Source organism: Moschus berezovskii, chromosome 27 (assembly GCF_049115385.1).
Source record: "Moschus berezovskii isolate FMDL1 chromosome 27, NW_MosBer_1.0, whole genome shotgun sequence".
In the NCBI taxonomy this organism is placed as follows: domain Eukaryota; kingdom Metazoa; phylum Chordata; class Mammalia; order Artiodactyla; family Moschidae; genus Moschus; species Moschus berezovskii.
This window is the reverse complement of record NC_142486.1, coordinates 5,493,067-5,556,702: the sequence shown is the minus strand read 5'-3', so window position 1 is coordinate 5,556,702 and position 63,636 is coordinate 5,493,067. Positions and strand designations below refer to the sequence as shown.

The window sequence follows — 63,636 nt, the reverse complement described above, 5'->3', positions numbered from 1 at the left end:
TGGTCTTTTGTGTGTGAATTCTTTCATTTATGCATTTTTAAAGTTAATCTCTTTTGTACCATGTATTAGTATTTCACATCTTTGGTGACTGAAGAAACAACTATTCTATGGATACATTATGATCTGTTTATCAATTCAACCACAGTTTGCCTTGTTTCTACCCCTTAGTTATTGTGAATAGTGGTGTTATGAGCACGCAGGTAAATGTCTTTGCTTGAGAAATTGTGCTCAGTTCTCTTAGGCATCTACCCAGGAGTGCAATTGCTGGTAATTCTATGCTCAATGACCTGAGGAGCTGCCAAACTGTTCCACACAGTGGCTGCTTCATTACCTCCTCACCAGCAACAGCTGTGGTTTCCACATTTCCTATACATTCTCACCAACACTTTTGTTTTCCTTTTTTAAAAAATAAGCATCCCGGTGGCTGTGATGTAGTAAAATTTCTGGGATTTTGACTTTGTGCTAACACTGTTAGTTAATAATCTGTGAGAATTTGCCAGAAGCAGAGAGGGCAAGCAAAGGGTGTGGTGGGGAACCTGGCCCACTAGGTCCCAGAGGCTTCTCTGGGCTCTGGGACACCTATTCTCTCCACTGTGTACACAACTGCCTAGAAGGCATCCATAATATGTGACTGGTGTGTGGGCCCTAGGTGGATTGTTTAAGCCTGCTCAGCCTCAGTTGCCTGATATGTAGAATGAGGGTTAATGATTATGTCTTTCCAACTTGGAAGAAATGGTCAAATTCTTAGAAAATACAACTTTCCAAAACTGAACCAGGAAGAAATAGAAAATTTTAACAGACCCACCACAAGCACGGAAATCAAAACTGTAATCAGAAATCTTCCAACATACAAAAGTCCAGGACCAGATGGCTTCACAGCTGAATTCTACCAAAAACTGAGAGAAGAGCTAACACCTATCCTACTCAAACTCTTCCAGAAAATTGCAGAGGGAGACAAACTTCCAAACTCATTCTGTGAGGATATCATCAACCTAGTACCAAAACCAAAGATGCCACAAAAAAAGAAAACTGCAGGCCAATATCACTGACGAACATAGATGCAAAAATCCTTAACAAAATTCTAGTAAACAGAATCCAACAACATATTTAAAAGATCACACATCATGACCAAGTGGGCTTTATCCTGGGATGCAAGGATTCTTCAACATTCACAAATCAATCAATGTAATACACTACATTAACAAATTGAAAGATAAAAACTGTGATTTTCTCAATAGATGCAGAGAAAGCTTTGGACAAAATTCAACATCTATTTATGATAAAAACCCTCCAGAAAGCAGGCATAGAAGGAAGATACCTCAACATAATAAAAGTCATATATGATAAACCAACAGCAAACATTATCCTCAATGGTGAAAAATTGAAAGTATTTCCCCTAAAATCAGGAACAAGACAAGTGTGCCCACTCTCACCACTACTATTCAACATAGTTCTGGAAGTTTTGGCTACAGCAATCAGAACAGAAAAAGACATAAAAGGAATACAAATTGGAAAAGAAGAAATAAAACTCTCACTGTTCGCTGATGACATGATCCTCTACACAGAAAACCCTAAAGACTCTACCAGAAAACTACTAGAGCTAATCAATGAATACAGTAAAGTTGCAGGATATAAAATCAACACACAGAAATCCCTTGCATTCCTATACACTAATAATGAGAAAATAGAAAGAGAAATTAAGGAAACTATTCCATTCACTGTTGCAACGAAAAGAATTAAATACTTAGGAATATATCTACCTAAGGAAACAAAAGACTTGTACATAGAAAACTATAAAACACTAGTGAAAGTAATCAAAGAGGACACTAATAGATGGAGAAATATACCGTGTTCGTGGATTGGAAGAATAAATATTGTGAAAATGAGTATACTACCCAAAGTAATTTATACATTCAATGCAATCCCTATCAAGCTACCAACGATATTTTTCACAGAACTAGAACAAATAATCTCACAATTTGTATGGAAATACAAAAAACCTCAAATAGCCAAAGCAATCTTGAAGAAAAATGGAACTGGAGGAATTAACCTGCCAGACTTCAGGCTCTACTACAAAGCCACAGTCATCAAGACAGTATGGTCCTGGCATAAAGACAGAAATATAGATCAATGGAACAAAATAGAAAGCCCAGAGATAAACCCACGCACCTATGGACACCTTATCTTTGACAAAGGAGGCAAGAATATAAAATGGAGAAAAGACAGTCTCTTTAACAAGTGGTGCTGGGAAAACTGGTCAGCCACTTGTAAAAGAATGAAATTAGAACACTTCCTAACACCATACACCAAAATAAACTCAAAATGGATTAGAGAGCTAAATGTAAGACCAGATACTATAAAACTCCTAGAGGAGAATGTAGGCAAAACACTCTCTGACATAAATCACAGCAGGATCCTCCAAGACCCACCTCCCAGAATATTGGAAATAAAAGCAAAAATAAACAAATGGGACCTAATTAAAATCAAAAGCTTCTGCACAGCAAAAGAAACTCTGCTGCTGCTGCTGCTGCTAAGTCACTTCAGTCGTGTCCGACTCTGTGTGACTCCATAGACGGAAGCCCACCAGGCTCCCCCATTCCTGGGATTCTCCAGGCAAGAACACTGGAGTGGGTTGCCATTTCCTTCTCCAATGTGTGAAAGTGAAAAGTGAAAGTGAAGTCGCTCAGTCGTGTCCGACCCTTAGCGACCCCACGGACTGCAGCCTACCAGGCTGCTCCATCCATAGGATTTTCTAGGCAAGAGTACTGGAGTGGCTTGCCATTGCCTGCTCCAAAGAAACTCTAAGTAAGGTGAAAAGACAGCCTGCAGAATGGGAGAAAATAATAGCAAATGAAGCAACTGATAAAGGATTAATCTCCAAAATATACAAGCAGCTCCTGCAGCTCAATTCCAGAAAACTAAGTGACCCAATCAAAAAATGGGCCAAAGAACTAAACAGACATTTCTCCAAAGAAGACATAAAGATGGCTAACAAACATGAAAAAATGCTCAACATCACTCATAATCAGAGAAATGCAAATCAAAACCACAATGAGATACCATTTCACACCAGTCAGAATGGCTGCTATCCAAAAGTCTACAAGCAATAAATGCTGGAGAGGGTGTGGAGAAAAGGGAACCCTCTTACACTGTTGGTGGGAATGCAAACTAGTACAGCCACTATGGAGAACAGTGTGGAGATTCCTCAAAAAACTGGAAATAGAACTGCCATATGATCCAGCAATCGCACTCCTGGGCATACACACCGAGGAAACCAGAATTGAAAGAGACACATGTACTCCAATGTTCATTGCAGCACTGTTTATAATAGCCAGGACATGGAAGCAACCTAGATGTCCATCTGCAGATGAATGGATAAGAAAGCTTTGGTACATATACACAATGGAGTATTACTCAGCCATCAATAAGAATGCATTTGAATCAGTTTTAATGAGGTGGATGAAATTGGAGCCAATTATACAGAGTGAAGTAAGCCAGAAAGAAAAACATCAATACAGTATACTAACACATATATATGGAATTTAGAAAGATGGTAACCTGAACCCTGTACACGAGACTGCAAAAGAGACATAGGTATATAGAACAGTCTTTGGGACTCTGTGGGAGAGGGTGAAGGTGGGATGACTGGGGAGAACGGCATTGTAGCATGTATATTATCATAAGTGACCAGTCCAGGATCGACGCATGATACAGGATGCTTGGGGCTGGTGAACGGGGATGACATGGAGGGAGGATATGGGGAAGAGGGAGGTGGGAGGGGGGTTCAAGAAAGAGAACATATGTACACCCGGGGCGGATTCATGTCAATGTATGGCAAAACCAACCAATATATTAATGTAAGGTAATTTGCCTCCAATAAAATAAATGTTAAAAAAATAAATAAATAAAATCATATATGATAAACCAACAGCAAACATTATCCTCAATGGTGAAAAATTGAAAGTATTTCCCCTAAAATCAGGAACAAGACAAGTGTGCCCACTCTCACCACTACTATTCAACGTAGTTTTGGAAGTTTCAGCCACAGCAATCAGAGAAGAAAAAGAAATAAAAGGAATCCAGACTGGAAAAGAAGAAGTAAAACTCTCACTATTTGCAGATGACATGATCCTCTACATAGAAAACCCTAAAGACTCCACCAGAAAATTACTAGAGCTAATCAATGAATATAGCAAAGTTGCAGGATATAAAATTAAAACACAGAAATCCCTTGCATTCCTATACACTAACAATGAGAGAACAGAAAGAGAAATTATGGAAACAATTCCATTCACCATTGCAATGAAAAGAATAAAATACTTAGGAATAAATCTACCAAAATAAACAAAAGACCTATATATAGAAAACTATAAAACACTGATGAAAGAAATCAAAGATGACATAAATAGATGGAGAAATACTCCATGTTCATGGATCAGAAGAATCAATATAGTGAAATGAGTATACTACCCAAAGCAATCTATAGATTCAAAGTAATCCCTATCAAGCTACCAACAGTATTTTTCAGAGAACTAGAACAAATAGTTTCACAATTTGTATGGAAATACAGAAAAGCTCTAATAGCCAAAACAATCTTGAGAAAGAAGAATGGAACTGGACGAATCAACCTGCCTGACTTCAAACTATCCTACAAAGCTACAGTAATCAAGACAGTATGCTACTGGCACAAAGACAGAAAAATAGATCAATGGAACAAAATAGAAAGCCTGGAGATAAATCCACACACCTATGACACCTTATCTTTGACAAAGGAAGCAAGAACATACAATGGAAAGAAGACAATCTCTTTAACAAGTGGTGCTGGGAAAACTGGTCAACCACTTGTAAAAAAATGAAACTAGAACACTTGCTAACACCATACACAAAAATAAAGTCAAAATGGATTAAAGATATAAATGTGAGACCAGAAACTATAAAACTCCTAGAGGAAAACATAGGCAAAACACTCTCCAACATAAACCACAGCAGGATCATCTATGACCCACCTCCCAGAGTAATGGAAATAAAAGCAAAATTAAACAAACTGGACCTAATTAAACTTAAAATCTTTTGCACAATGAAGGAAACTATAAGCAGGGTGAAAAGATAGCCTTCACAATGGGAGGAAATAATAACAAATGAAGCAACTAACAAAGAATTAATCTCAAAAATATACAAGCAACTCCTGCAGCTCAATTCCAGAAAAATAAACGACCCAATCAAAAAATAGGCCAAAGACCTAAACAGACAGTTCTGCAAAGAAGACATACAGATGGCTAACAAACACATGAAAAGATGCTCAACATCACTCATTATCAGAGAAATGCAAATCAAAACCACAGTGAGGTACCAATTCACACCAGACAGAATGGCTGCTATCACAATGTCTACAAACAATAAATGCTGGAGAGGATGCAAAGAAAAGGGAACGCTCTTACACTGTTGGTGGGAATGCAAACTAGTACAGCCACTATGGAGAACAGTGTGGAGATTCCTCAAAAAACTGGAATAGAACTGCCATATGACCCAGCAATCCAACTGTTGGGCATACACACCGAGGAAACCCGACTCGAAAGAGACACATGTACCCCAATGTTCATCGCAGCACTGTTTACAATAGCCAGGACATGAAAGCAGCCTAGATGCCCACTGGCATACGAATGAATAAGAAAGCTGTTGTACATATACAGAATGGAATATTACTCAGCTGTTAAAAAGAATGCATTTGAATAAGTTCTAATGAGGTGGATGAAACTGGAGCCTCTAATGAGGTGGATGAAACTGGAGCCTATTATACAGATTGAAGTAAGCCAGAAAGAAAAACACCAATACAGTATATTAACGCATATATATGGAATTTAGAAGGATGGTAACGATAACCCTGTACACAAGACAGCAAAAGAGGCACAGATGTATAGAACAGACTTCTGGACTCTGTGGGAGAGGGCGAGGGTGGGATGATTTGGGAGAATGGCATTGAAACATGTATATTATCATATGTGAAACGAATCGCCAGTCCACGTTCAGTGCATGAGACAGGATGCTCCGGGCTGGTGTACTGGTATGAACCAGAGGGATGGGATGGGGAGGGAGGTGGGAGGGGAGTTCAAGATGGGGAACACATGTACACCCGGGGTGGATTCATGTCAATGTATGGCAAAACCAATACAATAATGTAAAGTAATTAGCCTCCAATTAAAATAAATAAATTAAAAGAAAGAAAAGAAAAACACCAATACAGTATATTAACGCATATATATGGTATTTAGAAAGATGTAATAATGACCCTATATGCAAGATAGCAAAAGAGACACAGATGTAAAGAACAGACTGTTGGACTCTGGGAGGAGGCAGGGTGGGATGATTTGAGAGAATAGCATTGAAACATGTATATTATCATATGTGAAATAGATCGCCAGTCCAGGTTCGATCCATAAGGCAGGGTGCTCAGGGCTGGTGCAATGGGATGATCCTGAGGGATGGGATGGAGAGGCAGGTGGGAGGGGGTTCAGGATGAGGAACACATGTACACCCATGGCTGATTCATGTCAATGTATTGCAAAAAACCACTACAATATTGTAAAGTAATTAACCTCCAATTAAATAAATTTAAAAAATAATTATGTCTCTCCCTTCCTATAGGAGTCTGGATCAGACCAGACCCTGATCCATGACCTGAGGGTCTTGGGGCCTAAACCTGCGATCAGAGAGTCCTGGTGTCACTGGGGAAAGAAAACATGTGACCTTGCCCATTACACACCTGACCCTCAGCAAACTCTCTAGAAATGTTCACTCACATGAGCTCATATGAGTTCAAGTAGTCACCAAAAAGGGCAAACATAACAGAAAAACTACAAGTTATGGACTGTGTTGTTTGTTACCAAGAGGAGGCATGAGTTCAAGTGGTTGTTGAAAAATAAATAAAAGCCTGGGAGACTGCTATCTCTGAATTTTTACCTTTTTCCTTCTAATTATGTTTAAATGCCTCCTTTTCCACTTATTATGTGAGGAGCCACTGAGTTTTAAATGTTCAAGACATTATTTCATGGATTCTAATTGGGGCAGGGGGTCTGTCCAGCTGTATGATCTCAGGGCCCCGAGTAGGACTCCAGCTGCAGATTCCCCACCCACCACACAGGCACACATCATGTACCTATATCTGTCATCTGTCTATCCATACCACCCATCTATCTGTAGTGCATCGTCCAACTAACCAGCTATCACCTGTCCACAAAGAAAAGCAAGGATGTTCACTGATACATGCAGCTCCAATCTCTGACTTCATGGGGTTTTTTCTGGTTTCCCCTTTCCTGGCCCAGCGACTCCCTTCTCTAACAGGGAAAAAAACGTGTCTTCCATTATCCATAAAATGTTTACTTGCTTAATCAGTCTCCCTTTCCACTCCTGACATCCCCCTCACCCTCTGTGGTTCTCCACACCCTATTTAGGCTCCGGATGCCCTGGCCAGGCCACCCTTCTGAGCACTCTTTGCTCCTTGCCTGGACACCCACATCCAGGCCGGGCTGCTGTTCCTGTGGACACCATCCCCCCTCAATCTCCAACTTGGAGCCACTGAGCCCCCCTTGTCTGCCCACACCCTGAAGGGTAAGGCTGTCCACCTTTGTGCTCCCCCAATGGCTTTAGGACTGGACTATCCAGGAAAATCCTAGCAAGGAAGGGGTTGTGGATAGAAAGAACAGAAAAGGGAAAGGAGGGGCTGTGTGTAGCTTCTAATATCAACTGAAACTGACCAGTGGTTGTAGCCTTTCTCCCCAGTCAACTGACCAGTCAACCATCTTTTATTCCACATTCATTATGTTAAGAGGATGGAATACAAAGACACTTCAAGAAAACCTGTTTCCTGTCTTCAAGAAATATCAGGGGAGATGAGATGAAAAATTTTAATCAAAACTAATAACATGACTCCAATACTTTGGCTACCTCATGTGACGAGTTGACTCACTGGAAGAGAGTCTGATGCTAGGAGGGATTGGGGGTGGGAGGAGACGGGGATGACAGAGAATGAGATGGCTGGATGGCATCACCAACTCGATGGACATGAGTTTGAGTGAACTCCGGGAGTTGGTGATGGATAGGGAGGCCTGGCGTGCTGTGATTCATGGGGTCGCAAAGAGTCAGACACAACTGAGCAACTGAACTGAACTGAATAACATAATTATACGTGTCTGTTGTTAAATAAAATATGTACTCCCCAAAATTAGATTTAAACCATGAAAGATAGTTCAGTTGGTAAAGAATCCACCTGCAATGCAGGAGGTGGTGGTTTAGTTGCTGAGTCGTGTACGAATCTTGCGATCCCATGGTCTGTAGACTGCCAGGCTCCTCTGTCCATGGGATTTTCCAGGTGAGAATAGTGGAGAGGGTTGCCATTTCCTTCTTCAGGGGATCTTCCTGACCCAGGAATCAAACCCAGGTCTCCTGCATTGCAGGCAGATTCTTTACCGACTGAGCTATGAGGGAAGCCCAGTTCAATTCCTGAATCCAGAAGACTGGCTGGAGAATGGATAGGCTACCCACTCCAGTATTCTTGGGCTTCCCTTGTGGCTCAGCTGGTTAAGATTCCACCTACAATGCAGGAGACCTGGGATTGATCCCTGGCTTGGGAAGATCCCCTAGAGAAGGGAAAGGCTACTCACTCCAGTGTTCTGGCCTGGAGAATTCCATGAACTGTATAGTAGATGGGGTTACAAAGAGTGGGATATGACTGAGCAACTTTCACTTTCATACTTTCTAAGAAATGGGCAAAACACTGTGGATTAATTCTTACCTACGTAATATAACAAATAGGAGTTTCGGAAAAGACCCCATCCACCAGGGATTGTGACAGCCAAGTGTTTAGTCACTAGTTATCCCTGATTCAGTTGTACAAATATTCCCTAAAGTGCAGGATGGTATCAGATAATACTTTTGTAAAGAGAGGTTTACAGACTTCCTCAATAGAATATTTAGTTTGAAACATATAAAATAAAACCTGTGGTTTATTAAAAAATGTCAGAACTTTAGTCACCACAATAATTCTTGTTTTTGTTAATTCGCTGATAAAACTGTTGAGACATTTTCTTTCTTGATCAGTGCTCTGGAGGAGCAGATGTTACTAACTGGGAGTGGGTGCGGATGGTCCTTTGAGAATCAGATAAGCTGAGTGTACGTATCTGGCCCTCATTAGTCACCTCTTTCATGTTACACAATATATAACACCACACAGACACTGAGAAAGCTAAACGAATGTGCAGATGCCCTAGTCATCCAGCAAGTGCAATAGGTGAAGCTCATCTTTATTTCTGAGTTTTATCACAAAGTACATCAAGTCCCCTGAAATTCTGGGACACAACTCTTTGAAGAACAAAGCCCAGGTCCTTAGGGGAAGTCAAGCTCCACTTATGGTCTCATCTCTGAGCACAATCTTCAGAAGAATGGGTTTTTCCGGTCTTATAAGTCCTTGACTGTTTATTTTCAATGGGATCTGCAACAGTTAAGAGAACCAATGAATGAAGCACCTCCAACAACAGAAGCAAAATAGGCAAGATACATTACAGACAGCAATGCTTTACAACAATGGACAAGCTACTTTTAGCATCATGTATCTTTGACTTTTTTAAACCACCAATTCAATGTGTTTAATAGCTTTAGGGACAGACAGGCTGTCAATGTTTCCTTGATTAAACTTTAACAGTTTATGACTTTCAGAAAATTGGTCTATTTAACTATTGCTATAACATATATGGGCATAAAGTCATTTCTAGTAGTCCCATACTATTCACCTTAAAAGATTGTTTTAATTCCTCTTTTACTGAGATATAAATGATCAACAGTATAAACATTTGACTTACATATGTGTGAAATTACTACAACAATAAGTTTGGTTAACATCCATCAACTCATAAGAGATAGAAAGTAAAAAATACTGCTTTCCTCTCATGAGAACGTTTAGGATCTACTCTCTTCTACTATATAAAAATGTCAACTATAATCATCATGTTTTACACAATAGTTCTAATATTTATCTATAACCAGAAGTTTGTACCTTTCGATCACTTTCATCCAGTTTCCCCTCTTTACCTTTGATTCTCTATATTTACTCTGTAAGCCATGTCAAGACTGGATAGTGAAAGCATTCATCCATCGTTGTTACACAAAATATCAATTGAGCACTAAGCCTATGAAGCATTATGCCTGTTTTTTTAAAACATCCCCTGGTTCCAAGTGCAGGGCAAATAGTGAATTTCTGATGACTGACAGTGGTTTGTCTGAGATTTTTAGCCCCCTTCTTACCCAGTCACTCCTTCTGGGTTGGGGAAACCAACAGAGTGACCTTCTAACCTCAGTGGACTGAAGGACAAGCAAGAGAAGCCCCAGCCCCTAGGGTACTGGGTGGAGCTTGCAGGGGCATCTGCCCTTCCCAGGTGTTCCCAAGGCCCCCTTTCTCTCAGGGCTGAGACCCCTATGTGTACACACTTACAGGAAGCCCACACAGATGCCTGCAAGTAAAATGGAAACATCTTTATCCTCTTCTTCCCTGAGAAAGCTACTCAAAGGGAGCAGTTGCTTATTAAATGTATGACTCCTAGAAATAAACCTTATTTTAGGGCCATGCTTGAGATGAATCACTGCTAACTGTCCTATATGCTCCTCAGAGAGAGTTTCAGGGTCTTTCTATAACTGCAACAAATTATTTTTTAAACTTTCAAATGATATGCATTTTCCCTGCAGATAGACACAGATACACATAAACCAAGCAAGCACACAAATGATATCTGTTAAATTTTTAAAGTTCAAACTTTTCCATATTTGTGTCTAAGAGCTCTAACCAACTACAAGTCACTCCTTAAACATTTGCCCGATGACATTAAGGCACCACTGGGTGTTTATGGAAGGAATAAAATGAGGGGACAGAGTTAAAGACCTTCTTAGGTATAAAGGAAACAAAGGATCAAAACTGGCTGGTTCAGGGTCAAAGTATTGTCAGGTGGTAGGACCCATGACGCCAGCCTGCGGTACCTGTAAACACAGCAGAGGGGAGAGTGGGCTCTGGCCTGGATGGGGAGGCTGCATGGAGGGGCTCGGGGCTGGGCTGGAACTCGAAGGGGGACAACGGACTGTAGGGTGGACAGGAAGGACACACAGTCATTCTGAGAATGCAAAGGGAGCCCAGCTGGATGGCAGCAGGATCCCTGGCAGGTGAGGGGCTGTGGGAGCCCTTCCCATCCGGCAGAAATGCTTTCACTCAGGGATCAGTGTGGCTGCACAGAGGATCAGTGGGCGTGCTCTCAACACCACACTCTGGGGGAATTATTTTAGAAGCCTGAGATGACATCGGCATCAGGATATTGCTCCCAGTTATTTCTTTATACAAATAGTGGCTGAGAGTCACTGTCAGGAGAGCTTCTGTAAGTTCCTATGGAGAAGGGCATCACTGAAAAGTCACGACATGGTCATCACTGCTCTCACGACTTTGTATGACATTTTCCTTCCTTCCAGTGGACATGAATGCAAATTTTTAAAGTTGCTCAAGTTCACTGACTTTGTATAGTCATGTCATGCTAACTGCCTTGACTCTAGATGACTTTACAGTTGGGTCTTTATGAAACCACAGACTTAGCCCTCCAGGGATAAGTCTTATAGATACAATCTTACAGACACAGAGAAATACATCTCGGTTAAAAAAAAATTCCCAATAAAGCATTATTTATGCAGATAGTTAACTGCTAACCTGCGTTTCTTTACAAGGTTTGAAGGAGAAGTTCTGCAGGACTCTGACGACAGCAAGTTTCATGTTCATGATGGCAAACCTCATGCCAATGCAATTTCGGGGTCCAGTTCCAAAAGGCAGGTAGACGTAAGGATTTATGCTGTCCTTGTTCTTCTTACTGAACCTGAATCCACAATGGTAGATGAAACAAGTGAATGAAACAGAAAAATCACAGGAGCTTCAGGTCTGAAGTTTTAACTTAAAGCCTCAACCAGTAGCATAAGGGAGACTCCTGTGGGTGGGTGACTGAATCCTGTTGTGATTTTACTGTGAGAAAAGTAAGCCCCAAAGCCTTCCCACTCCCTGGATCCTACAGGGGCTTTCAGTCTGGGTGAGAAAATAAGATGAAGGCTGTTTAAAGAAAATGTATCTTTCTTTTTTTTTTCTTTTTGAAAATGTATCTTTAAATATGAAATTTACATTCATGGTGGTGAGATGCTCACGCTCTGAAAGGCAGTTAGGAAATGAGACTGACTGAAGGAAGAGTTGGGTTCCTGCCTCCGTGCACACTTATATTGGTCATGTGCTCAGAGACGAAGGAAGCAGCAGAAACATCTTTGAATATTTAAATTGTTAGTTTTCTGTTGTTTTCCCTTTGCTTCCTCTTGTGTGGGTATGTCTTTTTCTCCCACACACAGAGGTTGCTGAGGTCAGTAGATTCATGAAGGCATATGACTCTACTCTACTCTGGTACAATAACTGATTTTTTTGTCTATCTGTTCCACAAACCGAGAAAGTCCATGATAGCTAGACCTCTGCTTTATTCAAATTTGACTCCTCAAATTTGGATTTGGAGAAGTGATAATGGCATTGCGGTTGTATATATTTTACACAGTCCTATTATGGAAAATATTCCAGAAGAATACAATGTGACTGTAGCTACATGGGAAATTAGTCAAAGGGCAGCATCTGAGTGCTGCAGACCTGGGTTGAAGGCTACTGAGCAGGGAATGGACACATACTGATACATTAAAAATGATTCATAGAAACTGTAACTATAATGTATGCTATGTATATGTCAAAAACTCTTTATAATTGGCTTTAATGTTTGGATTTCTCACTCTCTGGCCCAGACCCTGACACACACGGGTGATCACTAACTCTCTGCTTGATGGCCGAGTGAATCAAAGGGAAGTACAGTGAGTGGTCTCTTGTTTTATGTTCCTGATACTGCAGGAGGGGAAGCTGAAGTTGCTGAGCTTGAGGGAGACACAGAGGTTCCCTGGTCCAGAACAGAGGACTTGATGGACTCTGACTCTTCTTTCAACAATGCTAAGTGTACAGGTTATGCTAGTACTAGGGACAAAAGGGTGAACGAGACACAGTCCCTGCCACCAGGGAGCTTATAGTCAGGAGCTCATAAAAGTCTAGATCCCAGATAGTGTCCTAAAATGTTCAATCCAAATTTTGTTCACCATAAAATAAATGGGAGAGCATCAATTATTTCCAGAGTCCTCAGTTCAGTTCAGTTCAGTCGCTCAGTCGTGTCCGACTCTCCGCGACCCCATGAATCACAGCACGCCAGGCCTCCCTGTCCATCACCAACTCCCGGAGTACACTCAAACTCATGTCCACAGAGTCGGTGATGCCATCCAGCCATCTCATTCTCCGTCGTCCCCTTCTCCTCCCGCCCCCAACCTTTCCCAGCATCAGAGTCTTTTCCAGTGAGTCAACTCGTCGCATGAGGTGGCCAAAGTATTGGAGTTTCAGCTTCAGCATCAGTCCCTCCAATGAACATCCAGGATTGATCTCCTTTAGAATGGACTGGTTGGATCTCCTTGCAGTATAAGGGACTCTCAAGAGTCTTCTCCAACACCACAGTTCAAAAGCATCGATTCTTCGGCGATCAGCTTTCTTCACAGTCCAACTCTCACATCCATACATGACCACGGGAAAAACCATTGCCTTGACTAGACGGACCTTGGTCGGCAAAGTAATGTCTCTGCTTTTTAATATACTATCAAGGTTGGTCATAACTTTCCTTCCAAGGAGCAAGCGTCTTTTAATTTCATGGCTGCAATCAGCATCTGCAGTGATTTTGGAGCCCAAAAAAACAAAGTCTGACACTGTTTCCACTGTTTTTCCATCTATTTCCCATGAAGTGATGGGACCAGATGCCATGATCTTTGTTTTCTGAATGTTGAGCTTCAAGCCAACCTTTTCACTCTCCTCTTTCACTTTCATCAAGAGGCTTTTGAGTTCCTCTTCACTTTCTGCCATAAGGGTAGTGTCATCTGCATATCTGAGGTTATTGATATTTCTCCCAGCAATCTTGATTCCAGCTTGTGCTTCTTCCAGCCCAGCGTTCCTCATGATGTACTCTGCATATAAGTTAAATAAGCAAGGTGACAATATACAACCTTGACGCACTCCTTTTCCTATTTGGAACCAGTCTGTTGTTCCATGACCGGTTCTAACTGTTGCTTCCTGACCTGCATACAGGTTTCTCAAGAGGCAGGTCAGGTGGTCTGGGATTCCCATCTCTTTCAGAATGTTCCACAGTTTATTGTGATCCACACAGTCAAAGGCTTTGGCATAGTCAATGAAGCAGAAATAGATGTTTTTCTGAAACTCTCTTGCTTTCTCCATGATCCAGCGGATGTTGGCAATTTGATCTCTGGTGCCTCTGCCTTTTCTAAAACCTGCTTGAACATCTGGGAGTTCACGGTTTACATACTGCTGAAGCCTGGCTTGGAGAATTTTGAGCATGACTTTACTAGCGTGTGAGATGAGTGCAATTGTGCGGTAGTTTGAGCATTCTTTGGCATTGCCTTTCTTTGGGATTGTCTGTCCCCAAAGCAGAACCTGGCTCTGAATTCCCATAAGACAATGCTTAAACTCTCAAAGGGGTTGTCTAGATGTCTAGAGAGCAGAGGACTTCTCTTTCGAAGGTCAAAAAGCATGGAGGCAAAAGGGAGCTGGCCCAGGTCTACAGCCACAGACAGAACCAGGCCACCTATGTCTCTTCCATCCTCACTGAGGCTGCTGGAACTAACTGGGATGAAACCTCTAGGTCTTCAGCCTACAGTCCCAAAACAATAATAGAGGCCAACGTTTAAAGAAATGGAAATGTGGGAACATTAGTGGTGAATTCAAAGACCTAAGGAGAACAGAAAGACTTAAGGAAAAAAAACCAATACACCTAAAATAATATAGCTGTTAAGTAAATTATAGCAGATGCAATAATTATACATATATTTTTAAAACACAGAATGCCATTTATAGTTTACTGTTAAATATAGTAAGCAATTGAAAAAAATCACACTATATGTAATGCCATTCTAAGTTTTAACAATCTGTATATGCATAGAAAAATGTCCACAGGGCTTACATTGCACTATTAATGAGGCCTATCTTAAGGTATTGGGCTTCCCTGGTGGCTCAGTTATAAAGTATCCACCTGCCAATGCAGGAGTTGTGGGTTCAATCCCCAGGTTGGGAATATCCCCTGCAGAAGAAAATAGCAACCCACTCCAGTCTCCTTGCCTGGAAAATCCCATGGACAGAGGAGACTCGTGGGCTACAGTTCATGAGGTCACAAAGAGTCGGAAACGACTTAGTGACTAAACAACAATGAAGCCTAAGGTTTTAGGAATGAATTTTTCCTAAAAACTAAATTTTTCTCTTTGTTTTTTTTTTTTAGTTTATGGTTAGTAAAGTTTTTAATCAAATAATATCATTCTTGGAATATGAAATACATTTAACAATAAAAAGATGTAAAATAAAATGATTGTACAGTCACATATTTGTCACCCATAATGAGAGCTGTCAGAATATGCTCTGAGCAACTGAATCAAAGAGGGTCCCCTTCCCTGGGGTCTTGTACCTTTCAGGACGGAACTCCTCAGGCTCTGGCCATAGATTTGGGTCTCTGTGAAGCACGGAGATTGGCACCGTCACTGCTGTTCCTTTGGGAATGGACACCCCATGGATTTCCACATCCTTCTTACAGACCCTCTCCAGTCTAACAGCAATTGGAAACATTCTGAGAGTCTCATTCACCACCATGTCAAGATACTCCATCTGTGCCAGGACATCATAGGTCGGAGGCGCCTGGGAAGAGAAAAGCACATTTTGATAAATTAAGAATTTGGATCACCCTTCAATGCCATCTATATAGTCGTATTGAAATGTTAGGAGCTCCAGGGGATAATTTAAATTGGTAAAGGATCTTAGTATTTATAAACATTACTATCATGTCCTTTGATCTCTCAATGCCCATTGACTGTACAGTAGTTATGACAATAGAAGAAAATTGGGACAATCGTCTAAACAGTGTGAAACACCACAGGTTATCAGGGAGTGTATTTTCTCTCTCATGAGAACAAACATGACCAACAGACTAGGACCCTTACTCTTAAGTGAAAAAGGCCAAGTCACCGTTTCTTTTTAAAATGAGGCCATACATCTGTACAAAGGAAAGAACATGTAACACAGCAAATACCCTATTCAACATGAAGGTTCTTAGATGAATACTGTTAACTTCTCATTCTCTTTATTATACATGTACAGTCCAGAAACAATATATGAAAACTCTATAAATAACTTGGGGAGAAACGAGTTCCTTTCTAAACCAAATCTGCAAATGAATGTGAACACAATTCTCAGGAAGTTACAAGAGGATCAGAACCCCACCCTCTGCTGCTAGAAGAGTCTCTTATTGTTCCTGTGGGTGTGACCCTAAGGTCTGAAGGTCTAAACAAGCCACTCCAGCCGCAGGGGCCAGTTCTCCATACACCACAAAGAACTCTAGTTTTGGCTGAGATTTGAGACCACTGCGGGTGATACATGGCTGTCAAGTTGGGGTTATATTTAAGCAGCAATATTGTAGAAGGTAAGAGTGCCTCAGGAGCCAACCCTGGATCACAGCTTGACTAGATCACCACCAGGCACACAACTAGTGTCTGGAAGTATTTCATCTCCCTGTAGCTCAGGTTTCTCATATGTTACATGGAGACAGATGCAGCTGACGCTCCATAGGGTTGTGTGGCAGAGACACTCACTGCTCACCCAGCATCCATGTTGGCCCCATTTTCCCCATCCCACCTGAAGTTAAGGCCAAATCAGCCAAGAGGCTATGAGGTGATTATGTCAGTTCAGAGACAATCATTTGAACCCTGGCAAGCAGCTCTCGAGTTCTTTATTCCACAGATGATAAGAAGGTCTCATGTTCCAGATGAGGCAGCTACAAGATGGTGGAAGCTCTGAGTCGATTTTCCTGAGTGATTCTGTGAAGCAGAGCTGTCCACTCCATCCTCCACTAACAATCCATGTTGAATCTCTAGACATAGATTGAAGTAAACCTTTGCTATGAAAGCCCCTGAGATTCCAGGGCTTGTCCGTTACTGAGGAATAACCTACCTCTCCTGACTAATAATTTCTCAAAAATTAAATTCATAAATAGAAAGTATTTAGAACAGACATATATAATAAGAAGTACCTATTAGCCAGTAGTAGTGTTATTTTAAGTATTCTTATAAAAGGGAGAGAATGTAATGCCTTAGGTAACCTTGGTCTGTTAGTAACCATTCAATCTTCTTGTTATCAAGAGAATCCCAATATGGGGTTTACCAGAGAAGAAATATCATCTCTAATTTATGCAGGCCCTACAAAGTATCTGAAAGACCTAGGATTCTGAAAAGTCATAAGCCTTGTCCAAAACCAATCAGGTCTCATACTCATGTCCTCTGTTTCCTACCATATATTCTTTCTTGTACACCAGGCTTCACCTAGTCTAAAGTTTACACCAGGCAGGAGACTGAATTAATGATTCTAATTCCCCACCATTTCCTCTGTCCATTCCCTTTGCCATTAACTCTGTGATGCCCTCCCATTCTGATTCAGGTTGATCAGGTGGCTCAACCTGACCAGTGGAATATTCACTCAGTGTAATGCTAGCAGAGTTTTGAAAGTCACCCATGGGATTAGGTCTCTTGCTCATGACATATACCACTGCCCTGAGAAGCAGACATGTGGAGATTGATACAAGTGAGGAGCATCTGTGGAGTTGAGTCAGTCCAACCACTTAGCTAAGGGCAGCCAGGATCAGCCAACACACAGACCACAGCAAGTCCAGCCAACATCAGTAGATAACTGTGCAGGCACCATAAACTTGGGCAAACCCTGGGAGATAGTGAGGGAGAGGGAGGCCTGGTGTGTTGCAGTCCATGGAGCCACAAACAGTCCAAAATGACTTAGCAACTGAACAACAACAAATGCAGACACCAGAGTAATAAGTGATGCTACTGAAGTTCAGTGAATTTTAGTTGGGATTATTCTGATAACTGATATCGCTGGACCAGCACTTTTTTCAAAGTACTTATATTGCTGTGAGTAGCATGAAGTACTTATGTTTTCTCCCTTTGTTTTGTATGCTATACATCCTTACTAAATGCGCGGTGCTCAATTGCTTCAGTTCAGTTCACTTCAGTTCAGTTGCTCAGTCGTGTCCATCTCTTTGCGACCCCATGAATCACAGCACGCCAGGCCTCTCTGTCCATCACCAACTCCCGGAGTTCACTCAAACTCGTGTCCATCGAGTCGGTGATGCCATCCAGCCATCTCATTCGCTGTCGTCCCCTTCTCTTCCTGCCCCCAATCCCTCCCAGCATCAGAGTGTTTTCCAGTGAGTCAACTCTTCGCATGAGGTGGCCGAAGTATTGGAGTTTCAGCTTCAGCATCAGTCCTTCCAGTGAACACCCAGGACTGATCTCCTTTAGAATGGACTGGTTGGATCTCCTTGCAGTCCAAGGGACTCTCAAGAGTCTTCTTTAACACCACAGCTCAATTGCTTAGTCTTCTCCAACTATTTGCAATCCCATGAACTGTAGCCTACCAGGCTCCTCTGTTCATGGATTTGCCAGGCAAGAATACTGGAGTGGGTTGCCATTTCCACTCCAGGGGATCTTCCCAACCCAGATATTGAACCCACATCTCCTGCACTGGCAGGAGGATTGGATTCTTTCCCACTGTACCACCTGGGAATGGAGGTAAATGATTTGATGCCTATGCTTTGGGCAAAAACCTCCTAAGAAGTAGAGAGAAGACAATCATGCGAAGGCTTCACCTTCCCCCTCTCTCTCCAGGTATCATCACTCACCTTATTGGGGAAAGTCATGTCAATCTCCTCCTGTAACTTCTTCTGGACATCAGGGTGAGTGGCCAAAATATACAGAAGGAAGGAAAGCGTATTGCTAGTGGTCTCATAGCCACCAAAAATAAAGATAATACTTTGGGCCACAAGTTCTTGGTCAGAGAGAGCTAAAAAGAAAGTCCAGACATTTTAGGTAAAGCATGGCAATGTAAAAATCACAGTTTAGATGATGAGACATTCCAGTGTAATTCCCAAACCCCTAGGGGAATCATGTAAAAGTAATTCAGAATCAAACTGAGAGAGATTTCCGATCTGTGTCTGCCTCACAGAGCCAGGAAAAAGCCAAGAACTGTCTTAATTGAGTTTTTCCCAAGTCTCTACTATTCTTGGCCCTCTGTTCCTGGCAATACCACAGCCCCACCAACACAGCTGGGTAATTTCAGGAGATGGCATTTCTGTCTAAAATCTATAGTGTTATCAATTTGTCCCTTAGAGAACTGTAAAAGAACTTTAGCTCCAAGTAAAATGGAGTAGCATTCCCTTCTAGAATATTTTAAATTATTCCACTTATGGTACAGTTTGATTTTGCTTTTTTGAGATATTTACAGTACTGAGGCTATATGGTAGGGGAAATTAAATTATATTTTATCGAAACTTGTTTCCAGGAATATAAGAGTACAATATTGGGCTACAGTTAAATTCTTGCTACTCAAAGAATAGTCCATGGACCAGCAGCATGAGCAAGATCTAGAAGCCTAAAACAAATTCAGAGTCTCAAATCCCAAAAACCTAGAACTATGGAAACAACCCACATGAACTTTCATGAGATGTGGAGATGTATGTGTACAGTGTAGCCTGAGAAGCATGGATTTTGCCCTTGAGAGGCATCAGGTAATAGGAAACCTGGGGCACAAGTCTTCAAGGGGATGATCGAGATATGTATAGAAGCTACAGAAATCAAAAAAAGACCTGAAGAGGTGTGATGATCCTAGTCTAAGCATTGGTGTTAAAATAGCAGGAGAAAGAATGTGTGCATATAAGGACATAGGCCAATGTGAAATATAGAAAAAATAGGTCCAGGGAGCAGAATTAGCAATGCTGATTCAACTCTGGCCTGAAGGTCATCCTCTCAGCATACACCTCCTCTTTCTGCTCTTCTTTATTCTTACCAAACAGCCCTGTGATTATACACCGGTCTCCATTTTTATTTTCTCCCGAGAGACCAAACATGCTCAGGCTCTCAGCTATTTGATGGGACTGAGGTAGGGTCTTTCTTACTTAGAGCACTCAACTCAATGTAGTACCTGCCGCAAACAAGTGATTAGCAATAAAAGCAATATAATATGAGTGCAACAAAGATCTACAAAGTTCTAATTCCCCAGTGATGCTATTGCCAATAAATTCAACTATCAAATTATTTCTCCAGTTAGCATAAACCACATAATACTCAAAGTTTAGAGCTGTGCTAATATATGATTCTTCAAATTTCAATTGATTAAAATTAAATACAATTTAGTTTTCAGGTTTCAGTGGCACTAGTCACATGTCAAGTCCTCAATAGACGCTTATGCCTAGTGATTACTATATTGAACAGAGCAGGTGCAGGATATTTCCTTCATCACAGAAAGTTGTATTGAATCATGTACTTAGAAAAATATTAGATGATAATAATAGATAGATATAAGTAGGTATATAAACAGGTATAGACATATTGAGAATGGGATACAAATCAGTTTATCCCTGCTTTCAAAAACCAATTTTATAAAATTCATAATTTTGTGAGATGGTTATCAATCCATTTGTAGCTTCAGATTAATCATATAGGAGTATTCATATCATAGAATTAAAACACACCAGGGTCTTTTTGTTTGAGAGAGAGAGAACATGTTTATATCAGTGATTTGTGATAGATACAGAAAACTTTTTTTATTTTTACATAAGTGTAAAAATATTTGATGCTCTAACAGTTGTCCACTGAGAGGATCTAGAAGCAAAGAAACCCTAGAAGCAATGAGCATTCCTAGAACCCAAATTTGGGGTTCTAAATACTATTTCTCACTAAATGGAAACAGAACTTCTTAGAGAAATGGCTGATTTCAGGAGAAATAGAAGAGAAAACTGGAATGCCTTGCTTTAGGAAGTGAGGAAGTTCTTGGAAAAAGATAAATGAAAAGGATACAGGATACTCTAAACACCACTACAGTGGCGAACACCCATCATTATACATTATCAAAACCCATTAAATGTACAATACCAAGATTGAACCCAGGTGGGAACTATTGTCTTTGGGTGATAATAATGTATCAGTGTAGGTTCATTGATATAACAAGTGTATCACTCCAGTATGGACTTCTGATATTGAGGAAGGCTATATGTAGGTGGGGGCAGAATGTATTTTGGGAAACTCTATTCTTCACTCAATTATGCTTTTTTAATTTCTGCTAAAAAATAACCTATTGAAAAAAACGTCTAAGGAGAAAAAAAGTAAAATATATATAGGAGCCCACTTGAAAGGGCTCCAGTGGACCAAACCTGACAATTTGAAAATTAAACTGAAGAGTGATGTGAGAGAGTAAGTTAGTTATACATGAGATTATACGGATATAAATAAATAAATGATTGGGGGAGAATGGAGAGCTCTCCCTGTGAAAGAATATCAGCTCACAAACACAGAAGAATAGTGGGTTTCAAAAGGCATTAGGTTGTAATCATCATAGTAACAACAGTTTCAGTCAAAAACCATCCATGAATGATAAAACCAGTGGGTGACAATTTGAAGAGGAATAGAATATTTACAGTCTCAAAGGCTTCTCCCAGAAGTTACATGTTAATAACAAAGGGGGAAAAATACACTTTACAGTAGAGTAAGCTGGTGAACACAAGTTTAAAAGTGTTCCAAGTTAAGGTCACCAACACTGGGGCAATGTGCCCCCTGATGAATGAAGGGATGAAGCCTTGATGCAAACTTCCAGGCAGAGGTTCTGACTTGGTGGGTCTGGAGGAGCCTGAGAACTGATATTGGAAACAAGCTTCCCAGAGTTTCATCTGTAAGTAATCCACATCATAACTGACTTCTGGGCATGACATCCTTCTTATACTTGCCCTTCAAGCTCTGAACAAAGTTGTGCCTGCAAACTTCCTGGAAGTACCACAGTCTACTTTCTGCACAAGTGTATTTCTTTAATTTGGCAGAAATTCCCATCTACCTAGAAAACTTCCTGCACACTTTCAGAAATGCCCCCTACCTCTGGGTCTCCCAACTGTGGCCCCTCTGAGGCTCTCCTTAGTTACCTTTATGATTGTCTGTTTCTTTGGAATTCTGAGAGTTAATCATCAGCTGAAGAAAGTCCATACGTGGCTGTAAGCAGAAAGAAATTTCTATGATAGACAGTTACTTGTGAAGTCATAGAAAAATCAGGAGTGCCATATTTAACCTCTTTTGTGAGATTATGGACCCTTAAAGAGCAGAAGTCTGACTGGTCAGAGAACTAACATTAACCTACAGATCTTAGAGAAAATGACGTTTCCCAGAGAGAAACCTAGCCATTATGTCAACTGCTTTTTGGTCCTCACTCTCTCTGATCTTTGGTTTCTCTGGCTTTTGAAACAACTTCTTTGCCAAAGAATTGCCTGCTGTCTCTTCTGTCACACCTGTTTGCTCAGGAGAAAGTCCATGACTTCAATCCTTTTTTTCCTTCCAATTTTAATTCCTAATGAATTACCATACAAATTAATCCTCTCACATTTGCTAAGTACTTTGGCAGCTTGTATAGAAGCATCTTCAAGGCCTTGACCCTTTCAGAACTTTATACAGTCTTCAGTGACATCCTGGGTACAAAACCGTCTGTCCCCATGACCTGCAGACATGCTTGTGCTGGCCTCCAGGCTTCATGGAGGCAAAGGTGGATTAACCAGCTTGCAGCTTCATGGCCCAGAGAAGACCCGTGCCCAAGCCAGTCTAGGAGAGGGCTCCAATTTAACACAGAATTTACTCCACCAGCTGCCTGATGGGGCTTTCCATTACACTTTCTATAATATAGGAGTCTTGGAATCAAAGTGATTCTTTACCAATATAACATCTGGGGTATCTATAATATCAGTAAAATCATTTTTAAACAGTAATTCTTATCCTTTAACAGTTTATTGAATGGAAGTGGTAAAGCTTTCATCTCAAAAATATTTATGCAATGACATACTAATGTGCATGCCTACCATTAAATTTAAACATCACTCTCTGGCTCATTTTCTTATTTCTTCCCCAACCTCTACCTTTCTCATGCCTCAACAATGATATATTAATAACCCCCTAGTTCTAAAATCTATACTTCTCTACATATCTTTTAAAAAATGCAGAGAAGTTCACAAATCATATGTGTACAGGTTAACGAATTTTCAAAAAGTAAATACCCTCATGTAACCACCACCAGATTTTACCTTTTGATTATCTTTGAGGCGACCTTCTTTTATCTTTTTTACAGATTTTGTCAAAAAATTCACAGCGCTCTTTGGAAACACGGTGATATTTAATACTTCAAAGATTGGGATAAGGAATGGAAAGAGTACTATAGAGAAGAGATAACAGAAAAGCACAGTGAAAACTCAAATTTTACACAGCAAGTATAATTTTCTCTATAAATCAGAGAAAGATACCAGGGTTCTCAACCAGAATCACCCCCTATTTGACCTTTGCCCAGACTTCCAAATCAATGACTGAGCAAGGCCAAGTCCACTTAGAGGGGCCATCACTATAGTGAAATCGGTGGTCCTTTCGGCCTTTTGGAATGATCAAAAAAACCAGGATTATATTCCTTAACTTCATAGTTTTTTATTTATTGAATTAGAATTTCTTTGGATAAATCATACTATATATAGTGTGCTACTCTAATTAACCATTTTGTGCAAAAAACCATTCAAGATAGAAATAAAACAGTATATATCTTTTAACCACAATGGAATTAAATTAAATATCAATAACCAAAATTGGGAAACTCACAATTACATGGAAATTAAACAATACACTCCCTAGATAAACAATGAGCTGTATACTATATCAAATATACAACCAGGAATTACTTTGAAATAAATAAAAATGAAACTATTACTTGCCAAAAAGAATGGGATGTAGAAAAATCAGTGCTCATGGAAAAGTTTAAGGCTATAAATATCTACTTTTAAAAAGAACAGGGATCTCAAGTCATGAACCTAACTTTCCACCCTACCTAACTGAAAAAAGAAGAGGAAACTCAACCTAAATCTAGAAGAAGAAATTAATAAAGACAAGAGCAGAAACTAATGAAATAGAGAGAATAAAAACAATTGAGAAAATCAATGACACCAAAAGCTAATTCTCTGAAAAGAACTTTTAAGCTAGTGAACTGAAAGTCACTCAGTTTTGTCTAACTCTTTGTGATCCCATGGACTATACAGTTCATGGGATTCGGCCAGAATACTGGAGTGGGTATCTTTCCCTTCTCCAGGGGATCTTCCCAACCCAAGGATCGATCCCAGGTCTCCTGCACTGCAGGTGGGCTATTTACCAGTTGAGCCACAAGGGAAGCCCAAGAATACTGGAGTGGGTAGCCTATCCCTTCTCCAGTGGATCTTCCCAACCCAGGAATTGAACCAGGGTCTCCTGCATTGTATGTGGATTCTTTACCAACTGAGCTGTTAAGGAAGCCCTTTGAAGCTAGATAGACTGAAAAAAAAAAAAAAGAGAGAGAGAAAGCTCAAATATGTAGCATCCCAACGAAAGAGGAGATATTACTGTTGACATTAAAAGAATACCAGGAACAAGGTTCACCACCAAATTACATAACTTAGAGGAAGTGGATAAATTCCTTAAAAGACATGAAATACAGACGCTAACTCAAAAAGAAAGAGACAATCTGAATTTTTCTATTAAAAATTATTAAATAGGAAGGTTGATTCCTCCAGCTTCATTCTTCTTTCTCAAGATTGCTTTGGCTATTCAGTGTCTTTTGTGTTTCCATACAAACTGTGAAATTATTTGTTTTGGTTCTGTGAAAAATATCATTGGTAGTTTGATAGGGATTGCATTGAATCTATAAATTGCTTTGGGTAGTATACTCATTTTCATTATATTGATTCTTTAAGTTCAAGAACACGGTATATTTCTCCATCTATTTGTGTCATCTCTGATTTCTTTCATCAGTGTTTTATAGTTTCCTGTATAGAGGTCTTTTGTTTCTTTAGCTAAATTTGTTCCTAACTATTTCATTCTTGTCAGTGCAGTGATGAATGGGATTATTTCCTTAATTTCTCTTTCTGATTTTTCATTGTTATTGTATAGGAATGCAAGGGATTTCTGAGTATTAATTTTATATCCTGCAACTTTACTATATTTGATTAGCTCTAATAATTTTCTTGTGGCATCTTTAGGGTTTTCTATGTAGAGGATGATGTTATCTGTAAACAGCGTGAGTTTAACTTCTTCTTTTCCAATCTGGATTCCTTTTATTTCTTTTTCATCTCTGATTGCTGTGGCTAGAACGTCCAAAACTACGTTGAATAGTAATGGTGAGAGTGGGAACCCTTGTCTTGTTTCTGATTTTAGAGGGAATGTTTTCAAAGCAATATTGAGAAAGAATAGAACTGGAGGAATCAATCTTCCTGACTTCAGACTATACTGAAAGAAAGTGAAAGTGTAAGTCAGTCATGTCTGACTTTTTGTGAACCCATGTTCTATAGTCCTCCAGGCACCTCTGTCCATGGGATTCTCCAGGCAAAATACTGGAGTGGGTTGCCATTTCTTTCTCCAGGGGATCTTCCCAACACAGGAATTGAACTCAGGTCTCCTGCATTGTAGGCAGATTCCTTACTTTCTAAGCCACCAGAGAAGATTATACTACAAAGCTACAGCCATCAAGACAGTATGGTACTGGCACAAAGACAGAAATCAATATAGATCAATGAAACAAAATAGAAATTCCAGAGGTAAATCCATACACCAAGGACATCTTATCTTTGACAAAGGAGGCAAAAATATACAATGGAGAAAAGACAATCTCTTCAAAAAGTTGTGCTAGGAAAACTGGTCAACCATGTGTAAAAGAATGAAACTAGAACACTTTCTAACACCATACACAAAAATAAACTCAAAATGGATGAAAGGCCAAAAACTATAAATAGAGGAAAACAAAGGCAGAACACTCTCTGACATAAATCACACCAAGATGCTCTATAACCGACCTCCCAGAGTAATGGAAATAAAAACAAAAATAAACAAATGGAACTTAAAAGCTTTCCCACAATGAAGGAAACTATAAGCAAGGTGAAAAGATAGCCTTCAGACTGGGAGAATATAGTAGCAAATGAAGAAACTGACAAAGAATTAATCTCCAAAATATACAAGCAGCTCATGCAGTTTGATACCAGAAAAATGAACAACCCAATCAAAAACTGGGCAAAAGACCTAAACAGACATTTCTCCAAAGAAGACATAAAGATGGCTAATAAACACATGAAAAGATGTTCAACTTCACTCATTATTCAGTTCAGTTCAGTTCAGTCGCTCAGTCATGTCCAACTCTTTGTGACCCCATGCATCACAGCACGCCAGGTCTCCCTGTCCATCACCAACTCCCGGAGTTCACTCAAACTCATGTCCATCGAGTCGGTGATACCATCCAGCCATCTCATCCTCTGTCGTCCCCTTCTCCTCCCGCCCCCAATCCCTCCCAGCATCAGAGTCTTTTCCAGTGAGTCAACTCGTTGCATGAGGTGGCCAAAGTATTGGAGTTTCAGCTTTAGCATCAGTCCTTCCAATGAACACCCAGAATTGATCTCCTTTAGAATGGACTGGTTGGATCTCCTAGTGTTTACCAATCAAAGAGTGAATAAAACGAAACCTTTACTGAACATCTACTGTGTGCCAAGTGATCACTCTGCCAGTTTGCAAGATTTGTTTGTGAAACAGGGCTCCTGACCTCAAAGATCTATGCTGTGGTGGAAATCCCATTGTTTGAATGGACTGGTTGGATCTCCTTGCAGTCCAAGGGACTCTCAAGAGTCTTCTCCAGCACCAAAGTTCAAAAGCATCAATTCTTCAGCGATCAGCTTTCTTCACAGTCCAACTCTCACATCCATACATGACCACTGGAAAAACCACAGCCTTGACTAGATGGACATTTATTGGCAAAATAATGTCTCTGCTCTTTAATATGCTACCTAGGTTGCTCATAACTTTCCTTCCAAGGAGTAAGTGTCTTTTAATTTCATGGCTGCAATCACCATCTGCAGTGATTTTGGAGCCCAAAAAAATAAAGTCTGACAGTGTTTCCCCATCTATTTCCCATGAAATGATGGGACCAGATGCCATGATCTTAGTCAGTCAGTCAGTTCAGTCACTCAGTTGTGCCCAATTCTTTGCGACCCCATGAATCGCAGCACGCCAGGCCTCCCTGTCCATCACCAACTCCCAGAGTTCACTCAAACTCATGTCCATCGAGTCGGCGATGCCATCCAGTCATCTCATCCTCTGTCGTCCCCTTCTCCTCCTTCCCCCCATCCCTCCCAGCATCAGAGTCTTTTCCAATGAGTCAACTCTTTGCATGAGGTGGTCAAAATATTGGAGTTTCAGCTTTAGCATCAGTCCTTCCAATGAACACCCAGGACTGATATCCTTTAGAATGGACTGCTGCTGCTGCTTCAGCTAAGTCGCTTCAGTCATGTCCGACTCTGTGCAACCCCATAGACGGCAGCCCACCAGGCTCCCCCGTCCCTGGGGTTCTCCAGGCAAGAACACTGGAGTGGGTTGCCATTTCCTTCTCCAATGCATAAAAGTGAAAAGTGAAAGTGAAGTCACTCACTAGTTAACACTAATACCTAATAGTGAAAAACTGGATGATTTTCTCTAAGATTAAGACAAAGAAGTCTTTTTCACCACTTCAACCCAAAACTGTACCTGACATTCTAACCAGAAGAATTAGTCAATAAAATTAAATAAAATATATCCATATAGGAAATGAAGACTAAACCTCTACTATCAGATAAAATGATATTTTATACAGGGAATCCTAAGAAAACCACTAAAAACCTATTAGAAAATATAAATAAGTTCAGGAGGGTTTCAAGGTACAAGATGAAGGCAAAAACCACTACAATATTGTAAAGTAATTAGCCTCCAACTAAAATAAAAAGGAAAAAAAAAGATACAAGATCAAAATACAAAATCAATTGTATTTCTATATTGCAATAAATAACATAAAGTGACATTAAGAAAATAATTCCACTTACGATAACATCAAAAAGAATAGAATAAGTAGGAATAAAATAAAAGACATGTAAAATTTACACTCTGAAAACCACAAAACTTTGTTGAACTAAATTAAAGAAGATGTGAGTAAATGAAAAACATGCCATGATCATGAATCAGAACATTTACATTGTCAAGATGGCACATTGATGGATATAAGTTATTCCCTATCAGAACTCTAGCTGACCTCTTTGAAGAAACTGACTAACTTAGATTAAATTCATATGAAATTGGAAGGGGGTCAGAGAAGACAAAACATTACTGAAAAAAAATAATAAAGTGATAAGACTCATGTTTCCTGATGTTAAGACTTACTATAAACCTACATTAATCAAGGCAAAGTGGCACTGGCCTAAGGATGGGCATACATTCATGAAACAAAGTTATGAGTCCAGAAATAAACCCACTTATCTATGGCCAACTGAACAATGAAAATGCTTCCAAGACCATTCAATAGAGACAAAACGGGCCTTTCAATAAGTGGTGCTGAGACAACTGGATACCTGTAAGCAAATTGCACCAGGACTATTGATTCAAGTAATAACTGAAATTTGTACTTTTTGACCACCATCATCCAATTCTATCTCCCAAACCCTGTCTCTGGAAACCAAAAATCTGACATCGTTTTTCCATGAGTTTGGATTTCCTCCTTTGATTCAACATGTAAGTATTTGTCTTTCTGTCTGGCTTATCTCATTTAGCATGAGGTCCAGCCACATTGCTGCAAATGGAAGAATTTCCTTCCTTTTCATGGCTGAATAGTATTCTGTTGTTTTTGTGTATGTGTATATACGCACCACATTTTTCCTATCCATTTATCCATCAATAGACACTTAGATTATAAAAACCATTGAATTATATACTTTAAATTGGTGAATTATATCTCAATAAACCAATGAAAAAGAAGGAAGGAAGGGAGGGAAGGAGGAAGGGAGGAAAAAGAACGAGAGGGAAGGAGGGACGAGGGAGAAATACAGAAAAAGAAATGTAGTAGGACACTTACCTACTAAGAGAAGAAATGGGTCGAGGATATTAAATCTTAAGAGCTTCTTGGCATTATCCACAAAGGGATCTTGTGGGTTGCCAAGAGAATCAATATTCACTCCAAACGATGTGCTAGTAATCACATCCATGCTGTAGGCCCCAAAGACGCTGAGTAGAGAGACAGACACAGACGTTAAAATCAGGACCAGCTGACTGTCCACATGCAACACAGTCCACAAGAAAATCATATAATCAGATGCCTAGGCAAGACAGGTCAAGAGCCACACTCTCTCAGAAACACCTGCTGGATTGTGGAAGACTGACTGCTACTATCACTCACTCCTGAGGTGTGTATGAGGTGTGAACAATGCAACTGCCCCTGTGCTGAGGGATGGAGACACTAAGGCAAGTTAGAACCCCCAACACCAAACTCAAGGAACTCAGTCATAGAAGGATAGAACCCATAATCTGACAAAGGACAGTAGTGTGCTTGACTGTGGGCAATAAAAGACGTATAAGGACTGTGTCTGAGCAGAGCAAAGGAAGCAATTCACTCTTCCTGGGGAGTCAAGAAAGGGGACATTGATCTGGGTCTCACCTCACCACAGAATCGTGCTCAGAGCTGATTCCCCTTTAGCGTAAAAGCAGAGTTGATATACAATATCACATTACTTTCAGGTGTAGAAGGGCGATTTTAAATACTCCATTTAAAGTTATTATTAAATATTAAGTACATTCCTTGTTATGTACAGTCTATCCCTGTAGCACAATTATGTTATACATTGTAATTTGTACCTTTTAATCCTCTATCCTATCTGCACTCCCCTTCCTACTTCCCATGGGTAACCACCAGTTTGTTTTCTACATCTGTGAGTCTGTTTCTGTTTTGTTATATTGATATTTATTCGTTTTATTTTTAGATTCCTCATATAAATGATAACATGCAACATTTGTCATTCTCTAACTTATTTCACAAACTCCAATACTTTGGCCACCTCATGCGATGAGTTGACTCACTGGAAAAGACTCTGATGTTGGGAAGGACTGGGGGCGGGAGGAGAAGGGGACGACAGAGAATGAGATGGCTGGATGGCATCACTGACTCGATGGACATGAGTTTGAGTGAACTCCGGGAATTGGTGATAGACAGGGAGGCCTGGCGTGCTGCCTGGCGTGCTGTGATTCATAGGGTCGCAAAGAGTCGGACACGACTGAGCGACTGAACTGAACTGAACTGAACTGAACCTCTAGGTCCCTACATGTTGTTGTAAATGGCACGCTTTCATTCTTTTATATGGCTCAGTGATGAAAGTGAAAGAGGAGAGTGAAAAAGTTGGCTTGAAGCTCAACATTCAGAAAACTAAGATCATGGCATCTGGTCCCATCACTTCGTGGGGAATAGGTGGGGAAACAGTGGAAACAGTGTCAGACTTTATTTTTTTGGGCTCCAAAATCACTGCGGATGCTGATTGCAGCCATGAAATTAAAAGACGCTTACTCCTTGGAAGGAAAGTTATGACCAACCTAGATAGCATATTAAAAAGCCAGAGACATTACTTTGCCAACCAAGGTCCATCTAGTCAAGGCTATGGTTTTTCCCGTGGTCATGTATGGATGTGAGAGTTGGACTGTAAAGAAAGCTGATCACCAAAGAATTGATGCTTTTGAACTGTGGTGTTGGAGAAGACTCTTGAGAGTCCCTTGGACTGCAAGGAGATCCAACCAGTGCAAGGAGATCCAACCAGTTCATTCTAAAGATCAGTCCTGGGTGTTCATTGGAAGGACTGATGCTGAAGCTGAAGCTCCAATACTTTGGCCACCTCATGCGAAGAGTTGACTCACTGGAAAAGACTCTGATGCTGGGAGGGATTGGGGGAAGGAGGAGAAGGGGACGACAGAGAATGAGATGGCTGGTTGGCATCACCGACTTGATGGAGGTGGGTTTGAGTGAACTCCGGGAGTTGGTGATGGACAGGGAGGCCTGGCGTGCTGTGATTCATGGGGTCGCAAAGAGTAGGACACGACTGAGCAACTGAACTGACTGAATATTTCTTGTGTGTGGGGTATGTGTGTGTGTGTGTCTGTGTACACACGTGTGACACATTTTTCAACATTCATCTACTGACATATACTTACATTCTTCCATATCTTGGCTACTGTAAATAAAGCTGATAAAAGAAATGGGATACATGTACCTTTTCAAATTAGTGTATTTATTTTCACTGGATGTATACCCAGGGTGGAATTGCTGAATCATATCACAGACCTCAGGCTTCCCGGGTGGCTCAGTGGTAAAGAAACTGCCTGCAATGCAGGAGATTTGGATTTGATCCCTGGGTCAGGAAGATCCCCTGAAGAAGGGAATGGCTACCCACTCCATTATTCTTGCCTGGGAAATCCCATGGACAGAGGATCCTGGTAGGTTACAGTCTGTGGGGTCACAGAGTGTGGGACATGACAGAACACAGAAAATAGTTCTCTTTAAGTTTTTGGAGAAACCTCCATATGGTTTCCCACAGTGGCTACATCAATTTACAGTCCACCAACCTTGTACCAGGGTTTCCTTTTCTCCACATCCTCACCCAAACTTACAGGTGTTGGCTGATTTTGTGATTTTGATTTGCATTTCTCTGATGATTTGCAATGCTGAACATCTTTTCAACTGTATATCTTCACTAGAAAAAATGTCTATTAAGATCTTCTGCCCATTTTTCATTGGGTTGTTTGTTATTTAGATTTTGAGTTGTATGAGACATTTATATATTTTTGGATACTAGCCTCTTATCATCATATCATTTGCAAATTATTCTTCCATCCATTAACTAGGTGGTCTTTTCATCTTATCCATATTTTTCTTCACTTTCCAAAAATTTTTAAATTCCATTTGGCAAAAATAAAAAATTAGGTCATTTGCTTATTTTTGCTCTTATTTTCTTTGCCTTAAGAGTTAAATCCAAAAACATATTGTTATGATTTATGGCAAAGACCATTCTGCCTATTGTATCTTCTATGTTTTAATGGTTTCCAGTCTTACATTTAGATCTTTGATCCATTTTGAGTTTGTTTTTCTATAGGGTATGAGAAAATGTTCTAATTTCAGTCTTTTACATGTAGCTGTCCAGTTTTCCCAGCACACTTATTGAAGAGACTGTCTTTCCTCCACTGTATATTCCAACCTCCCTTATCATAGATGAATTGACTCTAAGTATAAGGGTTTATTTTGGAGCTCTCAAATGTATTCAATTGATATGTATCTGTTTTGTACCAGTACTTTCTAGAATCAGGAACAAAAGAAGGATGCCCATTCTTTCCCCTTCTACTCAATATTAAATTGGAAGGCCTAGCCATAGTAATCAGACTGGGAAAAGAAGTAAAAGGCATCCAAATTGGAAGGGTGCATGTAAAACTATCACTATTTGCACACGAAATAATACTTTATATAGGCAACTCTGAAGTTCCACCAAAAAACTAGAATAAATGAATTCAGTAAAGGCAGGAAACAGAGGGTCTCAGTGGAGCTCAGAGGACCAGCAGCTTCACGCCTACTTACTCTTTCGTGTTGACGGATTTGCCTTTCTCTGCTTCCTTCCTCAGGTTCCTCACCAACACATCTCCATACTTCGCAATGATAGGGAACATCTAGACACAAAACACAACAGCACTGGAACTTAAATGTGGAGACTCAAGCTTTAGAAGGACTTGGTTTTCAGGGGCATGGAGCCGTCAGTGACATTTTATTATGAATCTGATGATGTCTCTTCTAGGATGTGAAGATAAAAACCATTTTGCTGCTGCTGCTGCTGCTAAGTCACTTCAGTCGTGTCCGACTCTGTGTGACCCCATAGATGGAAGCTCAAATTTGGCACACCACTCCTTGGACAGGGATATGAATTTATTTTCTTTCCTAATATTTTAGCTGCTCATGGAAAACCCTCTTCTTTTCTTACCTCCTTGAGCTTCCCACTGGTGAAGGTTGGAGACAGCAATGTCCGTATTCTCTTCCATTGTTCATCCTCAGCCACAGAAACAGCATTTTTCATAATTCCCATTGGACCAAAAACCTAGAGTTGAAAGCAAAACACGTTTTACCCCACCTAACTTTTGGACAGCATCACCAACTCGATGGACATGAGTTTGAGTGAACTCCAGGAGTTGGTGATGGACAGGGAGGCCTGGCATGCTGTGATTCATGGGGTCACAAAGAGTCGGACATGACTGAGCAACTGAACTGAACTGAACTGAACTGAACTTTTGGACGGAGAAGGCAACAGCACACCACTCCAGTACTCTTGCCTGGAAAATCCCATGGATGGAGGAGCCTAGTAGGCTGCAGTCCATGAGGTTGCTAAGAGTCGGACACGACTGCGTGACTTCACTATCACTTTTCACTTTCATGCACTGGAGAAGGAAATGGCAACCCACTCCAGTATTCTTGCCTGGAGAATCCCAGGGATAGGAGAGCCTGGTGAGCTGCCATCTATGGGGTCGCACAGAGTCAGACACAACTGAAGCGACTTAACAACAGCAGCAGCAGCAACTTTTGGAAGTCTTAACAGTTGTGGAAAATTTGTTAATCATTTGGGAACAATGTATTCAACAAATCTTTAGTGACTATCTACTTGGTACCAGGCCCTATGCTAGATGCACAATAAACATTTATCCTGAATGTCTAGGTTCCTGTGCATGTGAAAGAGACATTCAGCCACTTGATGTTGGTTTCCAGCCTTCATATTCCAATCTCCTTTTAAATGTAAATGACCCATGTAGTACAGAAAGGGTTCTTCCAGGGGAATAGAAGGGAATAAGATCTAGTTCATCTTCCTGGGCTATGCAGAGAAGGGATTGGTGACAGCCAGCCAGATAGCCTTGGCAGACTGCATTTTGCCTCAGGTTACTTTGGTCTTTACATATATTTACAGCCTAATCAATTGGAAAAAGGAATGTCCTGACATGGTGGGGGCTTTTTAAGAAGTAATAGCTACGCAAAAGATTATGAGTGTACCTGATATTCTGAAAAAAATTATGGAATGATATGGAAAACATTTCCCCCAACATTTTCCCCCAAGAATAGAAGGGGAAAGAAGACAACTCTATTTCTCAGCTTGGGACAGGCGTATGAAGCAAACCTCTTTGAAAATCTCCTCAATCTTTAACATTTATATTTTGTTTTAAAATAGATTGCTCCAACACTCATTCATGATAAAGCTCACAAAATAGGAAGACAAAAAAATTTCCTCAACTTGATAAACAGCATCTACAGAAAGACCTATGGCTAATATCACTTTAATGATGAAATACTAAAGTGACATCTTCAAGATAGGAGACTCATCACCAGAGTGGAGACTCCAGCCTTTGTTGTCTCACAATTGGACAGCTCACAGTAAATGAAAATAGGTCTAAGAAGCGTCAGCAATACAACAGAGCACACTTGAAAAGAGCTCACAAAAAGAGTAAACAGACGAGTTGCATTTTGTTTGCATCATCCCTTCCCCTAGGCCTGCACAGCTCAGCATCAAGAGGAAATTCCCCAGCCTGAGACATTTTCCCTTGCTGGGGAAAAAAAAAAAAAAAAACTAAAAGAGACAACAGGATCAGTGACCAGTTTCTTCAGCCCCTCAGAACATTGCACAAATGACCTGCTTTGTTTTCACCCCACCCAGAGACGAGCAGAGCCGAGACATCTAGAGACAACTAGGAACAAAGAAGAAGGGCGGGGACTACCAGTGTCAACCATGAAGCAGGAGTGACTATGGTTCTCTGTATCCTGCTCTGCAGAAAACCCCAGAAACTTTGCTATGATGAAACCAACTGTTAGCACAGTCATTGAAAAACCTCTGAAAATTTTGGTGCTGATCACTCCCCAGGGTTCTACATTAGCAGACTCCAATTTCCTGAGTCCTGTCTTCCCCCTCAACCCCAAGAGAGCTGTTCCAGCCAGTGACGCCCTGAGACCCAGGATCCACACAGGCTGCCAGCCCCAATCTTCTGGGTTGGGCATGTGCAAAACCCCATCCCAGACCCCTGCAGCTGCTCAGGTGTCTATACTACATCAGTGGAAAGCAGTAGGTAAAATGTGTATTTTGTAGCTACACACACACACACACACACACACACACCCCTATCTGTCTTTATCTGTATCTATCTGTCATCTGTCTATATCATCTGGCCTGCTGTCATCTATCTACACAGAAAAGCATGGATTTACACTGATAATTCAGGCGGTGACTGCACAGTCTATTTTCTCAGTCTCTGAACCTGGAACTTCTTCTCCAACAGTGAGAATGCTGGCTTCCATCATCTGTTCTATATTATTACTTGATCAATCCTCCTTTATGGACCCAATCCACAATTCATCCCTTTCCACTCACAATGACCCCTAACCATATGGGTCACCCCCACAAGTGAGTATTTTGGGTTCCCTTACCAGTGAAAGTGAAAGCAGTTTCTCAGAGAGTTAGTTGGTAAAGAATCCACCTGCAATGCAGTAGACCCTGGTCTGATTCCTAGGTCAGGAAGATCCCCTGGACAAGGAAAAGGCTACCCACTCCAGGATTCTTAGACTTCCCTTGTGGCTCAGCTGGTAGAGAATCTGCCTGTAATGCAGGAGCCCTGATTTCGATCCAAGGGTTGGGAAGATACCCTGGAGAAGAGAAAGGCTACCCACTCCAGTATTCTGGCCTGGAGTATTCCATGAACTGTATAGTTCATGGGGTTGCAGAGAGTCAGACACAACTGAGCAACTTTCACTTTCACTTTACCAGTGCCAGGCTGCCATCCCTGTGGACACCCTCCCCTCCCTACTCGGTCTCTGACTTGGAGATACTGTCCTCCTTCTCTGGCCCCACCCTGACGTGTGAGGCTGCCCACCTTCTGTGGCCCACCTACAGGCTTAGGACTGGATTGTCCAGGAAAAGATAGCAGGAAAGGGAAGGAGAGGGGAAGGAAAGGGCAGAAAGAGAAAGGAAGAGCCATGTGCAGCTTCTGACCCCACTGAAACTGACCAGTGCATGTAGCCTTTCTCCCAACCAACTGATCAATCAGCCACCTTTAATTCAACATTCATGGTGGTAAGTCAGTTGCATGAGTCCTACCCTACTGCCTCCAAACCCAATAGAGCTGCCCAGCTAGTGCCACCGCTGATGCTATAAGACCCACGATCCACACCAGCAGCCAATCTTTTTCGATGCACATGTGCAAAACACTATCACAGGGCCCTGCAGATGATCAGATGCCTAAAGCCAGTCCTTCCTACTGTCACTCGACTACACTGACACACCTGCACACTAACAGCTAACCTCTGCAGCCATACACCTGCACACTGCCAGGCTCTAGCCTGAGCACAGCAATGAAGACCCAGCACAGCTAAAAATAAAATAAATAAATATTAAATAAATAAATAATGTTAAGGGTATAGTTTTTCCATAAATGGTGCTGGGACAATTCAGACATTTAGAAGCCAAATTAAAAAAAAAAAAAAACTATGTAACCTCACATGTTACATAGAAACTAACACAAAATGGGTTATAGACTTAAATGTAAAACATAAAATTATTTAATGTTTAGGGACAAAATAGAAGAAAATCTTCAAGGCCTAGGGCTAAGTCAAGATATTTTGGACTTGACAACAAAGGCAAAATTCATAAAATAGAAAATTGATAAATCACTCATCAAAATTTAAAGAGCAGTGTTTCCTCTGCTAAAAACCCTGATAAGAGGAAAAACAAGCTACATGCTACAACTATATAAGAATAGTAAGGAGGAGACCTGTAAGGATGGAATAGCTCTGCACATTGATTGTCGTGATAGCTACACAAATCTACATCTAGGACTCATTTTCACAGAGCAAAACATACAAAACGAGTGAGCATGAAACAAGAAATCACATTCAGCTCTGTGGATAGTATGAATGTCAATTTTACGCTTTGAAATTGTAGTCTAATTAATCAGCGTATTGCCGTTGGAGGAATCAGAACGAAAGGGACGTGTCATCCAGCCTCTCTGTGTTTTTCTCTTTTGACAACATCCTGTGAATTATAATATATTTCAAAATGCACATCTAATGAACAAATTTTAAATTAAAACAATGGATGCCTACCCTCCGGTTTGTGAAGACAGAATAACATTCTTTCACTAGTACTGTTTTGATCACCTCTGGATCTGTGATAAGCAACAGAGACTGTTTACCTTCAAAAATCCTGTGTAGAGAAAACAGAGCTGATTAAATTTAAGGAGCCATTTTCTGCAGCTGGAGCCATACCTGGAAGTCGAGATGTTTATCTTAACATTACATAATCCATCCTTCTAAAGTCATCATTAAAAATACCATGAAAACACCACTAATTCTAGGTGGTAAGTATATGCATATTTCCTGTTATCATTTTCCATAATTTTTATAGGTTTAATATGTATCATTATTAAGAAGGGACATTAGGTTAGAAAATAATTGAAGGAAGTAAATTATCTGAAAATTAAAAAAATAATTAAGGAGAGTCAATCTACTCAGTCATTTTTGAAGATATACCCAAAGCATGAAAATGCATATAATATTAGATGAAAACTGTAGACACTTCTATCATAAATATGTTACAATATATCTGCAAATGGAAGAAGATTTGGAATGCTCCACAAGTGACAGTGGGATTATGAAAGATTTTTTTTGTCTTAGTTTCTAAAATTTGCTTACTAGTTAATATTTTTTGTTTGTTTTTTGTTTATTGGAGGCTAATTATTTTACAATATTATATTGGTTGGTTTTGCCATACATTGACATGAATCTGCCCCGGGTGTTCATGAGTTCCCCTTCCTGAACCCCCCTCTCACCTCCCTCCTCCCTTTATCCTCCCTCTGGGTCATCCCCACACACCAGCCCCGAGCATGTTACAGGATGCTCGGGGCTAGTTAATATTTTTTAAGCAAATATTTTAAATAGTGAGATATCCTTGGTAGCGTCAAGTTTAGGATAATTTGAACAAAAGGAAAAAGAGAATGAAAAAAAATCAGAGAAGCATGTATAACTCATCTTATAAATATTTTCTTTTCATTATTACATGGGTCCCATGGGCCTCGGGCTCCATGTAGGTGACATCCGTCAGCAGCACGGCAGGCCCACGTTTGACCTACCTATCACACAAAGCTGACACCTCAGATGTGACATGTCACTCTGTGACCTGATCTCCTGACTGTCAGGATGTCCATTCATGGGAATCGGCCACTGGAATGAGGCTTGCTCTGAGTTATTTACACCGTCTTCTCACATTTTGATTCCACTATCAATCACTTGCAACGGCTAGAACAAATTGGAACACATGTTCCCTATCCCTCCTTTAACTTCACAGAGGAATTTCAAGTGGTTTCATGACCACATATAAAAATTGCAGAGAACCACTGCACTTACTTCTGCCCATTTCCAAAAGCTGTTCTAAAACTCAGAGGGTGTAAGAGGGTGTCAAGAGCATTTAGTGTTGAAGCAGTGACAGGAGGGATTGAGGAGGCACTTAATCTGCTCTTCCACCAGACTGACCATATTACTTGAACGATTCCCTTCTTCCCATCATGGTTTTGCAACAACACTTGGGTGGAGAAGAGATAGTGGTTTGCTTTATATTCATGAAGTCACTCCAGCCTTAATACTTTCTCTCACTAACAGTTACAATCAGATTTTTGAACCCACCTCAGATCATATAGATTCAGTGTACTGACGAGCGGGGTCAAAGTCTGTATTTATAACAAGCTCTTCCAGGGGCTCCTCATACATCCGTGCATGAGAACCACTTTCTAAAGAGACAACTGGGATCCACCATGGAAAAGGGACTCCAGCCAGAGCTCACAAGTACTAAGTGTTGGAGGGGCAGCTGGAGCTGGGCCAGTAGTGGCCCAGAGCTATGTATTCTTTCCACTCAACCAGGTTGACGTTTGGGGCCATGGCAACTCACAGGTTTGTTCCTATGGTTTCTGAGGGCCTCATGAGAGAAGATGAAGAGGTCCGGACAGGTAGAGCCTCTGCCACTTGCTTTTGGCAAAGAAGCACCACATGACACCTTTCCCTCTGTTCTCACCAAACCTCCAACAGGTCCTAAAGCCCACCTGACACACTGGGTTAGATATATATACCTTACATCTCCTCAAGGTCAGAGAAAAGCAGTAGATAAAACAATCATTGAATACAATTCTATTGGAAAATCACCTGGAAATGAAACAAACAAACAAACTCCATACATGTAGAGAAAGTAAAAAGCTGAGCAGAAATGATTTCCCATTATGTTAACCTATAACCTTCATCTCTTTTTCCGAAAGGACATATTAAATCCAGAATTTAAATAAAGGATATTGGTTGGGTTTAAATTAAAAGAGATTCATGTGGGAAAGGGTCATATAATACATTTATGAGCACATATTAGAATGTTCTGGGATAACGCATTTTATGCAACTAAAGTAACCTAAGGAAAGAAAAACAGAAAAGGGGAGGAAGAGTGAGATCCTGGACAGAAGGGGATGCTAGGAGTCCCTGGGCCTCAATGTCTGGAGAATAGCGATGACCCATGACCCTCCAGGTCTGATTCAGACTGTGGACCTGGATACCTGGTGGACTCTAGGATCTCTGGTAGAACAAACCTGAAAGCTTTACAACAAATGACTTCATTCCAAGAAGCTCTGGACTGAGACTGCCCTCTACATCACCAAGGGGAGGGCAGGATTATTATAACAAGTGTGTCTGATGGAAGTTTTCAGAATACTCACCCCCACATTTTCCCATACTTTTTAAAACATTCTTCATCAAACTCATAAACACCCTACAAGGAAAAACAATATTACATTATTAATATACTGTATTGAACCCTACTTCTAATTCACAAAATTATTTTTCACTGGCAGTTGGAGGGAAGTTCTTATTCACAAAAGTCTTTTTTTTTTATTGGAGGCAAATTACATTAATATATTGGTTGGTTTTGCCATACATTGACACGAATCCGCCCTGGGTGTACATGTGTTCCCCCTCTTGAACCCCCCTCCCACCTCCCTCTCCCCATATCCTCCCTCCAGGTCATCCCCATGCACCAGCCCCAAGCATCCTGTATCATGCGTCAAACCTGGACTGGTGATTCATTTCACATATGATAGTATACATGCTACAGTGCCATTCTCCCAAATCATCCCACCTTCACCCTCTCCCAAAGAGTCCCAAAGACTGTTCTATATACCTATGTCTCTTTTGCTGTCTCGTATACAGGGTTAAGGTTACCATTTTTCTAAATTCCATATATATGCATTAGTATACTGTATTGATGTTTTTCTTTCTGGCTTACTTCACTCTGTATAATAGGCTCCAGTTTCATCCACCTCATTAGAACTGATTCAAATGCATTCTTTTTGATGGCTGAAAAATACTCCATTGTGTATATGTACCAAAGCTTTCTTATCCATTCATCTGCAGATGGACATCTAGGTTGCTTCCATGTCCTGGCTATTATAAACAGGGCTGCAATGAGCATTGGAGTACATGTGTCTCTTTCAATTCTGGTTTCCTCAGTGTGTATGCCCAGGAGTGTGATTGCTGGATCATATGGCAGTTCTATTTCCAGTTTTTTGAGGAATCTCCACACTGTTCTCCATAGTGGCTGTACTAGTTTGCATTCCCACCAACAGTGTAAGAGGGTTCCCTTCTCTCCACACCCTCTCCAGCATTTATTGCATGTAGACTTTTGGATAGCAGCCATTCTGACTGGTGTGAAATGGTATCTCATTGTGGTTTTGATTTGCATTTCTCTGATGATGAGGGATGTTGAGCATTTTTTCATGTGTTTGTTAGCCATCTTTATGTCTTCTTTGGAGAAATGTCTGTTTAGTTCTTTGGCCCATTTTTTGATTGGGTCGTTTATTTTTCTGGAATTGAGCTACAGGAGCTGCTTGTATATTTTAGGGAAAGGAGAGAAAATAGAGGAGATACTTGAAACTGACAATTTAAAATCACTCTTGAATTTTCTTTGACTATTATAGACACTAAACACTTACCCCTGTCAGTGAATACTAATTGCTCCTTGTCTTCTGAAGTCTTTTTGCTTGTGTTGTCTAAAATCTCTTAATCTCTAATCCCCCATGGACATGTGAGAAAACTGAAGCTGAGGGAAGTAAGAGATTCCTACACACACTTTCATCTCCTAGTTTAGCAGCCTTTTCATTTATCTCATGAGCTCTTTCTAGAATTCTAGCAGAATAAGCAAGTTAAAGCACTAGTGACATCTTTTAATCTCGCAGATTTAAAGAAGTCTAAGGGGTGTGTGTGTTCAATGAGAAAGTGAGTGAGTGATTGAATGAATGACAAAGTGGACTCGCCTTCTAGCTTTCCAGTTTAACACAGAAAAAATGGGGAGGTGCCACAACTATACAAGGAACAGTGTGTTTTAAACACCTTGCTTGATAGTAATAACCAATTTAAAAAGTACATAGCTCCCTTGTTAAGACTAGTGAGGGGTACACTCTCCACCCCCCTTCTGATGTCTATGTCAGAAGCTTCCTCTGTCCCTTTTTATACTTTAATAAATCTCTGCTACACAAAAGCTCTTGAGTGATCAAGCCTAGTCCCTGGTCCCGAAGCTAAATCTTCTTCGGAGATCACAAATTTGCATTGTTCACATTAAGCTATCATCTTGGGGCTTTCCCAGGATCTTCAGGACAGGGTAAGAATGCTCAAGAGCTCTAGCCTCTCTGCTTTCTCAGTATACATGTTTTCTGCTTTACTTTACTAACTCTATGGTTTGCTTGTGTGAATGAATGACATGCCCTGCACAAAGCAACTGATGAGCCCTGCTCTGCAGTTTTGCAGTGCCTCGTAATGACTGAAGGCAGACCCAAAAAGGTGAGCCTTGTTGGGGGTTTATACCACCTGTCAATGCCAAGAGACACCCAGTGTCCCTGTGAGGGGAGTGGCCAGAGGAGGACAAAGTGTGTGAACCAAACTTTTCTTTCTCAGTCACCTTTTCCTGGTCCCTTTGACTATTTCATAATTGCATGGGGAATCAGAACTACTAACCTAATCTGTTGGATCACAGACTTTCAATGGACTTGTGATTCATGCCATTACTATGTACTTTCACTTAGACCCCAAGCTTGGTAATCATGGAAGTGCCTGGTCTTACTAGGAGCCAAAAGTTACAAGAGCATATTTGGGAGCAAGACAGAATTTTAACTCCAGGAATGTCTCTCAGGTTAAAGGTCACTCTCTTGGCTGCCTGCCTCAGGGACCAGAAATCTGAAAGTTGAGTCTTTGTCACGGCTTTGTCAGGATACCAAATGACCATGGTATCCTTTGGAAGACAGGGAACACTGGCCTGTTGAGGAGTCTCTTAATTACAGTATTGTCTATATGGAGAGAAGCACTGCTGCTGACCATGAGGTTTTTGAGAACACAGATTGGGAATTGTAGGATCTGGTCAGATTGGAAATGCAAAGGGCTTCTTCCTTTGGTAGTGTTAGCTCTTAGAGGACCAGAAGAGGCTCTCAGGTGGCTTCTGTCTCAACTCCTTAGATATTCTTTCTGTGGAGTCTGTGGAAATGAACTGGAAGGATTGGTCCTAGTAGCTTGAGGACAAAAATCACTTTTTCCTTGCTTCAGTTCAGTTCAGTTCAGTCGCTCAGTCATGTCCGACTCTTTGCAACCCCATGAATCACAGCACGCCAGGCCTCCCTGTCCATCACCAACTCCTGGAGTTCACTCAAACTCATGTCCATCGAGTCGATGATGCCATCCAGCCATCTCATTCTCTGTCGTCCCTGTCTCCTCCCAGCCCCAATCCCTCCCAGCATCAGAGTCTTTTCCAGTGAGTCAACTCTTTGCATGAGGTGGCCAAAGTATTGGAGTTTCAGCTTTAGCATCAGTCCTTCCAATGAACACCCAGGATTGATCTCCTTTAGAATGGACTGGTTGGATCTCCTTGCAGTCCAAGGGACTCTCAAGAGTCTTCTCCAACACCACAGTTCAAAAGCATCAATTCTTCGGCGATCAGCTTTCTTCACAGTCCAACTCTCACATCCATACATGACCACGGGAAAAACCATAGCCTTGACTAGACGGACCTTTGTTGGCAAAGTAATGTCTCTGCTTTTTAATATGCTACCTAGGTTTCTTTCCTTCCTAGCTAACTTTCCTTCCAAGGAGTAAGCATCTTTTCATTTCATGGCTACAATCAGCATCTGCAGTGATTTTAGAGCCCCAAAAAATAAAGTCTGACACTGTTTCCACTGTTTCCCCATCTATTTCCCATGAAGTGATGGGACCAGATGCCATGATCTGTTTTCTGAATATTGAGCTTCAAGCCAACCTTTTCACTCTCCTCTTTCACTTTCATCAAGAGGCCTTTGAGTTCCTCTTCACTTCCTGCCATAAGGGTGGTGTCATCTGCATATCTGAGGTTGATATTTCTCCCAGCAATCTTGATTCCAGCTTGTGCTTCTTCCAGCCCAGCGTTCCTCATGATGTACTCTGCATATAAATTAAATAAGCAGGGTGACAATATACAACCTTGACGTATTCCTTTTCCTATTTGGAACCAGTCTGTTGTTCCATGTCCAGTTCTAACTGTTGCTTCCTGACCTGCATACAGGTTTCTAAAGAGGCAGGACAAGTGGTCTGGTATTCCCATCTCTTTCAGAATGTTCCACAGTTTATTGTGATCCACACAGTCAAAGGCTTTGGCATAGTCAATGAAGCAGAAATAGATGTTTTTCTGGAACTCTCTTGCTTTCTCCATGATCCAGCAGATGTTGGCAATTTGATCTCTGGTGCCTCTGCCTTTTCTAAAACCTGCTTGAACATCTGGAAGTTCACGGTTCACATATTGCTGAAGCCTGGCTTGGAGAATTTTGAGCATGACTTTACTAGCATGGGAGATGAGTGCAATCGTGCGGTAGTTTGAGCATTCTTTGGTATTGCCTTTCTTTGGGATTGGAATGAAGACTGACCTTTTCCAGTCCTGTGGCCATTGTTGAGTTTTTCAAATTTGCTGGCATATTGAGTGCAGCACTTTCACAGCATCATCTTTCAGGATTTGAAATAGCTCAATTGGAATTCCATCACCTCCGCTAGCTTTGTTCATTGTGATGCTTTCTAAGGCCCACTTGACTTCACATTCCAAGATGTCTGGTTCCAGGTGAGTGATCATGCCATCGTGATTATCTTCGTCATGAAGATCTTTTTTGTACAGTTCTTCTGTGTATTCTTGCCACCTCTTCTTAATATCTTCTGCTTCTGTTAGGTCCATACCACTTCTATCCTTTATTGAGCCCATCTTTGCATGAAATATTCCCTTGATATCTCTAATTTTCTTGAAAAGATCTCTTGTTTTTCCTATTCTGTTGTTTTCCTCTATTTCTTTGCATTGATCGCTGAGGAAGGCTTTCTTATCTCTCCTTGCTGTTCTTTGGAACTCTGCATTCAGATGCTTATATAATTCCTTTTCTCCTTTGTGTTTGCTTCTCTTCTTTTCACAGCTATTTGTAAGGCCTCCTCAGATAGCCATTTTGCTTTTTTGCATTTCTTTTCCATGGGGATGGTCTTGGTCCCTGTCTCCTGTACAATGTCACAAACTTCCGTCCAGAGTTCATCAGGCACTCTATCGATCAGATCTAGTCCCTTAGATCTATTTCTTACTTCCACTGTATAATCATAAGGGATTTGATTTAGGTCATATCTGAATGGTCTAGTGGTTTTCCCTACTTTCTTCAATTTCAGTCTGAATTTGGCAATAAGGAGTTCATGATCTGAGCCACAGTCAGCTCCTGGTCTTGTTTTTGCTAACTGTACAGAGCTTCTCCATCTTTGGCTGCAAAGAATATAATCAATCTGATTTCGGTGTTGACCATCTGGTGATGTCTATGTGTAGAGTCTTCTCTTGTGTTGTTGGAAGAGGGTGTTTGCTATGACCAGTGCGTTCTCTTGGCAAAACTCTATTAGCCTTTGCCCTGCTTCATTTCATGCTCCAAGGCCAAATTTGCCTGTTACTCCAGGTGTTTCTTGACATCCTACTTTTGCATTCCAGTCCCCTATAATGAAAAGGACATCTTTTTTGGGTGTTAGTTCTAAAAGGTCTTGTAGGTCTTCATAGAACCGTTCAACTTCGGCTTCTTCAGCGTTACTGGTTGGGGCATAGGCCTGGATTACTGTAATATTGAATGGTTTGCCTTGGAAACGAACAGAAATCATTCTGTCGTTTTTACGATTGCATCCAAGTACTGCATTTCGGACTCTTTTGTTGACCATGATGGCTACTCCATTTCTTCTAAGGGATTCCTGCCCACAGTAGTAGATACAATGGTCATCTGAGTTAAATTCACCCATTCCAGTCCATTTTAGTTCACTGATTCCTAGAATGTCTATGCTCACTCTTGTCATCTCCTGTTTGACCACTTCCAATTTGCTTTGATTCATGGACCTAACATTCCAGGATCCTATGCAATATTGCTCTTTAAAGCATCAGACCTTGCTTCTATCACCAGTCACATCCACAACTGGGTATTTGTTTCGCTTTGGCTCCATCCCTTTGTTATCACATATACTGGTGTGGTGACACTAAGAAGGGACATCTTGGTTGTTGTTTATCCCTTTATGACTCACCATTTCTACTGAAGTCAGGACTGTACTCAGGAATGTGCATAGGCACAGGGAAGACGGATGCTTCCCCTTGTAGTCCTAGCTTGGGAAACTACTCTGACAAATCAAACAAAGGTTGTGGTGGTATGGAACTAGAAATCAATTTGGGATGCCATCAGATCTACCCCTGGTGCATCTCCACACCATCTTGGTGGTAGAACCAGGAGGGATGAGTCAGGCGCCTGCATCGGTAAGGGACAGACTAAGTCTGACCAGGGAAGGAAAACTTCGGTGGAAAGTCTGTCTACACCCCCATCTAGAGCAGGGAAGGATGCCTTCGGGTGGAAAGAAGCCATGGCTGTGGATGCCGCTTTTTCCTCTCTTACAGATGGGAGCTAAAAGTTCCAGAACCACTCCTTTAAAATTTATTAAAAAAAAAAAAAGGCTGGGACAAGTTGATCCCCAGAGTTTAAAAAGACGTGCCTGATCTTCTTCTGTGATACTGAATGGCCACGGTATCCTTTGGAAGACAGGGAACACTGGCCTGTTGAAGAGTCTCTAAATTACAATATTGTTTACAATTAGATCAGTTCTGTATAAAACAAAGAAATGGGTGGAAGTGCCATATATGTTACTCTTTATTTCTCTGTGAGACATGCCAGACTTGTGTCCTAAGGGCACAGACTTGGGTGTGAAACCTTCAGCTCCCTCCTGTTCTCTTACTTTGCCCCTGTATCTGGGGCTGCCAACTGAACAGGCTGAGAATCAGGGCACCCTTCCAGGAGGGCTTGCCTCAGTATCAGTAGACTATTTAGAGGATATGTCTTGGGACAGATGCTGACTCCTGACTTGAGATTTCAAGTTTTGGGGGAAGCCATTACTTTTGGAGATGAATGGCTTGGAAACAAGGGGAAAGAGGGATCACAGAATAGTCCTCCTCCCTACTGGGAGCCAAGCAGTTCTCATAACACAGCCACTTTGCCAGATGTATTCTTGAAGGACTCAAGAGGGCATATGCTAAGACTTTAAACTATGCTAAGTTGACTGACATAGAATAGGAAGAGAAGGAAACTCCTGGTAAACTCCTAATAAAGATTACGGGAGGCTTTCCACATGTTTACTGACATTGATCCTGAAATTACAGAGGGAGACATGATCTTAAAAGATAGATTTCTCACTCAGTCGGCTCCAGATATCTGCCATAAGTTAAAAAACTGGCATTTGGACCAAATCAATCTATAGAAAAACTGTTACAGCTGGCTCAGACTGTATATTATAGTAGAGAATATGAGAAGGAAAATAAGAGGGAAAAAAGAACCAGGCAAAAGACTGAAGCCCCAACAATGGCTGTTAGACCTGCTCTGAAACAGCCTGAGAAAAATGCCCAGAGGGACCCAGGTGAAAAAGGATGGACTTTTTATTACTGTGGAAAGGAGGGGCATCTCAAGTGGGATTGCCCTCAGGCATCTATGTGGCCCCAGACTCCATGTCTGGTCTGCAAAGGACCACACTGGAGAAGAGACTGCCCTCTGAGGTGTAGGCCCCAGGGGTCGGACACTCAGGACAATCAGGACCAAAGGTGCCCAGGGGTCACCACACAAGCTCCCATCCTAATCACACCTGAGGAACCCTGGGTACTAATGACTGTGGGGGACCAACTAGTCAGTTTTATTTTGGTCCCTGGGGCAGCTTCTTTCTCTTTGCTCACTGAAGCCCCTGGTCCGCTTCTGTCGGAACAAGACAAACGCTATTATTTCAGTCATCCTTTAAGCTGCAACTAGGACGCTGAGCTGTTTTTCTCATGAGTTTCTAATCATGCCAGAGTCTCCCTCACCCTTTCTGGGGAGGGATATACTGAACAAAGTCCAGGCCTCTGTTTTCATGAATATGGAACCTGGTCTTTTAACTGAAAAAATGTAAATCCTAAATTGTGGACTGATGGAAAATCTGTGGGTCGAGCACAAAATGTTGTTCCTGTCCTTATCAAGCTCAATGACCCTCACCTATTTTCACATCAAAAGCAGTATCTATTGAAACCCGAGGTTAAGAAGGGGTTAAAGCCTATCATTGAAAATTTAAAGGAACAAGGGCTATTAATTCCCTACAATAGTCCACACAACACTCCTATTTTGGGTGTGAAAAGGGTCAAATGATAAGTGGAGACTTGTTCTAGATATATGAATAATAAGTGCCTAATTCTTATACTTTACTGTCTGAAATTCCTAAACAAGCTGTATAATTTTCAGTGATTGATTTGAAGGATGATGCTTTCTAATATTAAACCTATACTAAATCAACCTCTACCTATGATTTTAAGACAACTGAGAAGATTCTTGGGCATTACAAGCTATTGTCACATTTGGATTCTGGCTTATAGGGGACTTGCCTGGCTTTTAATGAGGGCTCAAACTGCCCTCCCAAAAAGGGACTCTCTCTATGACAGACTGTTTTTGCACGCAGATATTGTCATAGACCCTAAAGCCTTAGAATTAACTATGTGACTCAGCTTTCAGCTTCTCAACAGACATTATGAGAACTCTGGGAGGTGACCCCTGACCCAGCCTCCATGATCGGTCTAATTGCTGGGTCTGCAGAGCACTCCCCCTCCTCATCAATTAAAGGCTTCCCATGGTGGGTTTCTACGCTTCAAGGAAAAGACTTTCTTCAACTCTGCAAATACCTTCATGAACAACAATCATATATGATGCCTCTTCTTGATCTGATGACATCTAACAATCCTAAAATGGACTGGTGTAACTATGGACATAATGTACCTTTTAATTTTGATTATGTTTTAACTTGGTTGGAGAAGACTCTTGAGAGTCCCTTATACTGCAAGGAGATCCAACCAGTCCATTCTAAAGGAGATCAATCCTGGATGTTCATTGGAGGGACTGATGCTAAAGCTGAAGCTGCAATACTTTGGCCACCTCATGTGACAAGTTGACTCACTGGAAAAGACTCTGATGCTGGGAAAGGTTGGGGGCGGGAGGAGAAGGGGACGATGGAGAATGAGATGGCTGGATGGCATCACCGACTCTGTGGACATGAGTTTGAGTGAACTCCGGGAGTTGGTGATGGACAGGGAGGCCTGGCGTGCTGTGATTCATGGGGTCGCGGAGAGTCGGACACGACTGAGCGACTGAACTGAACTGAACTGAACTGAATGACCATTTTGCCTTACATCTATAACTATGTAACTGGATTTGTTTCTAACTGGCTTAAACCTCTTAAGTTACAAATGGTTGTTCAAGCTCCTATGAATGCCACAGGCTCCTCAAACTATTATTTGGGGCCCCTGGATCAGAAACCCTCAACATGAGGGTTAGGAGAATATGTTGCCTCAACAATTTAGGGACTACACCCCTCAAGAGCAGGAAGTAGTTATGGAATGAAAATGATGCCCCTTTCCCTTGGCAACATAATTCTCCTAAAAGAAAAGGGGGGAATGAGAGAGTCAATTCCTAGTCAGGTTGATAAAAAGTCCAGATTCCCCAAGGAGGAGAAAGGAGTCTGGGGCTCTCAAGGAGAAAAGGACAAAATCTTTTTTTTTCTATATTGCTTTGTCTTTGTCAATATCACAATGTATCTTGCTTGAGGACACGTTTCTCCTTAGCAAGAACCTTCTAACTAATCTTGTTATCTTGAAACTTGTAAATTGTGGGAGTGGGTCTGGTAAGACCTTTACAAATTTGAGACATTCTTTTGATTTATTGTAATAACCAATCAAAAAGGTATATAGCTCCCTTGCTAAGACTAGTGAGGGGGGCACTCTCCATTCCCCTTCTGATGTCTGTCTCAGAAGCTTTCTCTGTCCCTTTTTATACTTTAATAAAACTCTGCTACACACACATATACACAGGAAAAAAAAAACAAAAACCCTGGCCTGAGTTTTTACTTCTATAACTAAAAAAAAAAGCCCGTCCCTAAGTTTCTATCATGATATTTAATGCTTTAACAAGTAAATGAAGGTCTCAGAAATGTGGGTTGGGGGGCATCTACTAAGGAGTTCATCTGGGAAAGCTGGAGAGGAAATTACTGCTTCTTCAGATGGAAAAATGTTCAGGAAGTTCCGAGGCAGTATGAGACAGTGAAGAGCTCAGGTGGGAGAATCAGGGTCTGAGAGACAAGCCTCATGTCTGCAGGACAGGAAATCTGAGCCAGAGAGCAGCATGCACACAGGGCTCTGCCCCTGAACATTGGGACGCAGCTCACGGCCTTCAGTTCAGGGGTCGGGCCTGGGGAGGCATCTGAGCTGGAGGAATATCAGAATTCACAGTCCATCTGCAACCTGGTACACTCCTTTCAGTTAAATTAAACTTCTAATAATTTTGTCAAATCATATCCTTTCTAGTGAATTTTGTATATGTGATTCTGCCTTATTTTTAAAAACTCCACAACTTATTTAGTGGTTAAGTATCTGAAGCAAATAGACAACCTTGCTTCAGTTACACTCATTCCTTGCTCAAACTCACCCATGAGGTGCCTGCTTTGAAGGCACAGAAGAAAAGCAGAAAGCTTTTGGCCCATTTTTCATATCCCAAAAGACATCATGTGTAGCAAGAGATAGAGCAGAAAATGGAAAAAAAAAAAAATGAAACTGCAGGCATTAGCAGTTCTTGAGAGAATCCAAGTATGTGCAAATTACCTGATACTTAGAACTGAAGCATCCAAGCAATTCAGGAGAAAGGAGTAAATAGGGTACCCAGAGCTTATGTTACCAACAGGACTCATCTGACTGTACTGTACACTGCTTAAGAGGCACGACCAGGCATCCCTTCATGCTTTTCTCCTGATAATTAGTAGGACTGTGCCTTGCTGGGAATCTGCACCTGGCAGAGAGAAGATCATCTTCACAAAGCTTACAAGATGAAACTTCAAGTCCTGTGCTGACTCAGCTAAGAGAGCTCGACTGTCTGAGGAGGCAAACCTGAGGCTCCTGACAGCTGACAATAGAGGCCTGGGGTAAAGAGGGCATGTGCGGGTGGGGCCTATGATGCCACTTTTGGGATGTAAGAAAACTCTCAACTGCCTCCTGAGGAGGAGAGATTTTACTATGGAACTCAGCTGGGATTTGCAACCATAGCAAAAAAAGGACATCAAACACACACCTTTCGGTAGGACAGAACGTTTCCAAAATAAGGCAGAGGTCTTGGCCCAGGAACCCCCAGGTTCTTAAACAGTCCATGTGAATAAGTTCCATATCTATAAAGCAAAAGAGAAAACCCAGGTGAGGGATTGTGGAATAAGTGTGGAGCTGGCCAGTCACAGACACAGAACTGGAACTGTCAACCTAAAGAGATAACATGTAGGTGATAAATAATAACAGCAATTCCAAAAGCAATAATTACTTTCACTCATCATCTCCTTTCCCTCTTCCACAGTGAGACAATATCACTTTCACCATCAAGTGAAATCTTGAAGGTCCCAATCCTAGAGTGGATGCCTGATAAATGTTTTAATTTGAGAGCTCCTGAGAGGTTTAGGCTATAATTCCTCCAAAAAAATTCATTCATATGTGTTCAGCAAGTTAACTCTTCCATGATTTAGAGATTCTCATTCTAGATACAAAGGGGAAACTTTTTTTTTTTCTGTATCAAACATGAGATTTTGGTTAACTGCCTCTGCCCAACGACAGAGTTACTAGAGTCTACCTTGGCATTGTTATCATCCTTTTCCTTTCTTCTCTATTGTTTTGTTGTTTAGTCACTCAGTCATGTCCAATTCTTTGTGACCCTATGGACTGCAACATGCCAGGCTTCCCTGTCCTTCACTATCTCCTGGAGCTTGCTCAAACTCATCTTCATTGAATCAGTGATGCTATCCAACCATCTCATCCTCTGTCTCCCTCTTCTCCTGCCCTCAATAATTCCTAGCATCAGGGTCTTTTCCAATGAGTAAGCTCTTCCCATCAAGTGGCCAATGTATCAGAGCTCCCTCCGTGCTGCTGCTGCTGCTGCTAAGTCGCTTCAGTCATGTCCGACTCTGTGACCCCATAGATGGCAGCCCACCAGGCTCCCCTGTACCTGGGATTCTCCAGGCAAGAACATTGGAGTGGGTTCTCCCTCCATGATCTGATCTCATTTTAAGATCTGATTCTTCTTAACTCTGTCTTCACAAGCAGGCCTTAAAACAAGCACAGTGTTCTTGTCTGTATAATGAAAACTGTGTTCAAGGCTTCCATTACCATCATAGAAATTGAGTACCTTTCAGCTACACCCATGACTGTCATCAGGCAATTTGGTTGACTTGAACTACAAAAAAGGGTGATTGACCCTTTTGTTCCCTGAAACTGTATAAATGAATCAATGACTAAAAGATCCATCTCCAAACTATTCCCCACTTCATGGTATTTGGTCCTCCAATCATCTGCTAAGCCCAGGGCCTGAAATACATTCATTTTTCCAAAGATGCTCAATCACAAAGCAGCTAGACTACTTCATCTGCACTTCCACTATCTTAAAAAACAATCAGGTCTAGTGGTCCCTATGGCAGGCTGTCTGCAGGTTATCCTTCATGTATTATCTGTGCAAGCTCACAGTTCTGAGTTGTGGATCTTTGCAAGCCTGCTCACTCTGGTGTTCCTGAAAGATGACAGAGTACAGGAAAAGAGAGACTGAAGGAAGAGACTGCCATCAATGATTTAAACGTGAACTTGCTAGGCCTCCAAGGCTAACTCTGTAGAGGCAAATTAGTAAGGTATGGTTGAAAAGCATGCTGTGTATAAACGGTTCAACATGCCCTACAGGCACATTCAGCTAAGAGATACGGAGGCTCCTAGTCTTCAGTTACCTTCCCGTGTAGAGCAAAAGACTTTGTGTGACCAAAAATGAGTGACCATAAAAAACTCCAGAATATTGGACTAAGCTCCTATCTCTCTTTCTTTGAAAGGTGGCCTTTAAGGTAGCACAGGTTCAAATCTCTGTATAAATCTAGCAATCTTACAGTATGTGAAAAGAGAACAAAAAAAAATTTCAGGAAAGTACCTATGTTGTAAGTGCACACAGAGGTACCTTGGCCAAGTCCAGTTGGCTATATCTCTCTTTCCTCCAGAGCAAGTGGTGGAGATGTGGGCAAAAACTGCTACAAAAGGGGTGACCTGGACTATTGCCACCCCAGTTGATTCCCCTTTGGTTTGTCTTCCTTTCCTGTTTCTCTTCACAAACAGGGCAAGTCAATTTCTGCGTCTGAACCTTCAGTGTGCTACATGAACTCAAAAGTGATGTCAGGCCATTGAGTGACCATGTTGGCAACACAGGTCCCACAGAGAGATCTGGTCTAGTGTCTAAATCACATGGTTCCACCAAGGCAGCAGGTGGACTGAGTGAATTATTTGGCTTCTTTCTAACTCTTCACTTTTTGGTGCAGTAATTCGGATGCTGATTGCAGCCATGAAATTAAAAGACGCTTACTCCTTGGAAGGAAAGTTATGACCAGCCTAGATAGCATATTAAAAAGCAGAGACATTACTTTGCCAACCAAGGTCCCTCTAGTCAAGGCTATGGTTTTTCCCGTGGTCATGTATGGATGTGAGTTTTGGACTGTGAAGAAAGCTGAGCACCGAAGAATTGATGCTTTTGAACTGTGGTGCTGGAGAAGACTCTTGAGAGTCCCTTGGACTGCAAGGAAATCCAACCAGTCCATTCTAAAGGAGATCAATCCTGGGTGTTCATTGGAAGGACTGATGCTAAAGCTGAAACTCCAATACTTTGGCCACCTCATGTGACGAGTTGACTCACTGGAAAAGACTCTGATGCTAGGAGGGATTGGGGGTAGGAAGAGACGGGGATGGCAGAGAATGAGGTGGCTGGATGGCATCACCAACTCAATGGACATGAGTTTGAGTGAACTCCGGGAGTTGGTGATGGACAGGGAGGCCTGGCGTGCTGTGATTCATGGGGTCGCAAAGAGTCGGACACGACTAAGCGACTGAACTGAACTGAATGCTATTTTGGGTAAAAAGGAAGAGACTAAAGATAAACCAACATTTTTATAGTCTTTACATTATGTCAGCATAAGGAGAACATTGCCTGCAGCGGCTGATTCCTGGCTGCACCAGAACCTTCTCAGGCTACAGGGACGTTTGCCTGGTGGGGACACTAGTACCAGCCCCACTGTCAGACGGACCACACAGTGTGACTGAGATTGTGCCTTCTCCTCAGGCTTCAAGCAGATGAGATGCCAACCCTGCTGATCTCCTGTGGGACCAGGTCTGAGGAGAATCTGTGGGCGGGGGGGGTCTGCTGAGAAATGAGGAATATTCTCTCCTCCATCCCGATCTCTTCCTGGATGTTTCTCATATCATCATCAGCTCCCAGGCATGTATACTCATCTGCCCTGAAGATTAAAATAGCTTGCTGGACATGTATATTTAAAAAGATATATCACAGGAATATTTTACTAAACTAGATTCATATTCAAGGCATTATTCTAGAGGGTGAATTTGTTTGCATACCTTTCTAGGTACTGGACAAGAGTCCTCTTTTGTCCTTCAGGGAAAAAACACATGCTGGAAATACTCATATCAGTTTTTTAAACCTAGTACTAAATAGAATGAAATTAAACTGTACCAATTAATTTTATAATATCAGACAGAAAATATGTTGCCGCAATACCTTAAATTCCTAACGGTTCCTTCAAGTAATTAAAATGAGATTAATATTACCCATGTATATGTCATCATAATTTCCTCAATGGCAAGCCACTCCAGTACTATTGCCTAGAAAATCCCATGGATGGAGGAGCCTGGTGGGCTGTAGTCCATGGTGTCGCTAAGGGTCGGACACGACTTAGCGACTTCACTTTCACTTTTCCCTTTCACACATTGGAGAAGGAAATGGCAACCCACTCCAGTGTTCTTGCCTGGAGAATCCCAGGGATGGGGGAGCCTGGAGGGCTTCCGTCTATGGGGTCACACAGAGTCGGACACGACTGAAGTGACTTAGCAGCAGCAGCAGCAGCAGCAGTGAAAATGAAATTGACACAGAAACCAAATGTGATTTGTAGGGTTATCTCTAATCACTCATTGGAAGTAACTCCTGTCCCAACCTAAAGCATGATAACAGAATCTCAACACTGAAAGGAATTTTTCTGCTAGAGGGTTTTAATTCAACCTCCTGTGCCATATTTATACAGGGAAAAATCATTAAAATCCTAATTTGACTCTGGGGCTTGTGCCTCAAGTAGCCTTAGCAGATTTCGTATCACAGGGAAATAAATATATACACTGATTCTAACCCTTCCAGAGATTGAAAAAAAAAAGGTGAAAGAAATGAATATAATTTCAGATTTTCTACAAAGTCTCCTCAGATCTTAAGCTTTCTCATTTGGAAACTAGATAATTCTGCAGAGGACAGGGTGCGGGAATTGAGTCTTAGGAAGGGATGCCTGAGGAGGGGCACAGAAAAGGGGGAGGGCTGAGTATGAAAAAAAGGCTCCCAACAAAGTCTGGGTGCACCCGGTGCCCTGTGCAAATGACACCTGGAAGGAGGGTCTGGAGCAGGAACTCCTGAGTGACAAAGGGGCCAATCCTTCTTCATGTCTCTTGCAGCAGGTACAGAATCCAGAAGTCGGAGAGAATGAAACAAAACACCCACGTTACTTCTTACCTCCAGGATTCCCAACCATGGGAAGCAGTGAGGACTATGCTGTACATGGGTCAGTTGCTTTTAATTTGCCCTTAATGGATTCTGGTTGACTAGTCTAGGTCCATGCAAACTGGTAGTCAATCAGAGGGTCATTTACAGGAGCAAAGAATGTCACAAACCCTCCTAACTATGCTAACAGCAACTCGGGAATAAAGTTAACTCCTTCAACAAATGTGGGTAAGATCAATAATAACCCATTGTTGCTCATAGCACCTGATGCTTGAGCAACTTCCCCTCCATTTACTTTGAACTTTAAAAAACTAAAGGAACCCCCTTTCCTGCTTAGCACCCCAAGACCCAGGTTACAGAAAAGATGAGCCTAACGGTTACTCACACATAGAGGAGCACCAGGCCGATAGCCAGGAGAACCCAGGTTTCCACGGAAAAGCTTGGGATGAGCTCCATGGCCACTTTTCTTGGCGATTCCCTCCTCTGAGTTTCCTTTGAGCTGTGTGTGCTGCTCTCTGCCTGCCTCTGAGTGTGGAGCTTCTGTTCACTTCAGGTGGAGATTCAGTGCGGTTGGGAGATTTATGTACTGAGAAAGGAGGTGGAGCTGGAGCTGCAACCAATAGAAGAGCCACTTGGGCTCCACCTGCAGGAGCCCTCTCTGCCTTGGTAGTTGGCCGAGCATCATACACATTACAATTTGAACTCCCTTGAGTTCATATTCTGTAGGAAATCAATAAACAACTCAATCAGTGTTATCAGTAAGCCCAAAGGTTACAGAAACTCAAATAAAGTCACTGGCTTTAATTCTACTCTAGACTGCCCCATCTCTATGTTTGCCTGTGGTCCAAAATGTCTGAAATCCTTCAAATAAGATGGTGGTGGTGGTTTAGTTGCTAAGTCATGTCCCACTCTTTGTGACCATATGGACAGCAGCCTGACAGGCTTCTCTGTCCATGGGATTTCCCAGGCAAGAATACTGGAGTCGGATGCCATCTCTTTCTAGGGGGTCAAACAAGATGGCTGTAGCTATTGCTATTGTTACTCATACGATTTTTTTTTCTGTCTAGGAATGCCCCTTTGTTCCTTGTAGACCCTTAACTATGCTTCAAAATGAAGTTCTGACAGAACATCTGTGTTAGAGATTTCCCAAATAAACCTCCTTGAGCAGATATAACAATTTCCTCCTCTGGGGATTTCTGTCCCCTGCACACAATTCTACTATCTCCCACACCATAGTCAGTTTCCAAGTCTAGTCCCCTCAGTGGATCAAGAGCTTGGGCACATGCTGGATACTAGTCACAGTCATGTCCCAGGTACCTAGCAGAGTGATTTTGGCGAAGTGGATATCCAGAAAGGTAGATGGAATTGAGTTGGTAGAGGTTAAGGACACTGGGCATCTGTGTGCCCTCTCCCTGTGGCTCTTTGGTGACCACGCCGTCTTCCTGAATTGTTGACACACCAACAGTGCCTGGCTGGGCCTTCATCACTGTCTCTGTACTTTCTGGAGGATCCATCAGGATCCTGTTCACAAGAGGGCCCCAGAAGGAGAGGCAGGACATGGAGGAGAAGGTGATGGCTGCACCAATGGTGTCAATTCAGCCTGATTCCTGTCCCACCCTCAGAGAATCCTGCAAGTCAGATTCTAGATTAAAGAATGGTCTTTTCTCTCTGGAAAGGCTGCAATCCAAGATCAAAGGGTGTAAAAAGAGAGAAAAAAGCAGCCCAATGGCCAAGAGGACCCCAACATCCTTAGCCACCAGTGATGTGGCACATACAGCAAGAGGACTCCAAAAAGATCACATAAGGGCATGTTGTCTCTGGGGTACGTGGGGTGTCGGTGGATCAGAGCAGATGGGTTCCCACTTCTGGATACGTAGAGCATTTGGGGGCTTCCCAGTTGGCACTAGTGGTAAAAGAATAAAAGCCCACTTTCTACTGCAGGAGACCTAAGATACACAGGTAAGATCCCTGGGATGGGAAGATGCCCTGGAGGAGGAAATGGTAACCAACTCCAGCCTTCTTGCCTGGAGAATCCCATGACAAAGGAGCCTGGAGGGCTACAGTCCACAGGGTCACAAAGAGTTGGACACTACTGTAGCGATTTAGCATGTACAGCACAGGGAATTTTTATTGGGTAACAAGGAGCTGATACAGAGGAGGCCTAGAGTAGCAGTTGGTATGACCAGCTGGTCGGCTTCCCTTTGTGCACTTGTCACTTCAGTCATATCTGACTCTGTGACCCACGGGCTGTAGCCTGCCGGGCTCACTGTCAATGGGATTCTCCAGACAAGGATACTGGAATGGGTTGCCATGACCTCCTCCAGGGGATCTTCCCAACCCAGGGATTGAATCAGTGTCTCTTATGTCTCCTGCAATGGCAGATGAGTTCTTTACTACTAGGGCCACCTGGGAAGCTCAGGCCTCCCTCTACCCCTGCTGAATTCCTGAAGGGAGCAGTATGAGGGCGGAGCGTTGATAATTTACTCTGGCTCATTTTCAGTACTGGAACCATATCCTGCATCTGCCAGGCCTGAATAACCATAGATTACATGAAAAACAAAACCTCATAGGTTATTAAAACTTAATAGAAACACAAGACATGTAAGCTGTGTTTGTGCACTTCCTTCTCCCTTTATCCTGTCTCACTTTCACTCCTTCTGCAGAAAGTAATACTCATCTCTTGGTAACTCTTTCCCTCACTCTGGCCTGAGAGTTCCCAGGGCTGTTCCATACTGGCCCAAGTGAGTGGAAGTCTCATTAGTAAAGTGCAGCAAGTCTGAACTGTATCTCCTGCACTTTTTTATTTTCTTGGGAGCTTCTCATGGAGCATGAAATTTCTACCATCAGTTTGTCATCTTTGGGTTAAGATTTCTTCAAGGAGGACCCTGTGAAAATGCACATTCCAATGAGAATTGTATTGTCTGAACACATTTATCTGTCCATTGCTTCAGTTCAAGTGAATTAATTAAGGTGCCCATTTTGTGCTGGACTGTGGACTAGAAACCATACAGTCCCTGCCCTTGGGAGCGGCCTTCCATTGGAGGGAGTGAGACACACAACCAAGCTCAATATGGGGCATACCTCTGGGATCCTTGGGGAAATGGAGCCCTAGAGAGAGGCAGCAGAGACAAATGGATGGAAGCTTGAGTACCAACAAAGGACAGACCTGGGAAGCTGGAAGAGGATTCTCAGGGAAAGTCAGAAAGTCAGGAATTTTTATTCATTTCTGCCCCCTTTTGGTGCCTTTTCTGGATCCCTTTTGGGGTTCCCTGAAGGCCCAACTGTAAACAATCTGCCTGCAATGCAGGAGACCCAGGTTCGATCCCTGGGTCAGGATGATCCCCTGGAGGAGGAAATGGCTACCCACTCCAGTATTCCTGCCTGGAGAATTCCATGGTTAGAGGAGCTTGATGGTCCATGATGTTGCGAAGAGTGGGACATGTTTCAGCGAATAAGCACACGCAAACACTGGGTAGCATTAAGGAGGGTCATGCTACAATCCCGCACATACATATAGAGAAACTGAGGCTTCATGACTACAAGTGGCTTCCCAACAGCTATTGATCAAAATATGCTGTAAATAATATGAAGAAATATGGCAAGTCTTCTGCTCTGAAATGCCAGTATTCAACGTTTGCTGTTTCACGATGAGAGTCACTGTGTGAAATAGTGAGACCCAAGGCTGAAGCGGCACACTGGTTATAATTCTGGCTTCTAGCCCCATGTCTACCCCTGCCCAAGGGTTCCCCCATGGGTCTCCAGAACCCAGGACTTTATCTCACCTCTCAGGAACATGGACAGGTGCTTGTCACGAGGACCCAACTGTCTATATTCCCCACTGAGAGGAAAACAAAATACATCCCCCATGAAGAGATTACGGTGTCATCTGATAACTACTGACAACTTAATTCACTCAGCTAAACCCACAGCCTTTCTTATTCTTCTTGGAAACAAAATCCTTGTGGAAACTACTTTCACCTTCCTCCAAAGCATATGCCAATATGATGGTTTTCTCACTAACCCTTACACGACATCACCTTCCCAATTCACCTCAAGGCCTGGTCCAGCTGGTTAGAATCTGTCTAGTGTCAACAGTCTAGTCATGTCCTGAGAAAAATGTGCAGCCAGAGCCACATCTTAGCAAAGGCAAACGGCCTTGCTCTGCAAGGGGAAATAACACAAGGCATGACCTTTGTTCCCTTTGTTCAACAGCCAGACACACCTGACTTGAAAAATCTCACATACGAAGACCGTGAAGGAAGACGTGTGCCTGAAGAGCACCCCACAGGTCACATCTCTCATCTGGTCACTTGTGTACTGACAGCCTCGGCATGGTCAAAGCTCTAAGTGCTTCATGTGCAGATGTGACTAAGATCCAGATATTACTCAGGTGGAACATAGAAATACACAATTATAGTACTGCCAAGATAAACTAATTATACATGTTTTAGAAACACAGTGTCCTCATCGACTATACACGGCTTATCTTTTCAGATGTTAGCAATCAGTCAGAGATGGAAATCAAAGAACACTCATGGAATGGGCATTAGGCTAAGATACCAGGAGAGGTGAGCAGGGTGTCAGGGACTCAGTGATGCAAGAGGCCCCGTCAGTCTGCTATTCCTGTCCTTTTAGAGACGACTCCTCTTCTGGAAAGCTTGTCCACTGGCTGAGAGAATTGCTCAGAGTATGGGGAGCCCATGTTGCTCTGAATTGATTTATGCGTTAGATTCCAATTTCACAGATCACGGGTCTGTGACCAGAGCTCTGCCCCAACAGAGACAAGATTAGGGCCCCTACCAACCCAGTCAGTAGGGGCTGGGGTGAGGTAGGGGGATGTTCTTTCTGACCCACACACATCCCACCATGAAGAAACACACACACATGTGCCTTAAGCAGATGCACTTCCATGGACTTCACAGCAAAGAGAAGAGAAAGACCTCATCATGGCTGCTCACTTTCTACTCCATTCCTGAGTTTCTCTTTCTTGATAAATGAATCACTAACATCTCTACTGCACAGCACACGTTAGAAAGTTCTTTCAGGAAAAGGAAAGTGAAGTTGCTGCGTTGTGTCAACTCTTTGCAACCCCATGGACTGTAGCCTTCCAGGCTCCTCCATCCATGGGATTTTCCAGGCAAGAATACTGGAGTGGGTGCCATGTCCTTCTCCAGGGGATCTTCCCAACCCAGGGATCAAACCCGAGTCTCCCGCACTGCAGGCACACTCTTTATGGTCTGAGCCACCAGGGAAGCCAAGAAAGTTTTCTCACATCTCTCTTATTGAATTCCCCGAAAACGCTGAGATAATAGTGTTGGGGTTGTTTGATTCCCACTTTACAGATGTAAAATGGAAGCTCAGGGTGGGGAAGAATCTTGCCCAAACATTAAACCATGAATGCAGGGCATGGAGCTAGATCTCATAATCCTAAATTGTGCCAGTGTCAAGCTTGCCTGGATTCCAAGAGGCCTCCTGAAATAACCTGGCAGGTAGTGTCAACCTCTTATGGGATAAATATCTCCTTCCACACCATCCATCGTGCTTCTACTCTTGTTGCAGGTGCTAAAGCTGTTAGTGGCCACAAAAAGGAGAGCATGGGGCTAAATTTTATGTATTTATGAACTCATGGTGTCAGCAGATAAAGGATGCTGCAAATAGTTCTGACATGTCACAATCAGAATCATTTGGGTTTCCAAGAAAGCAGGCAGTAAAAGATAAATGAAACCAAGGAGTGAAAGAGGAATCAGAGGAGGGGGGATAGTTTCAGAAGACCTCAAGGAAGGGAATTAATGATACAGGAGGTGTGAAATGAGGGAACGGATGAGCATCACAGATTAGCTGCAAAAGAGGAGCAAAGTGTTGGCCATCTCTCCTAATCAGGGCTGTAACCTCCTGAGGAGTTTTACTTGACCCTAGACTAGCCTCGCCCAGGAAATTCTCTACTCTGCCACCAGACGGAGCCTGGTAAAGCATGAGTCATGCATCATTCCTCTGTTACTCTAATCTCTCCAACCACTTCCATCATCCACATAATTAAACCCAAATGCCGTGGGGAGCAATTCAAGACACATGTTGGATGTTTAGGTCACTTTCATATCTTGGTTATTGTAAACAGTGCTGCAATGAGCATAGGGATACACACACACACACACACATACATATATATTCAAAGTAGCCTTTTCTTGAGATAAACGGCCAGAGGTAAAACTGCTAGATTTTATGGTAGCTCTCTTTTTGACTTTTTGGGAAATCTCCATGCTGTCTTCTGCTGTGGCTTCACCAAGTTACATTCCCACCAAGTTGTTTCCCAGCAACAGTGCAGGAAAAAAGTTCCCTCTTCTCCACATCATCGCTCACATTTGTTGGTTTTTGTCTTCTTGATAATTTGTCATTTGGACGGGTGTAAAGTGGTATCTCATTAAGGGTTTGACTTGCCTTTCCTGATGATTAGTGATGCTGAGCACATTTTCATGTGCCTGTTGCCATCTGTATGTCCTTTTTAAAATGTCTATTCAGGTTTTCAGCCCACTTTTTAATCAAGTGTCTGGTTTTTAAATATTGACCTGGGGTATTACGCTAAGTGAAATAAGTCAAACAGAAAAAAATTACTGGATAATTTCATTTATTTGTTGTTGTTCAGTCACTCAGTCATGTCTGATGCTTTGCAAACCTATGAACTGCAACACGCCATACTTCCCTGTCCTTCACCATCTCCCAGAGCTTGTCAAACTCATGTCCATTGAGTCAGTGATGCCATCCAACCATCTGGTCCTCTGTCGTCCCCTTCTCCTCCTGTCTTCAGTCTTTCCCAGCATCAGGATCTTTTCTAACGAGTCAGCTCATTGAATCAGGTGGCCAAAGTATTGGATCTTCAGCATCAGTCCTTCTAATGAATATTCACAAACCAAATAGGTAAAGAGAATTAAGAGGTACAAACTTCCAGATAGAAAATACATAAATCACTGGGATGTAATGTTCACATAAGGAATACAGTCAATACTTCAGTTCAGTCACACAAGTCATGTCTGACTCTTTGTGACTCCATGAACCACAGCACGCCAGGCCTCCCTGTCCATCACCAACTCCCAGAGCCCAACCAAACCCATGCCCATCGAGTCAATGATGTCATCCAACCATCTCATCCTCTGTTGTCCCCTTCTCCTCCTGCCTTCAATCTTTCCCAGCATCAGGGTCTTTTCAAATGAGTCAGCTCTTCACATCAGGTGGCCAAAGTATTGGAGTTTCAGCTTCAACATCAGTCCTTCCAATGAACACCGAGAACTGATCTCCTTTAGGATGGACTGGTTGGATCTCCTTGCAGTCCAAGGGACTCTCAAGAGTCTTCTCAAACACCACTGTTCAAAAGCATCAATTCTTTGGCGCTCAGCTTTCTTTATAGTCCAACTCTCACATTCATACATGACCACTGGAAAAACCATAGCCTTCACTAGATGGACATTTGTTGGCAAAGTAATGTCTCTGCTGTTTAATATGCTGTCTAGGTTGGTCATAACTTTCTTTCCAAGGAGTAAGCGTCTTTTTTTTTTTTAATTGTTAGGAAGCATGATTTTATTTTATTTTTTATTTTTTAAATTTATTTATTTTAATTGGATGCTAATTACTTTACAATATTGTATTGGTTTTGCCATACATTGACATGTATCCACCCCAGGTGTACATGTGTTCCCCATCTTGAACCCCCCTCCCACCTCCCTCCCCATACCATCCCTCTGGTTCATCCCAGTGAACCAGCCCTGGGCATCCTGTATCATGCATCGAACGTGGACTGGCTATTCGTTTCACATATGATAAAATACATGTTTCAATGCCATTCTCCCAAATCATCCCACCCTCGTCCTCTCCCACAGAGTCCTTCCAAGGAGTAAGCATCTTTTAATTTCATGGTTGCAATCACCATCTGCAGTGATTTTGGAGCCCAGAAAAATAAAGTCAGCCACTGTTTCCCCATCTATCTGGCATGAAGTGATGGGACTTGATGCCATGATCTTAGTTTTCTGAATGTTGAGCTTTAAGCCAACTTTTTCACTCTCCTCTTTCACTTTCATCAATAATACAGTCACAAATGTATATGGTGACAGATGCTTGCTGGTCTTACTAAGGTGATCAAATTGTAATGTATTACAATATGGAATCACTATGTTGTATACCTGAAACTAAAGTAACATGTATTAAAGTTTGTACCTCTTAGCTCCTTTCACCTATTTTATTTGTCCCTTAATCCTCCTCCCCTGTGGCATCCACTGGTTTGTTTTCTGTATGCCTGAAACTAACATAACATTGTATAATAATAGATAGGGAAACAATGGAAACAGTAAC

General features: G+C 41.8%; 1 protein-coding gene across 1 annotated transcript; it reads right to left on the bottom strand.

The window, feature by feature from the left end:
* Positions 1-9,388: 9,388 nt before the first annotated feature.
* LOC129545713 (cytochrome P450 3A24) lies at positions 9,389-55,835 on the bottom strand. The gene is made up of 13 exons (XM_055410245.2): positions 55,685-55,835; positions 50,815-50,908; positions 39,859-39,911; positions 37,217-37,316; positions 33,069-33,182; positions 32,672-32,760; positions 29,141-29,289; positions 23,298-23,425; positions 22,155-22,221; positions 18,870-19,030; positions 15,597-15,823; positions 11,732-11,894; positions 9,389-9,484 (listed from the first exon to the last, which is right to left on the bottom strand). Exons 1-13 carry the CDS (start codon positions 55,753-55,755, stop codon positions 9,389-9,391), a joined length of 1,512 nt encoding a protein of 503 aa, XP_055266220.2. The 5' UTR covers positions 55,756-55,835.
* Between the last annotated feature and the right edge of the window lie 7,801 nt (positions 55,836-63,636).

Excerpts from the sequence above, each read along its gene's own strand:
- LOC129545713 (XM_055410245.2), bottom strand. The coding sequence starts at position 55,755 with ATGGAGCTCATCCCAAGCTTTTCCGTGGAAACCTGGGTTCTCCTGGCT. Across the intron at positions 50,909-55,684 it reads GGCCTGGTGCTCCTCTATGT|ATATGGAACTTATTCACATG; the intron begins GTGAGTAACCGT and ends TTTGCTTTATAG. Across the intron at positions 33,183-37,216 it reads CTGTCTTCACAAACCGGAGG|GTTTTTGGTCCAATGGGAAT; the intron begins GTAGGCATCCAT and ends TTTCAACTCTAG.